The 60948-nt window shown below is 36.7% G+C and overlaps 2 protein-coding genes across 2 annotated transcripts; one reads left to right on the forward strand and one right to left on the reverse strand.

The window, feature by feature from the left end:
- The first annotated feature begins 20737 nt into the window (after positions 1 to 20737).
- LOC134650067 (uncharacterized) lies at positions 20738 to 59385 on the forward strand. The gene is made up of 5 exons (XM_063504893.1): positions 20738 to 20879; positions 53759 to 53826; positions 56015 to 56199; positions 58425 to 58797; positions 59282 to 59385. The coding sequence occupies exons 2-5, from the start codon at positions 53803 to 53805 to the stop codon at positions 59333 to 59335; spliced, it is 636 nt and encodes a 211-aa protein (XP_063360963.1). The 5' UTR covers positions 20738 to 20879; positions 53759 to 53802; the 3' UTR covers positions 59336 to 59385.
- On the reverse strand, positions 49261 to 50679 carry LOC134650446 (craniofacial development protein 2-like). The gene has a single exon (XM_063505402.1). The coding sequence runs from the start codon at positions 50677 to 50679 to the stop codon at positions 49261 to 49263; it is 1419 nt and encodes a 472-aa protein (XP_063361472.1).
- Positions 59386 to 60948: the final 1563 nt, after the last annotated feature.

Below are 60948 nucleotides of genomic sequence, written 5' to 3' on the forward strand. Positions count from 1 at the left end.
CCATTTTAAAACAGACCTTGATACTATCAAACCGAAGCAGAGCTTGTTTAAAGGAGTATAAACTGTCTTTTGATACAAAGGTCAAATTTGATTGGACGTTTCTTCGTACAAATTTGGGTGTCAGAATGATTGAGTGACATCGTGGGAGGGCGCCAAAAGCGTAACGCCTGCTGCATCAGTGATGAATGCAGTACAATGCATGGTTTGAAAGTCTAGGCCTAGTTGAATGCCTATTTTTAATTATCTGTGTAGGAGTTTAAACAAAAGTCTTAATGTTACTGCGACACATAATAACACGACAGTACTTACGCGAACATATCCATGTACCGGTAGATGTGGGTAATTATAATTAATTAAAGTTCATATTAAGAACAATTTAGATACGTTGCGAAGTAAGAATGTAAGAGACGCAACGTTGATGAAGATGTATTTTTTAATGATTTTATTTTTTATATTTCAATGTAATGAAGTAATGGCTCAAATGTTTTTTGATAAGAAAATACTGAAAATCTATTTTATATACTACGATGGTAACAATCAAGCAGCCGGACTGTCGTATGCGGACAACGTTGCACTTCTTAAAGAGGTCACATAAGAGTAAACTAGGTACCCTTGATGATGATATGACAAAGATACCTTATCTTTACTTAATTTTAGTATTGTGCATAGTGCCAGTGACAATTAATTCAGATAATAAAGATACCAGCTTTAATCCAATTTTAATGAAAAGTATTAATTTATAATACACATTAAAAAAATCGTAGAACATTGTACGTAACGAGCAATAATTATATTAAAGTAATTGAGCGTGAAACGTTGAATCTATAAAACATAGCCAATAAGAAAAAACATAGTGAAGTAAATAATGAAGTCAATGAACCGCATGAGACGGTCTGGTTCTCAAGGGCGCTAGTTAGCTGTGCGATGCCGTGCTCGTCAAACTATGAAAGTATCACTAATATCGAAGGAGACTGGATGTAATCTTTAAGTGATATCCACTCTAAAAACGATACTCTGTTTCTATAAGTGCGTTTTGTAAAGTAATAATACCTAGGTATGTGATACCGATTAATGTATTGTTTAATCATGAGATATATCAATTTATTCTAATGAATAATAATAAAATTAAACAAAAATCTTGACCTACCTTTTTTATTGATTATTTCTAATTAATGTTATATGAATTCATTACCTACATAATTATTGCAAAATTTTACAGATGCCTTACACTGGAAACTATTTATATTTTTATTATGATATTTTAAGAGTCACACGAACACGCCGGCAAAAAGCCGCTCCCGAAGTTACATTTTCATATAAAAAATGACATGCTACAACTACATGAAACTTGGCCATGGTTTTCTGCAAAAGAAATGTCAGGACGCAAAGGATTACTGAAGAAAGAATGAACTGAAGATTAACACAGACAAGGAAAATGAAAGGAGAAAGATTCTCTCACTAGAATTTATTAAACATAAATGAAAAGGTACCTATCAGTTATCTTTTCTAACACATATTATACATATTTATCGGGGAAATCTTGGAAATACCTGAGTACAGTACGATACAATACAATTGCATAAACTCAATAAAACATTTACAGAGAGACACACATAATACATGAACACAATAGATGAAGAGTACCTGAGAAGTTTTGCAGGTAAAATGCGTGAAATGTCCAGACACACTTGTAATTAACAAAACATTGACACTTCCTCATCGAAACAATCAAAGGAACCCCCTCGCCAGTTAATAGACCAGGAAGTCAAAACGCCTCGAGGGAGATTCAGTTAACACTCACCTTGAACGCGTCAGAGAACGTTCTTCTTTACTCGATTTTAGTTGATCAATGTTGTGGAAATAAATACTTGAAGTGTAACACGGTTAAACGTATAAAGGGTTCAGTAGGCCTACTAATCTGGGGGCATGGCAGTTTTAGGAATTTTAAATATGTATGAAATATTATATTATTTTGAAATGTGGACGTATCTTTAGTTAGGTACTCAAATAAAAAAAAAACAACGGGTTGCACTCAGGGAGTGCCGGCAGAAGTGAAAACTCAATGACCAGTGCAAAATACACTATGTATAATTGAGGTTAACGCCATCTAGCGTTAGCGTTCATTACTTGAAACCCCTAAGCACATCACTGTTAGTACTCGAGTTATATTAATACAATTTAGAGCGAAACTCACTAGATGGCATATAAATCAATAAAGAAAAACTCAATGACATTACATGTAACAGTTTTTCATGTAATGCCGTTGAGTTTTTCTTTATTGATTTAAATGCCATCTAAATGAGTGGCAATCTAAATCTTACGGTCACGCGATCGTCTTACGCTGTCTCGAGTTTAACATTTTTTCCCCATCTCAAAAAGTGCACAGCGCCGCTAAAGAAGTTTTAACTTCAAAAATAAGTAAGTTATACATTGCACGATATTGTTAATAAAAACGTTTTGACGTGAAACGTTAGGTGAACGTCTTTAAAAACCCGTAGTAGAGGTGTCGGACCAAAAACCAAGTGTAACGAAAAGTGTTATAGCGCGGTGGCTTATATCTCTGTAACTATAATACTTATATGTAAGTTATTACATCATTGTATAAAGGAAAGTAGTCATTACTCGGAAATGCATGTGACATAGATGGCGCTGATTCTACGCTAGAAACGACGCAATATTTAGGAGTTAAAATGACCCCTATTTTCAGTGTTCATTTAGTAATTACTCATCAGCCCATTAACCGATTTCAGTAAAATTGATGTCATTTGATAGATCTTATTCCATTTTAACGAAATATGAGAAAAATAAAACACGCGAAATTATAATAAGCTGCAAAAAGGTAAAACAGTCACAGTTTTTACAGAAATTTTATCACTGCTCTTGTTTGAGGCCACCGTGTGCGAAAATTAAGGCGCAAAGCTGACGAAAATTACATGAAGTAGTAAGATAAAGCAAATATGGTTCTTTACGTACCACTTTTACTCTAGTGAAACCTGTTAATCTCCTCAAATAGTTCATTAGAATCTATGGCGGCGTGGCGGCGCGAGTTAGAACACGTAGAACGAACGTATGGCAGCTGCTTGACAATCTCGAGTTCCTATTACTAATTACTATCTTAGTTGAGTACTTTCTGCTGTATGGGTCAAACAAATTTTAGAAAAGGTCACTTTTGTAGACAATACATTAAAAGGTAACGACTCTGGTACGTATATCCCGTTTTTCTCATTTGAGTCTCAAGAACTGAAAACGTGTATTCCGCCTGTAAAGGTGCTGCGTAAAAATTGCTTTTAGATTCCCTTAAATTAGCGATGTCTACAGGAAAAACGCGAACGAGTTTGCTATAAAACGTGTATTAAGTACCCGTATAAAATATCTATTCTCGTAATTTTGGTGTGTTATTTACAAAAAAAAAATTACTCCAAAATTAATTGATCATATAATTAAACAGGTGTGACGCTGTAATTAATTATTTTAAAATTTCCCATAAAAGCTGTGTTCATTTAGATGTGAATCAATATCACCCCAAATAATCTTTACAGATAACATTTAAGTATATTACTCATAATTATTATACCGCCAAAATGAAACATGCCAAATACTCTGCCCTGGAACCAATGTACGACTTTGTCCCAGTTGCAGTCGAGACTGCGGGACCTTGGGCTGTGGAGGCTAGGGGGTTTGTGAGGGATTTGGGTCGGCGGCTGAGGGACAGGGGGTGCGACCCTCGGTCCGGATCGTACCTGGTCCAACAGATCTCATTGGCCATTCAGCGCGGTAACGCTGGCAGCGTAATGGGGACATTTGAGCCAGGTACGATTCGTGACGGTTATATTGTTTAACCCCTGGAGCGCCCCAGAATTACCGTAGTATGGAACTCCTATACTAACTAGTATAGGTAGTGGAGCGCCCTAACAAGACACGTGTGCTAGTAACTACTAGCACACGTGTCTTGTTAGGGCGCTCCACGGGTTAACTTAGATTTTAGAATGACGAAGCCTGTTGCGGATATCATCCTTGTTGTGTTTGGGACGAAGCATGTTGCTGATTTGCATTTGTGGCCACCGGACGAAGCCTGCGTTGTGGATTTCTTACATATATAACTAGAGTTTTTTCTTGAATAAATTAATTTACATTAAAAAAAAAAATATATAATACATCAAACATTCGCGAGAATATAGTGGTATAGTAATAGTACAAGTGTCTAACGAAATGCGAAGGCCGAAGGCTGAGCTCTGCGTAGGACCCTAGGACCGATTCCAAGGTCCAAAGCGTCCGACAGACGCGCGCCTCCCGTAACTTTTTCAAGTATTTTAAAGTACCTACAAGTGTCTAAGTCGCAAGATCCAAAGGCTGACGTTGCGTAGGGCCGAAGGCCCGAAGCATCCAGGAGGTCAGTTCTCAAACACAGATCAATAGTACAAATGTCTAAATAAATGCGAAGGCCGAAGGCCGAGTTCAGCGTAGGGCCGAAGGCCCGAAGCTTCCACGATGTCAGCAGTGTTTAAACACAGAACTGACAGCCTGGACGCTTCGGGCCTTCGGCCCTACGCGGAGCTCGGCCTTCGTCCTTCGGGGAGCTCGGCCTTCGTCCTTCGCACTTAGACACTTATACTATTGTTCTGTGTTTAAGCACTAACATCCTGGACGCTTCTGCACGGTCAAAATAGCCGTACAAATGTCGCCATACAAATGTCAATAATATTTTTTGGCGAAATTTCTTACACCATATAACCGACTCACTTATTTATTTACAAGTATTATTATGAAATTCACATTTTTATTTCGACTGTGTACCAACATATGAAGCGTCCATACAAATGTTATTGTAGTCGTACCAAAATATATCGAAAGAGATTATTAGCTGTTTTTACATAAATAAAACTGTTTCCGCTTGCATACTTAATGGTGATAGACGCCCAACTAACCGCACTATTGCGTCGTAAAGTTGATCTAATCGTTATTCAATAGACAAAGAAGATTTTGGGGGGTATCTTTAAGTCATAACAAAACAAGTGCCGCGCGGGACAACGATAAAAACGCTTTCCTTGTTTTATTAAATAACGCATTATTTCAATAAATTCTCTAGAAAATGCTCTTTATAAAAATATAAAGCTATTAATAATACGTTGCCTACATCCAAAGTTATGATTTTTTTTATTGGGCTATGCCGCCACTGGGATACGCGAAAAACGGCAAATTTCGCCGTCTTTGGCCCTTCAAATGCGATTTTGTCAGAAACAAATAATATTTAAGGTACAGTTGTACATTATTTATAAAGTTTATAAATACACTGAATGAAAATATATACATATCTAGTCTTTAAGTCCTATGGATTTCGAGTTTTAGCCGTGGGACAGCAAAAAATGCCTATTTGAAAATTGACCCACCAACGTTTCACGTCAACCATTGCGGCTGTGTCCCTGACACAGCCTCTCTCAATTTTTTGTAATTACCCAAGCTGCGTAGGTTTTTATTCTTGTTATTACATAAATGAAAACTACCTTTGTTCATTTGCGGCTGCAGTAATGAACTTTAGGAAAACGCAGTAATAAAGTAACTTATACAAGTCGTTGCACAAAATAAATTGAATTTTGTAATAAGAAATTTCACTTAGTATTATATTGGTGATATTTCTCGCTGGCCCCCGATTACCGGTTCATAATTTAAACATGACTCCTTATGAATGTGGGCGTTGGACGAGTAGGCAGTCCGAATAATAGCGAGTAAAAGGCGGCATCGTCAAACAGCGGTCTTGACATCACTACGAGAACCGGGGATAGAGCAACACTATGCTGTCTGTCATCTAGAGATCGGTTTTTTGCGCGTCATCGGCGTTGCGTATTACCTAAGTCCAAAACTCTGATTATTATTGTGATTCCGTAATAAATATTGTTTAAAATGGTGCTCTGGTGTTTTTACCCTTACAGCTTCAGAAGTGCGATAGTGGATTCCCGCCTACTACGATATAATTTGTCGAAATTGACATTACGAAATTTACCGCGCGTAGTCCTTCCTTGTTTCATTGTTCTGATCGTTAATCTGATTGTAATGAGTAAATGCACCAACACCACTCATCAGTTAGGGACTTAAATATACAAAGTCCAAGATTGGTGTCAAAATCATACCTACAAGAATAACCTACAAAACTAACCTATGCCGGCTATTGGCTGCTGGCGTACCTATCGTGCCTTTGCCCTTGTTTTGTGTTTGATTTCAGATACCTATTTCAGTTTATGTACCTCCGTGATCATGACTGTCAAAAATAATACATATTGACTGTGTAATAAAGCTGCTGGCATGTATGTATTACAATATTCACAGCAGAAGATCACAAGACATAAGCTGACAGATACCATTAGGTACAATTGAATTTTGATATTGGTATGAATTAAATAAATCCTTGGGATTACAGAGCAACTCAGGTAAAAGTTAACTCAGGTAAGAAGTCTGTGTTGATCCAACACCTAACAATGCTCCGGGGCCATAGTGGTAAATATTCACTGCCTCACTTATAAGTATGTTGTATTATTTTTGTAATCTATGTGCTTTCAGATACATAACATAATGTGATTAAGTATGTCTACATGACATATTAACAAAATGTTATGAACATTTTCTAAAGTTTGTGTCGTGGTGAGATTTGCATTCAAGTAAAAAGCATATAAAACAAGTTTGGTAATGTAAATTTAGCCTTGATTGATGCTATATGTATGGTGGTATTATGCTTTCATGATTAACAATGAGTGCTATTTAATACTTTATCCTTTCAGTCAAATTAAAATAGATTTCATGGTTTCAAAAACACTGGAATACTGGTTACAACGACAATGAGGAGAAATTACTTGTTGTCTCATATGTGTGTGTGTGTGGGTGATATTACACATGCTTATTGCAACTGAAATAATGCTTTGTTGGTATGTTTTTGGTCTGTGTAATTTCCAGAAATTTGACAGCAATGATTCTTGAATTGAACGACCATATCGTCGTTGAAGGTACTAGAGTGGCTATCGGGTCAGGCCTCTATAATGTGCCTGGATGGACATGGATAATATTTCAAAGTTAGTTGGTTATGGATGCCAGGTATATTATGTCCTAGTGCTCATAATTCATTATATGGAGAAAATATGTTGATAAGTGACTAATCTCCGATGTCATGGAAAATGAGGTATTTATTTAGAAATAAAATGCTTGTTCATGTTGTACATACACTAACGGTTAGTATGTGTTACATTGACTGTGGGTTGGTAAAGTGCGCTTTGTGAATAAGCGAAAGGTGACAGTTATTTGTAGCTGGTTAGTATTGTCTGTGACAAAAGTAGTCGCTCCATGTTTCCGGAGCCTCCTCGGACTGAATATTTTAAAAGACAGTTCATATCACATATAACCTCCTGCATCTTTGCAATTAACATTAAGCTGCAGACATACTGATAAATAAGGCAGTAAATCATTTGAGATGTTGAGAAAATTTCTGTCTGTACATATTATTGATTGGTTCTATGTATGAAAAATCTTATGAATGTTTATACAAATTAATTGCATACAGCTTATAGTATGTTGTGGTTGTTGTTTTGTTCATTGGGATGTTGGTTAAAGTTTGCATTGCAAATATTTTTCACAAAATGTCATATTATAAAATGAACCAAAGACATATATTTAAACAGACTTACCAAACTAATGAAAGTTTTATTGGCATGACATTGTCAAGTGTTTGAGTTATTGACAATGATAATCATTTGTGTTCTAACAGTATGTTTCAGATGCATTTCATTATAACAAAACTTTATTACTGATGAAGTTTGATGAATTTCCAAGGTTAAAATCTTGTCAAAGAGATGGACATATTGAACAAGATATTTACTGAGCTGAGTATGACACTGGTAAAGCAGGTTGTTGCTAATGGTAAGCGAGGTAAATACTTTCAGGAGTCAATATGGATATTGACGGTCTACATGATACATGTCTTTTACATACAAGTGCGACTGGACTCTAAACGTTCCAGTCCGATAAGTGTTTTATGGGTGAATATTAAACGAAGGTAAATAGCTTGGTTAAAGCTTTCCAAATAACTATTTTAACCATTCACTGCTAATGAACATTGACCGAAGAATATCATGTCACGAGCTACTGTTTGAAGTTATTGACGGTTTTCGTCTGAACTTGTAGTGTGTTATGGTACCGTTTGCATTAATAAACAGTACACTTTTATTACTTCTGGGTTTCATAAATCAGAAGTTATAAATAATAATATGTTTCACAAATTTTGTGGGTTCACTAAGTATGTACCTATTTCATTGTTTTGAAAAATGCATAAATTGTGGTTTATTATGTTATGAACTCATTTATCTTACAATGTGTGCTTGCATGGCATTTAACAAAATTATTTAGTTTTGTGCAGGTATAAGTTAACCTGGATGATGATGTGTTGAGTTATCTACACATAAAATGCACATGCACAGCTGGAGAAAATCAACAATGTGTGTCTTGGGATTGGAAGCTTTATGGTTTAAGCATATGTGCCATGATTTGACTGATTGGTCATTATCAATATACACTTCATGATGGTTGAAAAATACAATTTGTGAAACCTCGATAAGGCGAACCTGGGTAAGAGAGGAACCTCGATAACATGAACTTCTGTTCAGGCTCTACTGTAGTTCAATGTTGGTATAGTAAGAGTGTTGCCTTTATTTAGGGGCACGGAAGAGGCAAGCCAAGTTGCACATGATCATTTACAATTGGTTGCATAGTAGCAACTGCTTATTATTTTATATTTCCCATGTTAAGGGCAAATGCTGTTATTTCAGGTACCGTTTTCAGATTAAGAACTGACTACGAGTATATTCTCAGATTAGGAACTGAGATATAATTTTATGAGACACTCGGATTGAGAACTGAGTGATTATTTTATTTATATTACTTACTCTCGAGTTTGGAATCGAGTTGTGATTTTGTTTTATCCCAGATTTAGAACTGGGTTACTGTTGTCATACTTATGTGTTTTGTTAACGGGTTTGCCGACTAAAATAAACACATTGTGCTTGATTAATTTTATTAGACACTCGGATTGAGAACTGAGTGATTATTTTATTTATATTACTTACTCTCTTCAATGTCTGCTATAGAGCTTTAATTATTATGTGTTCTTTAAGAAGGGCTGTTACTTTAGTCTTGGCAAGGGATGCTATCCTTAATAGGCTACTTCCTGGCGCCGGTAATCGCAACAGAGGCTTTAAGGAGCGGCCTGTTGCTTGTCACTATCCTTGAGAGGGTGGTTGTTACTGGTATTTGCAGTGTAGGCTTTAAGAAGCGGACCATTGCATGTGATATAAGACTTTCCTTAAGAGGATGGTTGTTACTGGTATTTGCAGTGTAGGCCTTAAGAGGTGGACCATTGCATGTGATATAAGACTATCCTTAAGAGGATGGTTGTTACTGGTATTTGCAGTGTAGGCTTTAAGAGGCGGACCATTGCATGTCATATAAGACTTTCCTTAAGAGGATGGTTGTTACTGGTGTTTGCAGTGTAGGCCTTAAGAGGCGGACCATTGCATGTGATATAAGACTTTCCTTAAGAGTATGGTTGTTACTGGTATTTGCAGTGTAGGCCTTAAGAGGTGGACCATTGCATGTGATATAAGACTATCCTTAAGAGGATGGTTGTTACTGGTATTTGCAGTGTAGGCTTTAAGAGGCGGACCATTGCATGTCATATAAGACTTTCCTTAAGAGGATCGTTGTTACTGGTGTTTGCAGTGTGGGCCTTAAGAGGCGGACCATTGCATGTGATATAAGACTTTCCTTAAGAGGATGGTTGTTACTGGTATTTGCAGTGTAGGCCTTAAGAGGTGGACCATTGCATGTGATATAAGACTATCCTTAAGAGGATGGTTGTTACTGGTATTTGCTGCAATGCAGGGCTTAAAAGGCGGACCGTTGCATGTGAGCTTAGATTATCCTTAATAGGCTAATTTTGTTACTGGTATATCTGCAGTGCAGGCCTTAAGAGGCGGACCATTGCATGTGATACAAGACTATCTTTAACAGGCTAGTTTGTTCCTGGTATCTGCAGTGCAGGCTTTAAGAGGCGGACCATTGCATGTGATATGATATTATCCTTAAGAGGACCATTATTTCTACTACCGATGAATGTTTTATCTATATCGTATCGTACTATTTGTTGTTGACCTTGAGAGGTTGGCTTGAGACCTTGTTTACAAAAGGATATTTTAATGACCTTAAGACTGATGATCTCAAGGTTACCTTGAAAGGGTTGCTTGCACTTATACCTTCTAGGGATCGCTGGCGAAGTACCGGATCCAGTAGAGTTGGAGGGAGTGCCTGTTCGAAATACCCAGTTGGAGCACTCGCGTGCACCGGGCTCCGTGACAACCTTATCGTGAAGGGCCGACTTCTACGGTCGTTGCGCCTACAAGGGCAGTGGTGTCCTAGCCTAGGCAGCTCCGCACATGCATGAGACGTGTCCCATGTTAGCCTCTCACGAGTTGTACGCATTTTTGTGCGTGCATGCGAGGGAGTCTTACATCCTACAACGGAGAAGCCAATTGTGAGTTTGTTCCAAGTCTTTGCTTTTAAAACGACACAAATAGTCATTGTTACGTTAAGCGGTCAGTATGAACGCACCGCTCAATGGAAGGTTTGGGTTAGCTGCATGGGTATACATGCTAGAAATTTATCAAAATCTAATAAATCCTTCAAAGTTATATGACGTTATTCACAAGAAAATAATTTATGTTAGATGGTGTTACAAAAAAAGGGGGTGGTTTATCTACCTGCCGCTAGATGTCACGCTCATCGCAATATTTTATTATTTTGCATAATTAATTAATTGGTATTTATATCCTCTTGGTGTCATATGCACGTGAATTAAGCCTTTTGTGTATTTCAAGCAAGTGCTGAGCAGACTTGCATATCCTAACACCTCTCATACCACGGATTATTTGGTACCTAGCCTGGTCATGCTTTCTTACATTTGGTTCAGTCGGCTTAAGCCCTTACTCCAATTCGACTGAAATAGAACTAAATATCTTGGTGTAAGTTGACAATAACGAAATAGACCGTTTCAACGGAACTCGAGTCGAATTACTCAAAAGGACCAAGGCTTGTATATCGGCTGAGCGTAAAAGGTGCTTGTTCAATTCGCAGAATATTGAACTGGTGGAGGCTACATCCACCTGGTGAAGACCCAGCTTGCTGCGACTGCGTTGGCTGTGGCAGACTTCAGTGGCTGCACTGATGACAGTGACCTGCGGGGCGCTGGTCGGGTCAGGCGATGGCCGAGCTAAAAGGCGGCATCGTCAAACAGCGGTCTTGACATCACTACGAGAACCGGGGATAGAGCAACACTATGCTGTCTGTCATCTAGAGATCGGTTTTTTGCGCGTCATCGGCGTTGCGTATTACCTAAGTCCAAAACTCTGATTATTATTGTGATTCCGTAATAAATATTGTTTAAAATGGTGCTCTGGTGTTTTTACCCTTACACGAGGAAGAGATAAAAAATCGGAGCGCTGTATCAAACAGGTTACACGATGTTTGATCCTAAAGAGAACTTGTACTTGCCAGCATTTTCGTGTTAATTGAATGAAAAGTTAAACCCCGTATTCAGTTGTTGTAGTTTTAAATATTTATATTTATTATGAACTATATCTTATAAATTATAAACTGAAATAGATATCATACACTAAACAAAAAGTCACTAAGTCCACTGGTGGCCGAGGCGGGAATCGAACCCGCGCCGCGTCTTCAGCTTACGCAGCTAACGTCCTTACCTCTTACTTAAATCTTATATATAGGTACACGAAATACATTATTTGCAAACCTAATTTTCATTAACTAATATTTAAACTGTATTTGCTATATAAGTACCTACATATTAACGGCCATTATTATTTAATTTTTAATGAGACTTACGCGTATAATCTCAATATTACTGGTGAAAAGTTAGCAGCCATGAAAATTACACACACACACTCACACACACACACACACACACACACACACACACACACACACACAGGTTAAAACATTGAGCGGCAAAAAAACTTTTGGCGGAAAGAAACACATCGGGACATCACTACGTGGTAGTGAAACAAATGATTTATTTAGTATTTACTTTTTAGGGTTCCGTAGCCATATTGGAAATAACAGAACCTTTATGTGATATTTAGTCATGTCCGTCTGTCTGCTGTCCGTTCGTCTGCCTGCAGTTCACAGCCACTTATCAAGACGTATATCTGATGTATTTTTCGCGCTGCTTATAAGTTAAAATTTAAAACCATTTTTTTGAGTTTATAGATACATTATATTTCAATACAATTTAGCTCAACATACCACTCTCTATCCTAGTTTTTACAGTAGGTAATTTGTCTGTAAAAATATTGAGTAATATTATGATTCCACGTCAATTCAAAGCATATTTTTATTTTACGCATTGTGGCGCATACATTAATTATAATGTATCTTAGGTACTTAAACATTTAATTAGGCGCAATCGTAAAGTTTAACTGAATTTAAAGGTAGTATTAATTTAGTTCACCTAAGAACGCTACTTTGTCCTTAATATCAAGGTATCATAGCAGATCATTAAGTACAGTTATTGCTATGTAATGCAGTAGGAACTTAAGATATCCGTAAGTAACCAATATTGGAAAGAATTTTATGAAACGTGGAAGTAATGCCATGGTTCATATAGCGCCTACTCGAACACGGCGTACTCTTGGATGTATATAGAGGATGCTTCAATTAGCTCTCGTTTTAGTGCTAATAGTTATTATAAGATTAAATCTATAAATTATATAAGATTAAGGTCAAGCTGCTGTGGTTAAACGTATTATGTTCCCCTAGCAATTGGTAATAATAACAACAGAAAATACTACTATTTAAAAATTAAAACAATAAACTTTCAAGTAGGTAGATTTCTTGAGGATATGGATGGCTGGTTTAAGAGCGCTCCAACAAGAAAAGTCAAAATAATGCAAAATTGATGATATTCCTCGATGACATTCAGTACTTTAGGGTCATTATTAGAAACAATGAGTACTTTTTACGGTAAAAGCGTCTTCTTATCTTTAGGAATTACTTTTTAAATATTGGAAAAGGGGCTTATTAAATTAGTAATGATTTTTTTTCTGATGGTTGTTTCCGAAAAACCACGTGAAGCACTAAATTGTGAGCTCGTATTTGTAAATGTTGAGAAGTTTACTCTGGTAAAGCTGGCTATTTTGTATTACTAATACCCTGTACATTAGGAATTACTTTTGACATTTTTCCTAAATACCTTTGAGAAAGAGAAAATCGAAGAAAAACAAACTCAATTTTCTCTCCGAAACAAGTGTCAATTCCTACGAAATTCTACTTAATATCGAAGTCATTTTCATACTCAAGCAATCTGCAGCGTTTGCTTATACTGATGGTATACATTAGTGTTTATAAAATTCTACTATAATTTTTTGGCAATTTTTTGAAAACGACTCTAATATTACCGATGACGCGCGGTCGTGAGCTCAGTGCCGCGGCAGAGCTTGTAGAGGTAGGACGTGTGTCGGTCGGCTCCGCACGTTTTCAACGGCGACGACGAGGTTTTTTATCATTGTGTGCGGCAGGCGCCGTGTAAAATGCTATACTGTGTGCGTGACAGTGCGTGTAAACGGCGACTGAGAAACTTTGATCCTAGTACTGTGTATTTGGTTTTATAGTATAGTATGTAACTACCGGACAGCATTAAAGATATTTGAAATGATCTGATATTTTATAGGTACTAAATTAAGTACTGAGGGTCTGATGATGGAGCTGTAAGGTTGGCACCGGTACCAGTCAACCACGCAACTAAACCACTTCGTGTTTGGGCTCGTTTTATTCCTCTCAACGAGATCTTTGACACAAGATAGAACTCAGGGTCTGACGATGAAGCTGGAACGTGGTCAACGGTACCAGTCAACCATGCACCTAAACCACTTCGTGTTTGGGCTCGTTTGATTCGTCTCAACGAGATCTTTGACACAAGATAGAACTCAGGGTCTGATGATGGAGCTGGAAGGTGGTCACCGGTACCAGTCAACCACGCAACTAAACCACTTCGTGTTTGGGCTCGTTTGATTCCTCTCAACGAGATCTTTGACACAAGATAGAACTCAGGGTCTGATGATGAAGCTGGAAGGTGGTCAACGGTACCAGTCAACCATGCAACTAAACCACTTCGTGTTTCGGCTCGTTTGATTCGTCTCAACAAGATCTTTGACACAAGATAGTACTGAGGGTCTGATGATGGAGCTGTAAGGTTGGCACCGGTACCAGTCAACCACGCAACTAAACCACTTCGTGTTTGGGCTCGTTTGATTTGTCTCAACAAGATCTTTGACACAAGATAGGACTCAGGGTCTGATGATGGAGCTGGAAGGTGGTCACCGGTACCAGTCAACCACGCAACTAAACCACTTCGTGTTTGGGCTCGTTTAATCCGTCTAAACAAGATCTTTGACACAAGATAGGACTCAGGGTCTGATGATGGAGCTGGAAGGTGGTCACCGGTACCAGTCAACCACGCAACTAAACCACTTCGTGTTTGGGCACGTTTGATTCCTCTCAACGAGATCTTTGACACAAGATAGAACTCAGGGTCTGATGATGGAGCTGGAAGGTAGTCAACGGTACCAGTCAACCATGCAACTAAACCACTTCGTGTTTCAGCTCGTTTAATTCGTCTCACCAAGATTTTTGACACAAGATAGGACTCAGGGTCTGATGATGGAGCTGGAAGGTGGTCACCGGTACCAGTCAACCACGCAACTAAACCACTTCGTGTTTGGGCTCGTTTGATTCCTCTCAACGAGATCTTTGACACAAGATAGAACTCAGGGTCTGATGATGAAGCTGGAAGGTGGTCAACGGTACCAGTCAACCATGCAACTAAACCACTTCGTGTTTCGGCTCGTTTGATTCGTCTCAACAAGATAGTACTGAGGGTCTGATGATGGAGCTGTAAGGTTGGCACCGGTACCAGTCAACCACGCAACTAAACCACTTCGTGTTTGGGCTCGTTTTATTCCTCTCAACGAGATCTTTGACACAAGATAGAACTCAGGGTCTGACGATGAAGCTGGAACGTGGTCAACGGTACCAGTCAACCATGCACCTAAACCACTTCGTGTTTGGGCTCGTTTGATTCGTCTCAACGAGATCTTTGACACAAGATAGAACTCAGGGTCTGATGATGGAGCTGGAAGGTGGTCACCGGTACCAGTCAACCACGCAACTAAACCACTTCGTGTTTGGGCTCGTTTGATTCCTCTCAACGAGATCTTTGACACAAGATAGAACTCAGGGTCTGATGATGAAGCTGGAAGGTGGTCAACGGTACCAGTCAACCATGCAACTAAACCACTTCGTGTTTCGGCTCGTTTGATTCGTCTCAACAAGATCTTTGACACAAGATAGTACTGAGGGTCTGATGATGGAGCTGTAAGGTTGGCACCGGTACCAGTCAACCACGCAACTAAACCACTTCGTGTTTGGGCTCGTTTGATTCGTCTCAACAAGATCTTTGACACAAGATAGTACTGAGGGTCTGATGATGGAGCTGGAAGGTGGTCACTGGTACCAGTCAATTCATATTCATATTCATATTCATCATTTATTTGCATAAAAAACACAGAAATGCATGCAAATACAATTTTTAAAAACACAGAGATCGCAACAATACATAAAACAGAAATAATAAAACACACAGCTATACATAAGTCAAACAGAAAAAATAAAACAATAATACTAAGTCAAATGTCAGGTACAATGGTCAAATAGAACTTCTACGACATAACTTAAACTAAGGCAGATAGGTTTAACAGTAATAAAAATAAAAAATAAAAAAAATAAAAATGAATACTATGTCCAAAATAATAATAATAAGTCAATAGAGAGAGTGAAGATATCAGATTACAAATATATAATAAAACATTAATTTAATAGAATAGCATTACAGAGATGTCAGGTACATTGGTCAAAAAACTTATCATAGTATTCATTTATGGAATAGAAAGGACGCCTCAAAAAATATTCTTTAACTGTTTTGTCAAAAGTTTTAAAATCTTTTATATCTTTAATTTCGTCGGTCAATAAATTGTAAACTCTTATAGCCGTATTATTTAAGCTTTTGTCAAAATTTACATAATGTGATTCATTTAAGAGTAACCTATTTCTATTTCGCAGTTTGTAATTATTGATGGTCGCACCCTGTTCCGCGTACAAGTGTTTGTTGTTGAACACATAAACACATATTCTGTATAGGTACATAGAAATCACAGTCAATATTTTGTTATTTATAAATATACTACGGTGCGACTCAGGTATAGTACGGCATCCTTCGACTATTCTTAGGGCTTTCTTTTGCTTAAGCAGAAGTGAATTTGTATTAGTCCCGTTTCCCCAGACCTCAATGCAATATCTAATTATGCTTTCGAAGTATGAAAAGTACATAGTTAGTAAGACTTCCTTGCTTGCAATGTTCATTAGGGTTTTCATAGCATAACAAGCCCCCGCTAATTTTATATTAATCTTATCGATTTGATCATGCCACCTCAAGTACGGATCAAGATCTACGCCTAGGAATTGCACACATTTTGCTTTACTGATTGGGATATCACAGTCAAAATCAGGACTTGTTGTGCTCCTACGAAATGCCATATAAAAACTTTTACTGCAGTTCATTTTCAATCCGTTGGCTGCAAACCATCTAGTAAGCTGCGTCCAGGAATTTTGCATGTGTACATTTAAATCTTCAACGGACGTTGCACTTAAAATAACACTTGTATCGTCAGCGTAGAGATATGGAGTGCCATAGTTTAACATATCAGGCAGATCATTTATGAATATTATAAATAGTAACGGCCCTAGCACTGATCCTTGTGGAACTCCATATTTAACATATTTCTCATCGGATCTTATTGCAGCTTCATTTGAAATATTATTTAGTTGTACATATTGGCACCGGTTGGACAGGTATGATCTCAGCAAGGCCAGAGCAATGCCACGTACCCCGTAGAAATCGAGTTTACTTAGGAGTGTTTCGTGATCAACGCAGTCAAAGGCCTTGGTGAGATCACAGAAGATACCCCCACACGTAATCAATCATGCAACTAAACCACTTCGTGTTTGGGCTCGTTTGATTTGTCTCAACAAGATCTTTGACACAACATAGTAGTCGCAGGGTCTGATGTGCAGCTGGAAGGTTGTCATCCCAGACACGAAGTGGTTTAGTTGCATGGTTGACTGGTACCGGTGACCACCATTCAGCTCCATCATCAGACCCTGAGTATCACCTAGTGTCAAAGATATTGTTGAGACGAATCAAACGAGCTCAAACACGAAGTGGTTTCGTTGCATGGTTGACTGGTACCGGTGACCACCTTCCAGCTCCATCATCAGGCCCTGAATATCGCCTAGTGTCCAAGATCTTGTTGAGACGAATCAAACGGGCTCAAACACGAAGTGGTTTAGTTGCATGGTTGACTGGTACCGGTGACCACCTTCCAGCTCCATCATCAGACCCTGAGTCATATCTTGTGTCAAAAATCTTGTTGAAATGAATCAAACGAGCCCAAACACGAAGTGGTTTAGTTGCATGGTTGAATGGTACCGGTGACCACCTTCCAGCTCCATCATCAGACCCTGAGTATCACCTAGTGCCAAAGATCTTGTTGAGACGAATCAAACGAGCTCAAACACGAAGTGGTTTAATTGCATAGTTGACTGGTACCAGTGGCCACCTTCCAGCTCCATTATCAGACCCTGAGTGTCACCTAGTGCCAAAGGTCTTGTTGAGACGAATCAAACGAGCCTAATCATGTTACTACATGGTTGATTGGTATCCGTGACCACCTTCATCATCATCATCAGGCTTCATCATCAGATGCTTAGTATCAGCTCGTTTCTAAACTTAAGATACAAATTAAAGGTTTTATTATATAGCTAAAATAGTTTCACTATACAACCTATACCATATGCAATGACGAAAAATGAAAATAAGCGAGTACCTAAGTAAGTACGTATAATTTCTTTCTAGTAATAATGACCTACATAAGTATGTATATTTGCACTGCATTTAGTATTTTCGTACCAAATAACATTTTTAGGACTTTGATATTAAAGTACAGTTAGTGTTGTTATGATTGATTTCAATGTGCTTCACGATCGGATCAAGAATGTTTAATCCATCATTGTAGTGCGACCGAGGGAAAATGCGGTGGAAGGGTTCGGCGACCTGAGATCGCGGGGCCTGCCGCAGCGCGTAAAATACCTAAACTCGCTCATCCCCGAAATGTAATAGCACTCTTTACAAAAACAAGCATAAGTTCCTAATTTCATCGTCTATTCGTATGCCAAAAATACAAGCAAGGTTATTAGACCGTATCGAACATATGTATTCATCGTTAATGGTATATCCGGTGACATTTGTGAAAGTTTTCACTTGCTTACTTCCAATAATTGTCCATATATTTTCGTGATATTTCTACACGCAAAAAAAATCTTTTTGGTTAGCTAGTGTTTATTATTCTTTAAATAAATACTTAGCATTAAGTTAGATTTCACGTATTTTCTTTATTTTTACACAATATTTTGTATGTCTTAGTTAACCATGGAGCATTATACATACAATAATTTTATTAACATGTTGTCTAGTAATGTCTGCAGCTACGGTAGTGACAATACTATATAAATTAAAATACCACAAAAAGGCCTGGGTATGACTTACATTTATTAAAAAAAACATATATAATACTTAAGTAATGATACTCGCCATCTAGTTTATTTCATTCCGTAGCATTCCTTAGAATAGATAAAATGTATGTCACATACATTTTTGCCTGTATTTAAACAAAGAAATAAACCCACTATACATAAAATGATGGCCGCTTATTGATTCCAATCACATTTTTAAACCATCTACGTAGTAATTATCATGAAATACGCGCTGTATTATCGTTATACACTAGCCTTTAGCGGATGTAATATATAACCATTAAAAGGATTTATTAACTTGTTCTAAATTTGTAAATAAATGATGCATATAATAATAGCTCACCGTAATGCATTAATTTTGCCAACAAGTCTTTGTCTTAGATTACCAATACATCTTAGGCTCATTCAATAGTTTAAGGTAGTGTGTTAAGAAAATGAGCAGACTCCTGAAGAAACCTATTTGTAGTAGGTATTTGTTTATTTTCCTTAAAATCATATGACGCGATAAGTAATGACCAGAGATCGGACAGATTGGCGTCATTGCTCGCAATAATGTGGACATGACTCCAAATTTGATTAAATAATTAATCATTTAATTATTTTTTTACCTGAGATTTAATTTTGTTCCCTAGTCTATAAATAATACTTAAATATATTTTTGATATAAAAAATGAGTACTTACCTACAGAAAATTTTGAAAACATACTGATTATTTTCTTTAATTTTACATTATAAGAAATCTTTGTGTTATTTAGTGATTAGGAATCAAAATTAAACCTCAGGAAAGAAATTAATTAAATGAATTATTTAATCAATTTTGGAGTCATGTCCACATTATTGCGGGCAATGACGCCAAATTGTCAGATCTCTGGTAATGACAAAAATGGTAACAACCTCCACATATCGAAACATGTATAAGTAATTATATTTCATACATTTATAAGACAAACGTGATTTTGTTCCTCAATTGAGTATGTTCATAATTGTTAATCTTGTATGTAATTTGTTTACAAATCGCATGTGTTAAGAATCCGTAGCCACAACGCAACTTGTATCCGTAAACATGTTTCAAACAAAAACAGTATAAAAATGCATGATTTTAAAAGCAGTTTAAAGGTTTTATACTAAAAGTACTAAAACTAGCGACCCGCCCCGGCTTCGCACAGGTTAACAAATTATACATAAACCTTCCTCTTGAATCTCTCTACTTAACTATTAAAAAAAACCGCATCAAAATCCGTTGCGTAGTTTTAAGACATACAGACAGACAGACAGCGGGAAGCGAGTTTGTTTTATACTATGTAGTGATGGTGGTCTGGAGTTTCAAGAATATTGTGCATCAGGTACTTACAATAGAGTAAAATAACTATCTAAAAAAGCATTTTAACCATATCGGGCAAAACGGTAAATATAAGATTATTATGACATTTTAAATTAGCATGATTGAGTAACAGACATGCAAACGCTTCTTGTTGTAAACAACCTATATAAGTACCTGGCGTTGTTTAATATAATAAGGCAAAGAGACGATTACATTTATTATTTACAAGAAAACTATACAAATGCCAATTAAAAACCCTGACCAAATTATAAGAGCGCCATCTAGTGAGTTAAACTCTGTTTAACAATACTAATAACACAAATCCTTTTCGTAAAATCGCACTCAAATCGTCAGTCTGGGAGCTACGGTGCTACGGCAAATCTCACAGAACAGATACAATTTTTAAATGATAACACCCACATTTCTGCGTAATGCTGTTTTTTATTTCAGTTAGAACTTAACAGTAGACAAGTTTCCTTAATATGATGAAAGCTTACACGCCTTGAAGTCATTCGAAAAGCACGATGCTAGCTTTCTGCGTGTCATTGCAAAATGTTATATTCTCATGAACATAAATCTGCCATCCCATATATGTTACCAAGGCCCTCACAGCTTTCGTCCAATTTCAGTGATTAACAAAATCTTTAGTAAGCTCCGTATCTGTTATCAGCCGGGTGAAGAGCGCGAGCGCACGCCAGTTGATGTTCGCGCGCCGCGAGGAAGACACATCCGCGCTCTCGCAGTGAACGTTTCAGTGCACTTGGTATAAACCGTGGACCGTGATACGAGCTGGTGATTATATCCAAGGGTGCGTGTCTTCATTATACACCCTTTTTTTCAGCAGAATGCAATGATCATTCATAAAAGTATGATTCATGTTCAGTTCAGAAATGAAAATGCTTGGTGCTTCTAGGCTAGGAGTATAACACATAATCTTCAGGTCATATAGAGAGCTATATGACCTGAAGATTATGTGTTATACTCGCAGTTCCAAGGGATGACATTGAATTGATTGTCTATTGAATGCATTGAATAGTTAGATTATATTGTGTTATTAGTATCCTTGTAAAAGATAATGCTCGACTTGGCGGGGGCACTGCCCAGATTTCTATTATTTTTCAGTTCATGAAATAAAATGTCCAATTAATAAACTTACGCCAATTATCTAGAACTCAATGAACGAGTTTGTAAATATACAAAAACCCTCAATTGTGAGTTATACTCGTAGTTGCATCTGCCAAAACGGACAATGTGGGTAACGTCTGTATAGTGTATAACTGTTATGAAAATGTGTTATTATAATAACAATATTTACATAATTGTGTAACATGGAGTGGCCTATGCGAGATGAAATAACTGCACGAACTATTTTAACCCCTATCTTCGAGCACTTCTGACTGTAATAGTATAAATTGTTTATAGGCTTGGTAAAGCATTTTTTTTTATATTCTACAATCCATTATACTTTCTCCCGTTATCTGTAAGTACATGCAAATGATTATAATCGCCTTAATTTTCTGCAACAGAAATGATACATTATTCAAGTAAGAACGTATTTTTCTACCAACTTTCGACGTAATGTGAATACTTTAACTTTATGGCAACGATTAGATAGCATAATTAATCTGATCACACTTCGGCCTGAGGCTTTTAAGCGTTACATTTTGTACTTCATAACTTTAGGCGTCACAGAAATAACTCAATTAGTAATAACAAGTCGTGCTATAAATAATTTTCAAGGATGATTAATATTGTTTATAAATAATGCACATACCTACATAATTTGACTGCCTTAATTTTATCAATAAATCACTCAATGTTGATGTAATTTTAAAATGCTGCTAATAGGATAATTATGAGCAAAAGTTGATTATTTACACTTTACAGCGTTCGTATGTAGGTATTTTAAGTAATCGTGATAATAATTTCTGCTTCAGTCTGTTTAATGTATAACGGAAAAAAACTAAACTTATTATTTATAAACTACTTATGGTTAATACGACGACGGGAATCAAATAACAAAAAAGACTTTTGAAGTTGAAGACCCGTAGCGGTCACCGCCCTGTCGTAGTTTTTTTATTTACACTCATTAATCGCATTTTAACTGTAGTGACCCAGTAAATTAATTGTGTAGGTACGGCGTTATTGTATCTCTAGTTTAGTCTGTCTCGTTGGTTTTTCTTTATTAATATTAACGCCAATGATGACACTCTTAGGTAGGTATACTTGATCATCGAGAAGCGGCATTCGAAAGATTATAATGTCTTCTTAAATTGATATTGATTTATCGATATTCTTATTCATGAATGTATATTATTAACTAATCGTACGTACCTATAGCGCCCCAAGCGCACCAATATAATAATATAAGTCCTTTTTAGTCATCAAGTAAATAATTAACCTTTGCAATAACCAGTGGTCGAAGAATATGACATGTCCAAGGTATCAGACTCGTTTACGCCTAGTACCTTCATTACAGATGGCATACTGTATAATGATTTTAAAACGAATGCTTAACTTAGAATGCAATACGGTCAATTATAATAAGGTGGTATTGAAATAAGTTATTTACCATATTTTCCAGATTTTAATTATTATGATGATAACCAAGCAATAAAAAGTAATGGTTAATACAGTCAGTTGCATAGAAATTTGAACATTAAAATATCCATTCACTATGGTCATTAAGATTTAATTGCTTTGATATTTTGCCAGACATTACATTTGCTCCTGTTAATGATCCCAAATTTTTTTTACGTACAGTACAAATAATTTAACTTGATTAGGACAAATTAGTATCCTTATTAAAAATGGTTAACCGGAAAAAACAAAAACCAGAGGGAGCCCGTTTCATAGGCATTCTTTTTTTGGTACCTATTTATTCCTTGTAAGTATTTATATTATGTAATAAATCAAGTAAGCGCCACAAGTGGCCCTAAGTAATATACCTTTTCACAATAAAGTTGACCATGAAATCATTAACACATTTTTGTAGATTATTTGCTTACTAATATTTCTGGAAGCTGATTGTGGTTTAATGATTTGTTATTGATGTCAGATTGTAATTCGTTGTGCGAGCAAACAGAAACGTGTCAAAAGAAGATGAAAGGCTTAATGTGCAGAAGCAGAGATTTAAAAAATCGTAATGCTATTTTAGTTCTTAATATGATTGCTAAAAAAATTAATTAGCAAATTTGAGGCTTTTTTCTAGTAACTTTATTCATTTGAAACCTGATTTCTTGACTTGCGCTTTGAAAAAAGCACGAACATATGTCAGAAACGCACCTTAAAACGGTGTAATCTTTTTACACATAAACTAAAAATATGAAAATTGCTTCATAACATGGTGCAATTTTATTTTTAAACGAACTCATAGATTTTTTTTTTAACTTAAACAAAAACACTTCAAAAACATGATTTCCGCGCTCCCGGCGGGCACGCGTAGCCATTTCGCTCACGCTTACGCTCAATCAGTGATAGTGAGGGCGCGTATTCACTATAAACAGTGTCGGTATACAATGTTTCTCAGAATATGTATGGTACTTATTTATTACGAAAAATTGTTTATAAACCGTGTTTTTAAACAAAAATGTTAATATTGAATAAGTGGCTTGAGAGAAGAACACTAACCCACGGGGCCTTAAAAAATGTTAAATCAGAATCAGCCTCATGAACTAGACAATTTATTCAACAAGAAAAATAGGTACCTATTTATTTAAAGATTATAAATTATAAATACCAGACTTCCTAGATTGAATGTACTCTGACTACATCGATAACTTCATTACTATTCCAGTCATACTTGTTATGTGTAGATGGCTAGCCGATAGCTTCGCAAGACCTACTTACTGAGCTGCTATCAATACAACATGTTAATAACTTTGAGACCAATTGTGATGTGTTGGAGTTAAAAACGAAACCTATTATAAGGTAATAATTGATTTAATTTTAACCCTTGCTTTATTTGTGCTGGTAATAGTTTTAACCGTTTTCTTTCTATCCTAATAGGAGAAAAAAAGTGTCCCAGAATTTCCATAGATCTTTCGATCTTTCCATTCCGCGACCGCCATACAAAGTCTATGAAAAATGGTGACGTAATGGAAATAAAAACAGGACACTTTTTTTCTCTTATTAGGATAGAAAGAGCTCGTGATTCTGAGTAGAAATAACATAAAAAATCCCTGAAAAAAAGTGTAGGGGACAACAAAAAAAAAAAAAAACGCCCACCTACTTACATAATTTAAGTTCTTCTCTATGTATGTTTTTCGTTTAGAATTGAATTTTGCTCTATGAGCTTAGCTTATAAGCGAGACTTGAATTTAGGATATTTTTTTAAATTTTCCTACAATACTTATTTTACAAATTTACTGAATTTAATAAGATCATCCGTATAAACCTATTCGGTCCTTTGTGCGCCTGTATCTCTTCTTGCCATCTGTCTCCGAGGCAGGGCTTCCTAGCTCTAAATAAGGCGTTGGTTGCATTTCACTTTGGCCATTATGAGTAGCCGAGTGCACTCGTGTCTCCACTTACACGTTTGGATTACTTGTAGAAAACACGGTGATTCCTACTTTGCAGATGGCCTAGAAAGTAAATATTATGTCTAAGAAAATAGTTATTTGTTTTACAAGGGGGGCACAGTTGTTGTTTAACCTCTCGCGCTAATGTTGATACCGGAGTAAGCAAAAGATTCCATAATTGAACGTTGCGAGAATTTCGAAAAGTGGAATCTTGAGCGTTGCGAGGATTTTAAGGCACGAGGGTTTAACAAACTTTGCTTCCGAGTGGAGCACAAAATTTTAGCACACCAAAACGAGGAAAATATGAAATTAACAATAAAAGATTACGAAATTAACAACATTTTTGTCTTTTTTTGAAGGATAAGAAGAGTCTTTACAGGCTGGTAGGTATGGTAAAAGTTATTTACGATACAAGTGCGGAAAGTAGGAAAGTCGTAACGAGTGGTGTTCAATTTTAACACGGGAGTGTTTAAAAATCGACATGAGTGAACATATGATGGTACCTACTGTTATGCATAATATATGTGTACTATAGCTAATAAATATAGCCCTTACCTTGACTAGACTCGACCAATTGATAAGTAGTTTCCCTATTATATTACTCATTAATCTCATTCTTCACGGATTGTAATTTAACGGCCGCATTGTTTATATTAAATAATAATAATAATTTGAGCCTATATACGTCCCACTGCTGGGCACAGGCCTCCTCTCATGCGCGAGAGGGCTTGGGCTATAGTCCCCACGCTAGCCCAATGCGGATTGGGGACTTCACATACACCTTTGAATTTCTTCGCAGATATATGCAGGTTTCCTTCACCGAAAAGCTAGTGGTAAATATCAAATGATATTTCGTACATATTTTCCAAAAAACTCATTGGTACGAGCCAGGATTTGAACCCGCGACCTCCGAATTGAAAGTCGGACGTCATATCCACTCGGCCACCACCGCTTTATTGTTTATATTAAGTTCGATTTTTTAAATATGTCTGTGAGTAAATATCCAAAAGAACACGGCATTGTATTTATTATTTCGAAAGGCCTGTTCACGCTTATTAGATTAGGCGGTGACAATAATTTGATAATTGATACCAACTATTAAGGTTTAGAAATAGCTTCATTATTGAATCGGGTTGCATCGTATTTACCAATAAAGGGCCGTGTTCGTTCGATATTTAATCTGGCTTGTCATCGATAACCGCTTCACGCTGTCAGTTGGTAATCGATCATGGAGCCCTGGCTGCCATTTTAGGCAAATTGAATAAAATAGTAAATCTCATGAATCGTTTTTCGAAATTTATGTTACAGTGGAAAAAACAAATCGATTGAGGTGAATTGCAATCGCACAGTGGCCAGTAGAAATGTGATCGTCCATTAAACACGGTTTATTACGGGCATAATATGCTTTATATAAGGAGTAATACCTAATAAAATGCTTTTGTGAATAGATTGGCACTTAAGTAGTTTTCTTTGTGTCACCAATTCTAATAATGTAGGTACTTATGTACCTACGTCCTTAAATCTATAGTGCTGAGTTGGAATAGTTCGAGTTAGTGAAAATGAAAAAAGAAATGAAAATGAAAAAATATTTATTAACTAAAAGTTTACAATTCCTTAAGGATTTACTTTGGTACCCGCACTAGGCACGCCTGTATCGCGGGGACCAATACTTGGCGGTCTAGCATGAGTTGCGTTCTCACGCGCGACTCCATACTTGAAGTCGCGCACGATGTAGGGAGTCGCGCGCAAGAATGCAACTCATGCTAACCCGACAGTAGTAGGTAGTTATAACAAAAGTGTTATAACCGGTTGACAATTTTACTTAAATGCTAGTTGTAAAATTCTTAGTATAGTTAGAGAATAATTTTAACCAGCAGAATAATTAGGAAGTGCATTATAACAACACATAAAACTGGACTGTAGCATTTAGCTGGGCTGTAGCTGGACTGGGTTGCTTCATCTAATTCTAAACACAGACTGCGTACCAACGCCCAATTCATTACGACACGCTCGACTCTTCCCAGGCGATCGACCAACAAAATGTCTTTACCATTTCGAAACCAGATACATGATAGAATTTCTACCGATATTCATATTTCTCTAATAATATTATTGATAACATTGCCAAATGCATTCGGATATTCGTATAATACAGGGCGACCTTCGGACGTTCATTCGTTATTACTTAACCAGTTATTTACGAGTATGCTTTAGATTGTTGACAAATGAGTGATCTTTAAATACCAACCACGTCTTGTGATGCTTTTTCTCCTTCACCGAAATTTTAAGACACTAATGGTCAGTACCGAAAAGGACGACTGGTGCCAGGCATCATTTGCATTCTAAAGCAACATTAATTTATTTGACACTTAAATTGAATACGACATTAAATAAGTACCCATTTAAGTGCTCCATTACGTATAGTAATTATTTATATTTAGTGGAATAATAAAATCGTTACTTGAATTGAATGGAAAAAAGTGACAAGCTCAAATTAAGTAAACCTCATTGCAATGAGTGTGAGGTATCTACTGTTGGTACACATCAACCGTGATGTATAATTTTTCACCACACTTTCGTAAAGCTCTCTTAATTTTCCAAAAAATTATGAGAAAGTTGCATTTTATCCACAAATATTGCAGAAATGCTAATTTTGAGCTGCCCTTATGTTGGATGAACGAATTGTCTTTTATTTAACAGATAAATTTAAATGATAAATATTTAATAGTGTTCATTTGGATTTGATTTGTAATGTTTAACATTACCTAGGTATATTTTCCTCGTATTGGTGTGGTGAAAATGTTATGTTTCACAACAAATAACTATTAAGTAATTTAAACAAACACTTTGGCTTGTTTGTTAGAAACGAATCACTCGGTATTCTAATCAGTTTCATTGAAATAATTTTCATATGCCCTAAAGTAGTTAATTTATTTAGTTAGCTTGAGGATATTCGTGACCGGTGCTTCATGGAAACATTACCAATGCTAAAATCACATTTATTTACATTAAAGTCGCACAGGCTAGTTTAAGAAATTACCTACGAATCTAATTGTGAAACAATTACCGCAACATACGATCTATTGTTGGATCGGTGTTAATCGTTTGTTTAAACAAGGGCTCCCAGATGCCAGATAATGTCAGCTAACATTAGGCGCATGCAATCTTATAATTGTTGCTACAATTTATAGGGTCAGATTTGAGAATCACGCGATATAGTGCAATTTTTGATGCTTTATCGCTTAAATAATTACAATTAGCATTATTTTATTGTATTGCTACCAAAATCAAAACATTCGTCTGATAGGTAAGTAGGTAATACCTACGAGTAAATATTAACCACTGTTACTGAATAAGCATTGAATTATTAATTTCTTTCCGTCCCGATTGAAACATTTACAGTAAGTTTCAAATGCATTTGACAGTGATATCAATACCACAAATATTTACATTATCTATAAGCTAACTTATCCCTATTGGGGTAGTAGGTACGGTACTGCACAGTAAAACGTAAATCTTTACTGACCATTTTAGACATTGTCATTTAGTTATTGTGCATTTCGCTCGGCCTTGTCCGTACATGTATTCGTGCGGGCGAGACTCACGATGGCTAAATCATGATTCAAACATCATTCTGATGTCAGTATACGTTCGAATCGGCCTGATTGTCTGTTTCGGCGTATTACGGTAAGGTAGCATCTTACAAAGCCTAAGAAATCATCCACGGACTCGTCTTCATGTCGTGCAATGTTTTGTGCTAAGTCTTAGAAGTAGCGTAGGATTACTTAACCTGGCCCATGTAACGACTTGTTCTGATTCCTTCGTTGCACAGAACGACCCGTGTACCCATTATATGCTAATTGGAAGACGACACGCAAAATTGCTTAAATTTAGAAAGTATGTTCATAGTTTTAAAGCGAATATTGTTTGACTTGTTTGATTCAAAAACAAAATACAACTAATATAGGTCATGTTTAAAAATTTTATATGTGTTGATATTGAATTTACTAATTGAACAGCGAGCTGTGAAAGTGCATACCCACTTTATTAATGAATTCTATAATAATGTGGGTATGCACTTTGGCAGAGCGGTGTGTACATATAATATTTACGTTAAACTAAACAAACTAAAAAAGGAGGATACACTGATGGTATCGTGTGTTCGTGTATGCCTCTGCCCGTCTATCTGTGTCTTGTCTGTCTTTCCGTATGTAACAGAAATAGTGTACCTAGTGATGTATGTGAATCAAAAACTGTACAGTAATGTATGTTAATGGCAAAGAAGGCAATTTATAAACAAACATTAGGTATACAATGCGATACCTATAGGAAAAAAATGATGGCTTCGGTAATCGAAGAAAAAGATAATGACAGAATCATGTTTTTACAGTAAGTAGGTACCAACCTAATAATACATTAGTTTCAAAACAACGTAAAATGAATGTTCATACTATAAAAACTAAGTTTTAGCTTGAGTCACAAAATAAACGGTAAATTAAGAACACCCAGTGGTTTTGAGCAGAGAGTAAGTCTTGAGATTGCCTTCCGGCATATCGCAATACAACAATTTTGACCACTCAAATTCAGAATTATAACTAAATTATGACACAACATTGCATAGATAGAAAGGATTCTACTTAATAGCGATGTTACTACAGTTTTACGTAAGGAACGAACACTTTTATTGGTGTCGTGTGCTCTTTGGCAGGATCTTGCGTCAACGGGCATTTGTTCCATCGTCTTTGGGGACAAAGCTGTGGCGTGGAACCAAAACTGAGATCGTGCTTGCAAAATAAGTCAATGTGTTACGTAAAATGTTGCGGTAAAATGAAGGATGGACGCGTAGTGCATCGCCGATGGATACGCCGCCGGCTCAACCCGTCAAAGACGTGTAAGTTTTTTTGCGAGCAACGTCCCATGCGCAATCTTTGTGCACCAATAATGCACGGTACGTGCTCGTTATGTTGAATTCATCATTTATTTGATGTTACTACATTTTGGGAAATGTAGGATTAATGACTGTATTAGTTTGATGCTGCATGGCTAGTTGATGATGGATCTTTGTTGTGTGGTTGTCCATAACGTTACCTACTGTTTTATTTTATGGGTGTGTGATAAGTTCGTTTGTATTGTATTTTAAATAGAGTTGCATGCTAACAAACTATAAAACTACCGTTTAAAAAAAGAACAACCTCTCGCCGCACGCGCAAGTAATTAATGAATCATCTTAACTATTGAAATTACAAATCTAATGTATCAAAGTAACCAAATTAATTCTTCAATTATGTATAATATTGACATCAATTAAAGTCTATTTTTTATCCGGTAGACTAAAATGACATTTAATAGTATGAAATGACATTTCATGTTCATACTATGAAATGTCATTTTAGTCTACCGAATAAAATAATAGACTTTAGGTAGGTATAAAAATAATTGTATCAATTCATACTATACTTTAATGTAAATACTAAACTGGCAAGCGCATAAAATAGGCTGCGGTGGCTGCTTAACATCAGGCGGTCCGTACGCTTGTTTGCCACGGTTGTAGTAACTATAAAATAGATATATAGGTATGTAATGAGATTCAATTCCCTAAAAAATCTTATACTCTATAAAATCTCAGCAACTTGACAGAAGCAACAAAGTTGTGACAAATAGCTGGCCTTGTGAGCAGATTGATGCAGTTCATGATATCACGACCGTGACGAACCCTGTGGAACTGGTATTATTGTGGAATTAATGGCGTACCTCGGGCATTAGCATCTCCTAACGGATTAGTTTATGCAATATTAGTAAGAGGCCGAGCTATTGTTGTTATGTATAATGAAATATTTACATTTCAATTATTTACGCAAGTACATACAGGGTCATTTTTGGACCGTTAGCCATATTGTGCGAGGTGATTAGGTAAGTCATACTGAACAACTTTTTCTATGGGACTAACCCCGAAATCCCAAAAAAAAAATTTGGCCTACCCATAGAAAACGTCGACATCCACTCGAACAAAATGTATGAAACGGCTAAAAAATTTTTTGTGATTTCGGAGTTAAAAAAAAAAAATTTAAACTGTTTATTTCAGTAAAAAGACATTGTATTACATACTAAACTTAACTACTAATCTTAACTTAAAAAGATTTTTGAGTTAAGGAGTCTTAAATTATAGTTGTTCCCATAGAAAAAGTTGTTCAGTATGGCCTACCTACCTAATCACCTCGCACAATATAGCTAACGGTCCAAAAATAACCCTGTATAATAACCTTAGCCACTCTAACGAAGTAGCTTAAATGATTCGCATTTTTACTAAAACATGCAGTAAAGAGTTTAAAATCAATAAATATAACCTTATTGTACCTATTTTTTAGGGTTCCGTAGCCAAATGGCAAAAAACGGAACCCTTATAGATTCGTCATGTCTGTCTGTCTGTCTGTCTGTCCGTCCGTATGTCACAGCCACTTTTCTCCGAAACTATAAGAACTATACTGCTGAAACTTGGTAAGTAGATGTATTCTGTGAACCGCATTAAGATTTTCATACAAAAATAGAAAAAAAAAAACAATAAATTTTGGGGGTTCCCCATACTTAGAACTGAAACTCAAAAATGTTTTTTTCATCAAACTCATACGTGTGGGGTATCTATGGATAGGTCTTCAAAAATGATATTGAGGTTTCTAATATCATTTTTTTCTAAACTGAATAGTTTGCGCAAGAGACACTTCCAAAGTGGTAAAATGTGTCCCCCCCCCTGTAACTTCTAAAATAAGAAAATGATAAAACTAAAAAAAAAATATGATGTACATTACCATGCAAACTTCCACCGAAAATTGGCTTGAACGAGATCTAGTAAGTAGTTTTTTTTTATACGTCATAAATCGCCTAAATACGGAACCCTTCATGGGCGAGTCCGACTCGCACTTGGCCGCTTTTTGTATGAAGGTGCCTTCGAACAATTTGTACTCAATAAATTGAATTGTTTTGTGTTGAATTAACTTAAAATAATTCTTGTAATAATCCTATAGTATTACTCGTAGTATACAATAAGTTATATTTGTCGAAACATCCCTATCTCCTAATGTCACGCACACTGTCGGTTTTATAAATTGTAATGGTGCGGATGATTTGCGGTCTAGACGTAAATTATTTTCTTACTCTTCCTTTATATTTCGAAATAAACACAGCAATAGCACTCCTATTGCCCAAAGTGTGTACTATTTTGTACTAATCTACTCTAGAGGAGTGGTGAAGTGTTGACAGGGTAATATGGACTTGCTGTCATGACTGAAGGCAGAGTTAAATAATAAACATTGCGTGACCACGCGTACGGCGCACGTAACTTACTCTTTAACCTATAGAGGTACCCAATAGTGGGTACGATGGAGAAGTATTGTGTAAGTGATAATGAAGTGAAGTCACAAACTACAATAGACATTTTTTTTCTTACCGACTTCATCTTCGTCGGAGTCTAGTTGCCACCCAAAATGGAACAACATCTTTTTCTTGAGCAACTTTTTGTGCGCACATGTCGCGGTTTTAAGACTTCATACTTCTAATTTGATTTAAGTATCAAGGTTATGTACCTACTTGTCATAGTTAACTGGTTTTATATGCTACCAACGTGATTTTTGGCAGATATAAAACAAAAACGGAATTCAAGGTAAATTGTTAGGAAAACACTAGGCCAACAAAAATTTTAATTTTTTTTTGTAAAGGTACGTAATCCGTATGGATTCCGGTTATAATATAACACCCTGCAGCATAATACACATGTAGCTAATTTAAAGTTGCCTGTCCAAGTAAATTATTATTAAAAAAAAATTCTGTGAGCAGTACCTTAAAATGGGTTTACTAACTAAAACAACAGCATTTTTTTCAATAGCTCGGAACCCACGGAACACATGTGTTTAACGTACCAGCAAAACTGAGTTCGGCCATATTTTCACGCGACGTATGTACATACTTATATACCTACACGCAGACATAGCTTTGTATTCTGCAAGGGTGAGCATTGTAATTATAGTTTTTTTATCATTGCTACTGTAATAACGTGTTTGCCAATCCAAACGTATAAAAACTATACGCAATAGAAAGGATGCAGTACATTCAGTACAGAAAATATCGGATGGATAATTCTGAGCAGGAGAATCAATGCTGCCTAAAATTCATACCTAGTAGTCTATGACACCTCGTTAAACGTTAATATCCAATAACTTCAAAATCATTTTTGAAGTTATCCTTTTGCGTTTTACTTCTACGTATACAGGGATACATTAACATGCCATTAAAATGCCATTGATATGGCACAAATGTATTTAATGCTTTATAATTATAGGTAATATATGTTTTTTTCATACTTTTTAAATTAAAACTGACGTAGTTACAATGATCTCAGTTTCAAAATTAATCAATCTAACTACATTTACGGCGTGATAAAGTATTTGTCGGTAAACCGAACTATTTTTTCTCTCTATCGTTTTATGTTGTAATTTGATCTCCGTAAGCGTGTAAAATTTCGGCCCAATGGTATAAGTATCTATAAGTGGGTCAATATCGACTTGCTACTAAAGCTACTAATAATTACCTAATCAGATACATTACATATATCGTGTCAAGTTCACATATAGTGCAAAATTAGACTGAAAAATAAATTCATAGGTAAAAATAATATGTGTACAGAACCCACGTGAGAGTTAGCACATGTCATTTACGCAGTGTTCACGCAGTCGTAATCGTACGTAATACGCAACCATGACCATGAACTCTACTGCATGTGCGCTGTCCCAATAATATTTATTACCTACGTAAATAAGTTTTTGGAAAAAATTTCATTTTTGGTACAAGCTTTTATCGCTGACTGTACTTTTCTTACGACAGACAACTAATACTCATCGAGACAATTCTAAAAACCCGTAACACAATTAGGTTGCGTTGTTTCATCACAAAGTTCCTATGGCCACCTCCTGTCTCCATCATCAGATCAGTTCGACAGTACCATATTATTGTATTGTCATCAGAACTACATACAGCGGCCAATTTTCATGACGCTACGATCCTTGGAAGATGGTTAAATTAGTTACCTTAGATTCCATTACATAGTTACATACAGGTCGACCTAATAAAAGCTTGTTAAAAACAAAGGGTACGTCTTACTGTTTAGACTAACACTAGGTTAGCTAAACTGTTTGTGGGCAACAAAACATTACTTTTGTTTGGTCACAATCACAGGCTATGTGAATCTAAATCTGTGACCGAGACTCTAGTAATGAAGAAAAATCTAACCACCTAGTTAAGATGACAATCGTACATCGACAAACGCTAAGTGAACATAAAAAAAACCGACCAAGTGCGAGTCGGACTCGCGCACGGAGGGTTCCGCACCATCAACAAAAAATAGAGCAAAACAAGCAAAAAAAAGCGGCCAAGTGCGAGTCGGACTCGCCCATGAAGGGTTCCGTATTTAGGCGATTTATGACGTATTAAAAAAAAACTACTTGCTAGATCTCGTTCAAACCAATTTTCGGTGGAAGTTTACATGGTAATGTACATCATATATTTTTTTTAGTTTTATCATTCTCTTATTTTAGAAGTTAGGGGGGGGGGGACACACATTTTACCACTTTGGAAGTGTCTCTCGCGCAAACTATTCAGTTTAGAAAAAAATGATATTAGGAACCTCAATATCATTTTTGAAGACCTATCCATAGATACCCCACACGTAACCCCAAACACGTATGGGTTTGATGAAAAAAAAAATTTTGAGTTTCAGTTCGAAGTATGGGGAACCCCAAAAATTTATTGTTTTTTTTTTCTATTTTTGTGTGAAAATCTTAATGCGGTTCACAGAATACATCTACTTACCAAGTTTCAACAGTATAGTTCTTATAGTTTCGGAGAAAAGTGGCTGTGACATACGGACGGACAGACAGACGGACAGACAGACGGACAGACAGACGGACAGACAGACGGACAGACAGACGGACAGACAGACAGACATGACGAATCTATAAGGGTTCCGTTTTTTGCCATTTGGCTACGGAACCCTAAAAACGGTCACCCATCCAAGTACTGACCCCGCCCGACGTTGCTTAACTTCGGCCAAAAATCACGTTTGTTGTATGGGAGCCCCACTTAAATCTTTATTTTATTCTGTTTTTAGTATTTGTTGTTATAGCGGCAACAGAAATACATCATCTGTGAAAATTTCAACTGTCTAGCTATCACGGTTCGTGAGATACAGCCTGGTGACAGACGGACGGACGGACGGACGGACGGACGGACGGACGGACGGACGGACGGACGGACGGGCGGACGGGCGGACGGGCGGACGGACGGACGAACGGACGGACGGACGGACAGCGGAGTCTTAGTAATAGGGTCCCGTTTTTACCCTTTGGGTACGGAACCCTAAAAAGTATCGGAATAACATGCTACGAAAAGTACGTGACTATTTCCATACATTATTTAAAATATCTGGGAGACCGAGCTTTGCTCGGAAAACATATAAAAACTCAAAAATGAGCGTTCTCGAGAGAGATCGATTTTTCGCCCCTGAAAACCCCCATATAGCAAATTTCATCGAAATCGTTAGAGCCGTGTCCGAGGTCCCCAAAATATATAAATAATAATATATTACATATAAATAAACAAGAATTGCTCGTTTAAAGGTATAAGATTTCAATTGGGGTTTACTGCCAACGATTGTTGTGTTAGCTAGGCCACCAGTTTACTTTTAAGCCAATGGCGAACGATCGCCGACGTTCGGAAAGCGACGGGAAACCAGTGCCAGTATGATGTGATTAATTGATGTCTTCCCTCTATTGTTAGAGTGTGTAGTCACACACAACATAAGTAAACGATTGAGAAGGCTGTAAAGTATTTACTACCATAATTGCTCTACGCATAATTATGATTTGTCGTTTAATTTATTTTTTGCGTTTAGGAATTTTCCGCTAATTAATGTACAATTGTTTGCAATTTGGCCATATCTAATCACGGGCTAGAAAAACACCGCATTATGAAACGCTTACAATTATTTTTTTGGTGAAAGGTGAATTAAGTAGTATACACTTCTATTAAGTACCTATGCAACTACTACAACATAATTTAATAGGGTGCTAATCGCAGAAAGCGAAGATCATCATAATCAATCATCATAAACTTTAAAATTACCAGTAAGAAAAGATATATTTTAATAGACGTATTTACGTACCTCACCAACAATAGTTATTAAATATTCTTTTTTGTATTTTCTTATTGAAACTCCGGGGATAGTGAATTGACACAAAAATGACATGTAAATTGTAATCTTAATGTTGTGTAATAAATAAATCGGAATTTTTACAGCACTTTTAAGTCAGCGCAAAAATAACCGTAGAAAAATGTGTTAGTAAATATAAACTGTTCATATGTGTGTCCTACAAGAAGTTACTACAAATGTTTATTTTTAAATATATTCATATCAACATACCGAATGCGAAAGTGTAAATATTTGCTACATGTCTAAATAAAACGTTTAAAATTTTAAATATTGACATTGTCATGATGTAAACACAAATATTTAAAATATATTCGGTCGTTATAATTATGACTTATATGTAACTATGACCGTATACGCCAATTGAATCCAGTAAACGCACTTATCTTTCTACTAGTATACATATAGTGACTTCCTGCGTCGCTATAACTCTTTGTTGGCCATGGCCTTCTCGTTCTTTATTAACTTCCATTTTAAAAGATATTATACTCTCCCCATTCTTGACTCAAACATGTGAAAATGTAGACAATATTATTTTGTAAGCATGCTAACGTGCTAATAACAATAGAGCAAAAAAATAATTTAAATCTGGAGCCGACCTTCGATTTTGTACTAGTAGCCATAGAAACCAGCGGGCCTTGGTGTGCTGATGCTAAAAAATTTATAAGAAAGTTAGGTCAACGCCTACGTGAGAAAAGCGGCGACCCGGTCCGGCGCATTTTTAATCCAGCGTATTTCGCTAGCGGTGCAAAGGGGAAACGCCAGCAGCGTTCTAGGTACATTTAGCCGGGTACCTATGGCCTAATAACATATAATACCCTAAATTTTTATATTTACCTAGTTATAAGTTTGTAAATTTCTGTACCTATCTAATTACCATTAAGTAAATCTAATAAATAATTATTTATGGACCCATTATCATATTTAAAAGGACATAAGTTCTTTTTTTGTCTGACCACAACTAAAATTTGTAAAAAATATCACAAGACATAAATACAAATTTATAAATTTTAAGTACAATATAACGTGTATTTGTTTGCTGAAATAAAAAGACCCAACCCCCTACCACCTCATAAAAAACCATATGGCACCTATTGCTAGTTACCTTGGTTCGTAGTGCTTCGTACGAACTCGGTACGAACTTCGTACCGAGGATAAGATACAAACCTCAAACTTGGTATGATGATAAAGTAAAATGTATCCCATCAAAAACATTACATGTAAAAAGGTGCAAGTCTCGCAACGCTATTACTACAAAAAAGTTTTGAGATGTAATGTGAAACCAAGTCGGTTATTTTAATCAGTGCCAGGGGGTGTTAAAACCGTATCAATAAGATATCTTTAATTTGTAATACGTATAATGACTTGGCCATCGCACGGCTGCATAATGACAAAAGGATCATCATCACCTATTCAAAATAATTCTAATTGAACATAACGCTAGCGCTAATTGCAGTTTGAGCATTACACATATTGACGAGTACGGTACGAGTAAAGCATTATATGCGATTGCCAAGTCATTATATGTATTACAAATTAAAGATATCTTATTGATACGGTTTTAACACCCCCTGACACTGATTGAAATAACCGACTTGGTTTCACATTACATCTCAAAACTTTTTTGTAGTAATAGCGTTGCGAGACTTGCACCTTTTTACATGTAATGTTTTTGATGGGATCTCATCTCTTTTTGTAGGCAGTCCTTCTTTTCGGGTACTCATACACATACTATGTATACACATATCATAACTAAACATATCTTCATTCATACTCACATCGTACATCGTAGTGTACCTTTACTTTACCTACTATTTGTAGGAACTGCAACAGTAACTTTGTAATATCATGTATTTATATGGGATTACAAACTTACTTATGCAGTTCTTAGATCTTTTAAACGTGACTGATATTGCAATATTTTTTCCCTTTATGTGGCCATTAAATCCTAACTCTGTACCGAATTTCAGCTCTCTGAATTTATGGGAAGTACTAGTTCTATTCTGATGATCATGAGTGAGTGAGTGAGTGTCATAAATACGAAACTTTGCTTTCGCTTAACTTCGGAACTAAATGACCTACAGACTTGAAATTTTAGATTTTAAGTATGTGATTATAGCTTACTGGATGACGAAAATTTCTGCGTTCTGGTCTTATCCAGAGGTTCTCAAATAGGGGCCTGAAAATGCGGCGAAATGGTTCCAGTAAAGGATGGTACGGCAGTGTTTGCTTCGCGCTCGACTTGGCGGGGGCACTGCCGTGCCCCCAGATTGCATATCGACAAATAATAAAAACTTGCCAAGCTTGAGTTGGGCTCAAGGAATAAAACCTTACAAAAATATGTTACAGTTCAGAACCTTACTCGGTATCTACGCATAGGTATCTACGGATTAATCTTTAGTAGATAAAGCTAATGTTAATCTACCTTGCCCTTCCTAAACCAAGTACATGCCTATCCTGTGATTAGCATCTGTTAAAGATGTCAGTCAGTACCATGAGTCCATGACCAAGTATACTTTATTATTTCCTTGTTTTTTACATACGTTTTAATTACCGTGTTCCTTTAACAATGGCTTGTTATTAAAACAATAACAGCTCATACCCATGGATATATTATAGTGGTTGTTCTTGCCAAGTTAATTAATTTATTGAAAAGTTTAATTATACTGATATGCGTATCGCGTAAGCGGATGTGTAACTCAACTGTGGTAAAAACAAATGCCTATTATTAATATGTAAACACATAGATACCATCAAGTAGAGTCCCAAAAGGTACACATGTCAAGAACCTATATTATTTACCTAGAGTAATCTGCACGAATAATCTTAACTGCGTGATGCGTATCCGATTGTTTCAACTAATACACATCGAAATGAGCCAATTCTTACAAACCCAGATACAATAAGGTTACGATGATTTATCACAGAGTTCCTATTTCCAACTCCGTCCATCATCAGATCACGGGACAGGTCAAACAAAATAAATGGTTAAAAAATTAAACAGTGTATTTCATTTAAAAACAGTTTTTTACTTAATTATCTTATCATGTAAATCAATTAACTACAAAAATTACTTAACTCATATGTCAAAATATTGAGAGCTTTTTCTTAACCTGCGTACAAATTTTTGTACATATTCCAAAAAATATTTTTTCTACTCCAGCACTTAAATGTGTCAATTAAATGACTGACAGTGATATCTAAAGCAATGTCATTTGAATGCTTTGTCTATAGGCTCATAAGATGACTGCTAGCAGTCATCTTATGAGTATAATACAACTGCTTTATTTTTTTTAAAGATACAAGTTCCGATCATCTTGATTGAAAGAGGTATGTTTTCATTTACAATAATAACTCTTTTTTTTTTTTAAATAATAACTCAATTTTTTTTAAATAATAACTCTTTTTTTTAATAATAACTCTTTTTTTTTAATAATTTTTTTTTTTTTTTTTTTGCTGCAGCTGTCATAGAAAAAGTATTGTATGCAACAGCTCATAATTGGTTCTTAAAATTCTCGGGTCTTTTTTTACAAAACTCGACTACGTCTCGTTTTGTAACTTCGACCCTTGAATTTTAAGAACCCTTATTATATCACTGTTGCATAAACTACTATTGAACTTTCATTGAGTAAGGGTTCCAAATTCAAAAACAAAAACAAATGCTTCTGGGTCTTAGGAGGTTAATTGTGTGTTTTTATTTGAGTTTTATGAATACTTAAAGTTCCTTACATTTGTAAGTACATTTCTAAGGTTTTTTTAAATATTCCTTATTAAATACCGTACCGTACCGTACCGTACCGTGACCGTACTACACAATTAATGAATTTTTCGCGAATGCACTAGATTAATTACTATTGAAATTAATGTAATGATTTTAATTTACTGTTACTGAATGACATATATGTACATAATAATTTTACGCATATCCTTACACATATAACCTAAGAATAAGCAATTTTAGCATGTAAATACCTTAGAGTATATTTTATAACTATATTTGCATGTATTTATATGTGAAAAGCAAATAAATGATCTGATTCTGATTCTGATTCTGATTCTGAAATTTTAACTTTAAGTGGCAAAAAAACTTTGTGATATTGGTCAGTCAAAGAAAAAGCCTGCTTGGTTGAGATTTCTTCCTTTATTCCGTGTAAAACTATTGAAATATTAAGTTATATGTCTAACGTATGATTAAGGTCTTTGAAAAAAATGATTAGTTGGTCACGTTAAAGTTAGTTCAGCCCACCCAACTACTTGTCTGAAATATAATCCCTGTAAGTCCTAAGGTGTCAACTCTGTCACCTTACATCAGTCCACACGGAATGGACGAGCTAACCTTGTCCCATGAAATTTATGATGTCATTTGATAAATGCTTGCTAACCACACTCATTACTCATAAGTACGAGTAACTACGATCCTAGCGATATAACATAAATGAGCAACTATAATTTAGTCTAGCGTGTAGGCGCCAGCCGATGATTTATTTATGAACTTTTATAAATTCGATGCCTTTTTAGTAAATTCGACTACTTAAATTAGAAACTGAAGGTCTTTTCAGATTCTTGTTACTCTTTTGTAATGGATATATGATCTCTTCAAGCAGGAATGTCATTTTTAAAAGCTGACAGATAATAAATCCGTTACAAATCGATAACAAGGAGTTACTATTTGAATAGACCCCCTAGTTTATAAAACAACGAACGTATACAGTGTGTAAATCCAATACGGGCGAATATTTAAACGGTGGTTAGCATAGGACCTAAAAAGTATATTGAGATAGATTTTACTTAGAAATGCATTGAAAATTATAACCATACAAAATAATTCGGCCCGCAATGTAATACACCACACACGTTACGGGATACGAGCTTTTTAAAGTAACTGTCAACGCTTGTTGGCAGTTACTATGAAAAGTTCGTATCTCGTAATGTCATTATCATCTTGTTTCTTAATGTTTACATTACATTGCTGCTCGGTACATGTGGAAAAAATTAATCACGGGGTCATAATTAAGTGTAACTTAAAAAAACATCTTAATTAATGATAAGACGGGTAAATTCTATATCTGGTTTAATTTATTGCCCGTATTTGACTTACACATTGTAAATATACCTATTACTATAATTAAACTTAAAAAATAAAAGTTAATGCTTGTAATATTACCACTCACAGCTACAAAAATAATAACTATAATAATACCATGATCCTAGAATGACCAAATGTCAAAACGGATTAGTTCCAAAAATACCGTAATCTTGATATGACTATGACTTGATATATTGTTACTTGATACCTAAAGCCTAATGCTGGGTTAATTTAGATACTATGCTCTTATCATCAGAACCATTGTTACGATACCATACATTATGTGCATCTATAGCTATTATATGCGTAAAATACTCTGTATTGCACGGATATAAATAATAATTTCCTATTTATTTATACTTATAGATAGGTAAAACACCCATAAACATTAATCGATGTAAACCTGGTGTCCAGATATTTTTGAGAGCGTTAGATGCGTAGATGCTTTCTGTACTCACTCACTAGTGAGCCTGTGTAATCACTTTACGCATGAATATCACACATGCACATTAGTGATTGTGCTACATTGGAAAGTAAAACCTATATTTGAGTGCAGAGGAGAAAGGGCGTGTCCAGTGCGGTACCTGGCCCTTCCTCGTCACACGCAACTTGCAGACACGTAACCATACGGCTCGTGTCATATAATACCTTATATCGTTAAGGAAATTGGTCCAGTACCAGACATTAGAATACTGTGTATGCCTTACTTAACCTTTTGGACGCCAATTACCGATATATACGCACCGCAGGTCCAACGCCAAAGACGTATTAATCGGTCATAGACCACAGAGCAACATAGACCTAGGTGCATATGCATAAAGTTCAATTTCAGTTTTGACATTTCGATGACGCGGCGTCTGAGAGACAGCTCTTGTGTTTGACACGGCGTCGAAAAGGTTAACCGAAGTTTATCTAAGTCCTTTTCTATGGGACTAAATAATACAATTATAAACCCAAAAAAATATATTTCTTAAGAATAAAATCTATTTTGGTAATTTTGCCATTGTAAAGTGTATAAAAAACATCAAACAACAAAAAATGAAACAAAAAGAGCTCAACCATGTAAACCTATAAGTACTACCGTTGGCAACTGACAAGGTCCAGATTTCACACTCAGGAAAATTACTGTATAATTATGAGCCTAATTTGTGCTAAAATGGCCTGGAAATAATGGCTAATTTGTTAGCGAAGTTCAATTATCAAATGATTGTCGATTTTTATTATCTACTAAAAGTAAGCAAATGGCTGTTGGCTACAATTCTATTACGAGTAGCTTCTGCTGAAGGACGGAGGAACGGTGGAAATGGGGGGAGGGGGGCAAGTCTTTAAATAAATAAATTAGTTAAAATATATAACTTTTATGTTCAAGTGAATTGTTTTACCATGAGCTTATCTTAATCAGTATCTTTATATAATATCTAAAATATCAATCATTTTGTAAAATCATAAAAGGCTTGGCCAGGACCATGGTTTATGTCAAACTAGCGACCCGCCCCGACTTTGTACGGGTTAACAAATTATACATAAACCTACCTCTTGAATCACTCTATCTATTTAAAAAAACCGCATCAAAATCCGTTCCGTAGTTTTAAATATCTAAGCATACATAGGGACAGATAGACAGCGGGAGGCGACTTTGTTTTATTATAATGTAGTGATAGAACAAATTAAATGACTTTCGTGTAAATATTTTAATTTATGTTATTTCGCTTTGTAACCTAAAATATTTATAAAATGCACATTAGTACGAAACACACAGCTGAGGGCCTACCGCGAACCACGTTCGACGTGTTGCCTCTCTGTCGCACTTGTAAATTCGTACGTAAGTGTGACAGGGAGGCAACACGTCGAACGTGGTTCGCGGTAGGCCCTCAGACTAATACATCGGCAGATTTAAGTTTTGAATTTATCTAACTCATTAAGCACGTTGAAGTCATGTCAACCAAGTTCAGTGCAACAATTACATTGCGATTCGCGATCCATTGGATAAGTGGGTGTGATAAATTTGCATTACTTGTCCTGACTAATGTTGCCTCTTTATTATTTGACACATTGTCAAGGCACTGAGCCAAGGAGAGCCAATTACATGTTGGCTGCTCGAGTACACAGTGCTTAAGGCTCGTTAAACACTACATCGTGTTTGTTCTCATTGTCTATGCAGACATTCTTTGAAGTGCCTAGGTAGGTATAAAATTATTAGCTTTTTAAAATGCAAATTACATACGCATGCTTTAGGTACTGAAAAGAAATAGCTAATATGCATACAGAAAAGTATCTTAGTGTTTGTTAAGCATGGATTTCTAGCTTTTACGAACATAATTAAATAATGATAATGGACATTTAAGAGCTGAAATTGCTGCTAAATAAATAATATGAACGCTCATCAGGGTTATCCAATCCACAACGGTTACGGTGGTTGCCTATACGAGTGCAGTCACTCATTTCTCCGCACATTGTTGGAGAAGCATCGAATGTCGGGCAATTACAGACTCGAGGTAAATTAAGTAGCGAGTTGGCAAGCAAAAAAGCATTTCACAACTTATAGCCATCCCGTACAAGGAGGCGGGCACGTTCCTAATTTATTGCAGAGAGCCGCCTGCGCCGCCGGAATGCAGCTCCGCTTTATGACAAATTCCCTCACACGCTTAGGGAAATAAAACGCCCAACTAGGCAACCACGGGCCGGCCGGCGACTGCCATCTAATTTATTACAACTCTCATGAATGACGTTTGACATAAAATAGCGTCGTAAATCTCGGTAAATAGAGATAAGATTGATAATGATACTCGATTTGAAACGAACTTAAGACTTCAGTTATGAAATTTAAAAGGTTTATTTGATATAGATGTGGACTATGTAGGTAAAATGCTACTTTTAAAATGAGGCTCACGATTATGTCACGGAAAGTTATAAAGGGTATACTTTCCGAATAAACTATAGTAAGATGAAAATATATTTATTCAATTTTTTTTAAAGATAAATGCGAGGAAACGCAGCCAGTCTTGTGGGCACACTCCCAAGTGCCAGTGATATAGGAGATAATATAGACCCCATAGATTAAGCTAGGTTTAGTGTTAGTATTAATTTATGTTTTAGTTTATTTATAGTTTAATGTTATCCTATAGCAAAGCCTATAGTAATGATATTGAAATAGAAAATTATATTTCAATTTCAATTTATTTTGCTATAATAAGGGTTGGTTTACAGGTGTTATTACAATGTTATGTACATTCCTTAATTAGCCATATTCTATAGCATGCAAAATATTCACAATTATTTACATATGTACAAATTCATTGAAAATTGACTAAATAATATTATATACCTAAATAATAAATATTTCTAACATTACATTACAATATTTATAATTTACATTTTATTTTATTTAAGCCTTTATATTACTATAGCAAAAAATCATTCAATTTATAGAATCTGCGTTCTAAAAGCCACTCCCGTATTTTTTTATTGAATTGGCTATCGGGCACTTCTTTGAGCTCTTGTGGTATTTTATTATAGATGTTTACACACATCACCGTACAATTCTTCTTAAATCGGCTTGTTTTTTGTTGTTTGTCCACCACAAGTCGGCTACCGTTTCTTGTGTTCCGTGGATATAAATTACTAGCAGTTTTAAAAAGTGTTTTGAGGTTTCTTACAAATTTAGACACTTCGATATATAAACATGCAAGAGGTAGTATACCCAATTTAAAAAATAAAGGTTGACAAGATTCTAATGGGCTAACCCCACACATAGCACGAATACAACTTTTTTGGGCAATAAAAGCTCTCTGAATGTCACCACTATTGCCCCAAACAATCAAGCCATATCTTAATATAGATTCAACATATCCATAGTAAGCAGCCATAACTGTATTGTGATCTGTAGTTTTTCTTAATCTACGGAGGACATATACAATACAAATCTATTAATTTTATTACACACATTATTTATCTGGTCATTCCAATTTAAATTACTCTCAACAAATATTCCTAAAAATTTTGTAATGTCATTTTCTTTTAATTTATGTCCATTATAAAGTATGTCTAAGTGCTGATTAATATTATTAAAATTAATGACATTTGTTTTATCTAAGTTAGTCTTTAAGTTGTTACGTTCAAGCCACTCGACTACAATATTGACCGTCTCATTAACCTGTGACTCGTGGTGGTTTATGCCCATCGAAAAATCATTGGTAACTACAATGGATATATCATCAGCAAACAAGACGCATTTGTAATTAATTTTATCTACAAGGTACATCAATATGTATACTAAGAAAAGAAGTGGCCCAAGGATACTTCCTTGTGGTACCCCAAATTTATTGTTTCTAAACGTAGATCTATGACAAATGCTTTTATTCGTGCTATTAATACTTTTTACTTCCACACATTGTGATCTATTCTTCAGATATGAATCAATCCACTGCAACGCTAGTCCTCTGACACCATAGGATTCAAGCTTACTTAGCAGTTTACCATGCTCTACGACGTCAAAGGCCTTTGACATGTCAAAGAAAACAGCAGTTGTGAAATTTCTATCATCACACTTAGTCCCAATCTCGTGTATGAGATTAAACGTTGCTAACGTGGTCGATTTGTTTCGCTGAAATCCATTTTGTTCGTTTGCGATAATGTTGAATTTAAGGAAATAATCATTTAGTCTTAAATGCATTGCTTTCTCAAAGATTTTTGAGAGTATTGGTACTAAAGCGATAGGTCGATAATTTTCAATGTTAGTTTTGTCTCCTTTTTTATAAACTGGCTTGACAATTGAAAATTTTAGTTTATCGGGAAATTTCCCAGTTTCGAGAGACAAGTTTATTAAGTATGTCAAAATATGTACTAGTTCATATTTACATTGTTTGATTATATTTGTTGCAATATTATCATACCCCTCAGCATTAGTATTGTTCAATGCTGCGATAATATTTAAGACTTCTTGTTCACTGAAAGGCAGTAGGAATATACTTACGTAAAGTATTGGGTTGGTTAGCAGTGTAAGTATGAATGTACGTAGTAAGTTGTGTTTATTTCTGTTTGTTTGCATTTAGCACTACCACTAACCTAAGCCGTTTAGGACATCCACGGTACGTAATCTTACCGCACATAAAAAAATCAAACGACGGGGCATAGCTATAGCTAATAGTTAAAAAACATCTGTTTTAGTATAAGTAAATAGTAAACTCGTAATTTTTTTTTTTTTTTTATTAAAAATGGGCTTACTCATGGCCACAGACTAGCCGGGGCGAAGACGTGGCCTACGATGGAGCGAGTCTGCCCAGAAGGTGCCTGTTCACCCTTGATTTGAAGGTTGCCGGGTTATATGAGCTCGGAAATATAGACGCCGGCAAGGAATTCCATTCCTTGGCAGTGCGCATAAGGAAAGAGGAAGCAAAGCGCTTCGTGCGGATTCGTGGAATATCTACCAAGTAAGGATGGAAACCGGCCGTGCGTCTAAAAGTCCGATGGTAGAATGGGGACGGTGGAATAAGCTCGTGTAGCTCTTGAGCACACTCCCCGAAGTGCAATCTGTAGAACACCGACAGACTGGCGACTTTCCGCCGATGGGCCAAAGACTGAAGCTTACCCGTTAGCTTCTTGTCAATCATCCTCCTGGCTCTGCGTTCCACTGAGTCTAAAGCAGCGAGTTGGTATTTAGCTGAGCCGTCCCACAGGTGGCTGCAATACTCCATACACGATCGGACTTGAGCTTTATAAAGTGTTAGAAGCTGTCCAGGTGTGAAGTATCACCTTATTTAGGACGCCCAGCTTTCTGGCCGCAGTCTGTGCTTTAGATTCAATGAAGGTGCCGAAGTTGAGGACTGAACTCAACTCCACGCCGAGGAGTTCCAGGCTGTCAGTAATAGGTACAGATGCACCTCGGAAAGAAGGAGTGAGTTCGAATGGACTCCGTTTTGCGGAAAACAGACACGCCTGCGTTTTTGAGGCATTGAACGCGACTAGATTGTCGTCCCCCCACTGGGAAACGAGACTAAGGGTCAGGTTCATCCGCTCAACCATGGCCTCTCTCTGTGAACGTATCTTGTCCCTGCCGTCCCCTGAACTAGCCAAATATCTCTCAACAACCGTACTGTCGTCTGCATAACCTACAATGCTGGGTTTCAGCATGTCGTTAATGTGGAGCAGGAAAAGGGTTGCGGAGAGAACAGACCCCTGAGGAACACCGGCGTCAATGGCCATGAGGTCCGAAGAGCAGCCATCAATGACTACTCTGATCGACCGTTCACTCAGGAAGTCAGATAGCTAGCTACAAAAGTCAGCAGGGATGCCGTATGCAGGAAGCTTGCTAAGGAGACTTGCGTGCCAAACACTGTCAAAGGCCTTCGAGATGTCCAGTGAAACAGCAAGCGCTTCACCGTTCCTTTCGATGGCCTCGCCGCAGCAGTGTGTGACATACGCTAAAAGATCCCCAGTAGACCGACCCCGGCGAAAGCCATATTGACGGTCACTGAGCAGATCTTTTTCTTCGAGGTATGTCAGCAACTTGCCATTAAGTACCCTTTCCATGACTTTACAGAGCATGGAGGTAATGGCGATTGGTCGGTAATTGCAAGGATCAGCACGACTACCCTTCTTGGGTACTGGCTGCACGTTTGCAAGCTTCCAGGAATTCGGCACTGTTCTAGTTTGGAGAGAGAGGCGGTACAGGCGTGTCAGTACAGGAGACAACTCAGGCGCACACTGCTTTAGTACACGTGCAGGTATACCGTCTGGTCCATTTTCTTTACACTCTTCTTCTTTGCCTGTCCCTCTTCCCAGTTTATCTGGGGTCGGGTCTCCTTGTATGTCTGCGCCAGAGTGCCCTGTTCTGGCTTGTCTGCGTACTCAGGTTCTCTTTCTGGATCTCTTTCTGCATGTCTGACCACCAGGTGTTGGGTGGTCTTCCCCTGCCTCGGGATTGGTTGGGTATATTTAGGGCCTTTTTAACGGAATGGTCATCATCACGTCTGAGGATATGGCCATACCAGCGCAATCGACTTTCCTTTACTTTTTCAGCTATTGGTGCTACCTTAAACGATCCCCTAATAAATTCATTTCTGACCCTGTCCAATCGAGTCACTCCTCCTGCCCATCTGAGCATTTTCATCTCGCTTGTGTGGAGTTTTTGTTCGTGTACTTTCTTATAGGTCCAGCACTCTGCTGCGTATGTCATAGCTGGTCGAACAACCGTTTTGTACACTTTCCCTTTTACTCTGATGGGCATTTTGTGATCGCAGAGGACACTCGATAATGACCTCCATTTAAGCCATCCGGTGTTGATACGGTGATCTACGTCTTTATCCACTTTTGCATCAGAAGTAAGTACCGACCCTAGGTATTTGAATCTGTTCACTTTGGGTAGTGCTTGATTGTCTATATAAATGTTGCACCCAGTTGTTTCTGTGCCTCCAAAGTTACATTCCAAATATTCGGTTTTACTACGGCTTATACGTAGCCCGTGGCTTTCTATGCGTGTTACCCATTGACAGAGTGTTTCCTGAAGGTCTGTTGCATTTTTCGATAGCAAGACGATGTCATCCGCGTAGAGCATACATTCTGAAGTTGACTTTTGTATGTCTCTGGTGATGTAGTCCATGCACACGTTAAACAGTAAAGGACTCAAAGCTGATCCTTGGTGGACCCCTACTTCTACGCGGAACGGATCACTGAGGCCGGCAGGGCTTTTGACTTTCGTTTTGGTGTTTTTGTACATATCTTGGACTATAGTTATGTAGCACTCTGGGACGTTTTGGGCTCTCATTGCCTGCCATACTAGCCTTCGTGGGACCCTATCGAAAGCCTTCTCCAAGTCAATGAAAAGGAGATACAAATTTTCTTTATTCAAACGGTGTTTTTCCATCACAACTCTGAGTGTTTGAATAGCATCGATCGTTGATTTGCCAGGAGTGAAGCCAAATTGGTTTTCGGTTATGCAGATATGGTTATTTAAATGAAAAGCAATGACTCTTTCGAAGAGTTTTAATGTGTGTGATGTGAGCTTTACTCCTCTATAGTTTCCACAATGTGCAATATCGCCTTTTTGTTTATAAATAGGACATAGTGTACTATTACGCCAGTCTTCAGGGATCTTGCCATCTTTAATAATACCGTTGAAAAGTTTAGTCAGCCAGGGTAGTGTTGTTTGGTCCAGCTTCTTCCAGATGTCAGCTGGTATCTGGTCAGGCCCGGTAGCCTTGTGATATTTCATTTTTGTTAATGCCTTCTTTACTTCTTCAACTGATATGTAGTTTATGGGTCCCTGGGTGGCAGGCGCACATGGCATAAGCGCACTGGGGAATTCCTCGTTCATTAGTTGTTCGTAATATTCCTTCTAACGGCCGTTGATATCTTTATTTGCCGTTAGTAGTCTGCCTTGGGTATCCTTGATGTATTTGTTTGTTTTAATATCGAGGGTGGATCTGTAGCGTTGTCGAGCAATTTTGTAGATAGTATTCTCAGTTTCCGCTTTTTCTAGTTTGTCATAGAAGTCTTCTCTAGACTTCGCTATGGACTGTGCAACGACAGATTTTGCTATCTTCTTATGGTTTTTATACTCTAGACGATCTTCTTCCAGGTCTGATTTTTGCCACAGTTTGAATGCTTCTCTCTTTGCTTTTATTAGATCTCTAACACTCTCGTTCCACCAGGATGTCTCCTTATTCAGACGCAGTCCTCCGCGCGATACTCCCAAAGTTGCTTTTGCTTTCTCAAGGCAAAGTTGTTGGAAATCGTCCCACATTTGGTTGCCTGGCTTCTTCGCCTCTATGTCTTCTGCCACGTAGGTGGCAACCCATTCGAGAAATTGTGAACCCTTGGCGGTGTGCAACTCCTTCCACTTTATGCTCTCTGTCCGGTCGGCGTGTGTTTTTATAGGCTTGGGTAGAGTCATCACTGCAACTAGGAGTCTATGTTGTGACGTGAGCGCATTACCCGGGATCACTTTGCAGTCTTTATAAAGTTTAAGGCATTTACTACTGGCTATAATAAAGTCTATCTGTGTTTTGTGGTTTGAGCATTTATAGGTGATAAGATGTTCAGCTTTCTTCTGGAAGTACGTGTTAACAATTTTCAGGGAGTGCTTGGTTGTAAAGTTCAGAATGTCTATACCTTGCTGGTTTATACAACCAAATCCATATCCTCCATGGGCATCAGAATTGAGATCATTTCTTTCCCCTACATGCCCGTTCAGATCCCCCCCTATATGTATGTATTCGGTGGGCGGTATGTTTTGCATAACTTCATCGAAATCCTCCCAGAAGTCCTGTTTTTCTTGCTCGGGACAGCCGGTTTGTGGGGCGTACACTGAAATAATGTTCATAGGATGTTGGTCGTCCATTGCTAGCTTTATGGCAATCAATCTGTCGCTTTTCCTGTCCACGTTGATTATCCTCTGTTTGAGATGGTCATCTAGTACGATACCCACACCATTTCTTTTAGTATTAGTCCCATAATACACAAGCTGGTAGCCATTCCCTATATCTCTGGATTTTGACCCTTTCCATTTGGTCTCTTGAATGCAGCAGGCGTTTATTTCTCTGGTCCGTAAAATTTCGCTTAGCTCCTGGCTGCGCCCTGTCATTGTGCCGAGATTCCATGATGCGAGTCTGAGTTTGTCCCTGGATTTTAGGTGCGAACGATGGTTCTTGTCCCTAGCGTCGCTTTTGGGGAACGCCCTAGCATATATCTTGTTTCCAGCATTTTTCGCATCTACGTCGCTTGAGGGGGACGCCCTAGCATTAGACTTACTCATTTTTATGGTACTTTTCATACAAGGAGTTTTTGGGTTTTTGGCGTAAGTTTTACGGCCGGTTGCCACCTGACGCCAAGGTTGTATTTCTCGTGGAGATATGCGGGTGCCGCCGTTGGCCCTGCGTGGGCTCTTCCGCCACCATCCCTTCTATACGTCCCAACCGAGGCGTACAGCACCATCTGCAACCTCTACTCCAAGTATTTCGAAGAAGCCTGCAGCGGGGGTTTGGTATCGGAGTGTCCATCTCCGGCCTGTTGGTCCGCGGGAGGTATTTAATTTCCCTCCTACCCTGCATATCTGCCGAGTTTTCCCCTATCCGCCACCTGGGGACGCGTTCTCTAGGGGTGAGGCTCCCCCGAGAACCATTTTCTTTACACTATTACCTTATATTTTTTAGGGTATATAAATTTACATGAAAAGGTAGAGCATACCTACGTAGGTATATTTATAATGATTGCACATAAATCAAGGCACTTTAAAAAGTTCTCGTATGATATGACAGTAATTGTAGGTCATAAGGTGATCGTAACCATTTATACAATGCGATGAGATTACAATTAACCTTTTCAAAATATTTTTTAATATCTGGCTATATCCATATTGAGTAGGTACTTAATACAAAAGCAATTGTTATGTTTATTATTTTAAATCTGTGAAACATAAATATTTCGCTTGGCGTTGCAATATATCGATCGAGGTAAAAAGCATCATTAAATCATCCTTAATTTCTCATTATTGTATCTCAATTATGTCGCAAGAATGAAGCTGTGTGTAAGTGAGTTAAAAAACTTCCTATTATAGGAAAATCCTATCCCAGCAAAAACATTTTCATGTAAAATGTTGCCAAGACGAAACCATAAGGCCGCACTGACAAAAAGTTATCAGATCTCTTGTAGAGCCAAACTTCTAACTCTACAGGCCCTACCTTCACAGACTCTACTCCTTAGTCAAAATATGTGGCTTGGCCGTTTCGTCACATGGGCGTAAGGTTAAAAATGTATTCACTATTCATTATTTTTTATTATAAAATGGTTCTTGTATAATGAAACGGCCAAGCCACATATTTTGACTAAGGAGTAGAGTCTGTGAAGGTAGGGCCTGTAGAGTTAGAAGCTTGGCTCTACAAGAGATCTGATAACTTTTTGTCAGTGCGGCCTTATGGTTTCATCTTGGCAACATTTTACATGAAAATGTTTTTGCTGGGATTTCACATCTTTTTGTAAGTTGCTTATGATAATAATCTTCTGATTTGAAGGGTTGCGGGTGATTTACTATTAAAAATCCTGAAATACGTACCTGGGGGCATATTTTATATACAATCTGCTTTTTACTGATTCCCCATACAAACTTCAACCTCCTTTTTCCCCTAACGCCTTTTTCCACTCCTTTTCACCCTTACGGGGTGATTTTGGGGTTGAAACTATTTAAGATCCTTCCCCATAACAATAACTATCTACATACCAAATTTCAACTAAATCGGTTCCGCGGTTATTGATTTCCCATACAAAATTCCACCCCCCTTTTCACCCCCTTAGGGGCTAATAATTTAAAGTTTTTGATTTTTTTTGTTAGTTGTGGACTAATACTATCTCACATACCAAATTTCAGCTTCCTAGGACTTCAGGAAGTACCCTAGAGGTTTTGATGATCAACAGTGAGTGAGTGAGTCAGTGACGAAATCGGGGATTTTTAGACATTAATAAAATCTTAAGTATAAGAGCTATGCAATTGAAAAATTTTATGCTTAGTAAGTCCACTATTGACATCATATCCCCAGAGTTTTGTTTATCTGGTATCATCCAAACCCAAGTTAAGAGGGTTCAAAAAAACGACGAAGCGCTTCGAGAAAAGGTAGGTAGTGCCCTTGCGCTTCGCTTTGCTCGTTTTGGCGGGGGCACTACCGTGCCCCCAGATTTTGACTACTAACCAACTGACCTACAAAAATAATTCCTCATTTATATAAGTAAAAATGCTTATTTATTTGTCAGATTAAACCCTCAGTAGCTAGCATTACTTATATATTTATACGTTATAAGACGTATAAGCTTATAACGTAATTAAGTATTCATAAATGTAGTAAAAAAAAACAAGCAACAACGGTTGCACTCCGGGAGTGCCGATAGAAGTGAAAACTCACCTCACTATGTTACCGACGCCCGGTAACACGATACATAATACGTTTAGCGGAGCATACGATATTTATTTATTAGAGTCTGTGCGGAAAGAGAAAAGTCGTGGAATGTATTGGGCCCCATACATTCCACGACTCTTCTCTTTCCGAACAGACTATATATATTATTATCATTCACACTTTTTCATTGACATGTTTATTTACATACTGCCATGACGACGTCAAATTATTTGAACATAGGTAAAGAGTCTTGAAAAGAAGTCCGCAACATAAATGTCAAATAACATTGAGTTTTTCTTTATTGATTTAAATGCCATTTAAATTATGAGTGGCCACCTTACGGAGCTTACGGTCACGTGATCGCCTTACGCTGTCTCGAGTTTATCATTTTTTCCCAACCTCAAAAAGTGCACAGCGCCGCTAAAGAAGTTTTCACTTAAAAAAAACTCTAGGCTCAATCTACCTATTCGAATCTATGTCATCTCATGCGATAACGAAGCAGCCCACTAAACAACCGCAGTAGCGTCAGTAGTTAAATGCCAAGCTCTATTTAAGTTAACCATTGTTGTGTGTGTGAAAGATTTGTCTGGCCTGGTCGCCTTTCTTCTATTTCATAAGACACATTTCCAAACAATATCAAAGTTCATTAAAATGCAATTACTATTTATTGCCTCTAGGTAAAATTTAACTATGATGAAAACTGGTTTGGCGTATTTATTTGTGCACATTAAACTTTCAGTAAATAGGCAAAGCCTTTCGAAATTTAAAACTACCATTATTACAGCGATTTGGCGGCTTAATCGTTGTAATATGTAAATTATTGTAAATGTGGCTTTTGAAAAGAAATGTTGGTAATCATATTTGGCATTTTAATAAACTTTATTAGTGAACAGCGTCACCTTGAGCATCGTATAGCAGATTTTTTATCGAATGTTTTTATTGTTTCAGAATAAAGTCGGATGAAAAGGTAGACCACCTGAGAAGAAAACAACATGAGGTTCTCGGCGAGGTTACAGGTATGTATCGTAAAATTAATCTAAAATCCATTATCACATTTTCCATTACTTGTAAAATCATACAAGGCTCGACCAGGCCCATCGTTTATAACGATTGGACTATTTTGCAAATCATAGCTTACAAAAGTTCATTCGAAATCAGTAAACAATGGTGAATCTAATGACAGTGCTGCGTAATCCAGTGCATTTTAGATACATTTCGTTTGCTGAAATAATGTATTTTTGCAGCAACACTGCATTCATTGCAGAATTAGAACGGTTATTCACGTGGGAAAACTCACTGAATCCGCCAAGTCAAGGCTAGGATGGATGATCTTGATTAAAATTAAATTAATCTAAAAAGACCTACACTTCGGCAAGCGGATGTTTTAGTAATACCTACGCTAGAATGCCTTCACTCACCTTCGTAATCTGCTTTCTAGGGATCTAATAAGTACCTAGCAGAACAAAGGGTACATTATATCAGATATTATTTAATCTGATAATATTATGTTATTACTGTAACGTGGTAAATTAATAATAGGAAACAAAACTGTTTCTGATTTAATAAACGAGTATTAATATGTAACATGTCTCAATCTAAAGATATTTTTTCATTTACATAAAATTATGGAAGCATGGACTGTTTAGGAAAATAAGCACAGTAAATTATCTTGTAATTTTAAACAGTGTTAGCTTTATATGGTTTATAAATTTTATTGGCAATATAGAAGCTATTGGTAACCGCCAATGGAGGTAAATAACCAATGAGCCAACGAGTTAAATTGAAATTACTTGTTCCATGTCAACTTCGTGTGTGTAAGTCGTTTGATGTTGGATGTGTTATGAATTTATGGACATACATATGTATTAATAAAAAAAGGCAAATAAGATAAGAAACCAAAAATTCGTAGTTTCTTATTTTATGCGTTAAAACTTGTTATTACGTTTTTGCGTGTGATTTCCTTTCAAAGTTCAAGGGTTCATCAGGTGAACATAAATATTCTTACATACTTCATATTTTAAGTCTAGGCTTTTATAAAAAGTATACATATAGCGATCCGAAAGAAATAGCATGCAGCGCGTAAGGTATGATTTTAGGTACTTTATTTATTTAAAAAAATATACTGGTAAATTGTTAAAATTACTATAACAGTTTTTGGCCCAAGAACTTTTGAGTGTGAAAATTTATATCGAAATCAGATACTAAACACACAAAGAAAAACGTGTAACATGTTTGTGCGCATGACGTGCAAGTTATCTGTAATCGTTTTACATAAATCAAGCGAGTCCTAGAAACACATTGATGGATAAATACACCGATTTGTCGTTTAAAGCAATCCTACAGACCTGGGGTAATTCCATGCACATTTCTCAGGCGTGCAATTTAAAATTCAAATGAACTGTATAAGTACTGTCTGGTACAGTCAGCGTCAATAGTGTCGTATAAAAAGCAGCATAAGGCCAAAAGTATCTGCCACCCTTGAATACTTTACTAAATAGAAATATGTTTTGACCGTTTGCGGTCAGATATATCTGCCACAGTTTAATTGTTATGTTAGAGACAAATCTTTTTGAAGCTATCAGGGAACGGTAGATATTTTTGACGCATAGTCAGATACACTACTTTTGATCCTGACTATATACAGGTGACGAGGCAAGCTAAGAATTGCTGTCGATTGTTAGTATGTGTTTGTATTTAGTATCATGTGTTTAAAGAAGTTAAGGACCTGTTAAGTGACCTGAGCTTAAGGATCTGACAACCGAGACTAACGGCCCGATTCGGATTTTGTAATAGACATCTGTTAGATATCTTTTAGACATCGCCAAGATAACATAACATAAGATAACGATATGTTTAAGATCTAACCTGTCAAATTTGACATTTCCGCGATTCTGGAGATACTCTTGAATGATTTCCGCAAGATATTACTTAGAGATCTAATTCACATCTAATAGATATCTAACATGATCTATCGTAAAAGTGACATTGGTTGCCCGAATTGCGCTGGAAAAGAGAACTAGTTGAAATCTAAACTATAACGTATCTAGTACGTGTCGTCTCTTGTGAATATCTTGAAGTTCGAATACGGCAGATTGTCAGTAGCGCCTTATTGACTACCACTGTAAACAAAATCTTTACCTTATGATTGTAAACAACATACATAGTGTACAAAAACATCCAAGCTATAAAGCCTAATTGTTCCAGTTGCTGACTTGCCTGGTGCTGTACGCGTCATGCGCACACGCAATCATGGTGAAGTTCGGCACGAAGGACGGGCCCATCGAGCCACCGCCGCCGGAGCGGCAGCTGCCGCCAGTGCAGCCTTTCCGCATCCCGGCGCCCGTGTGGGAGGAACGATCCAACGACACACCCGACCCTAACGCTCAATGGTATGATACACAGACAATCCAACCTCTAGACATAGCATAGTCGCGCTACCCCCTCTGCCACACATACGGTAGCGTTACTCCATCTTCGAGTCAATCCCGTGCCGTGATTGGTCCGTGTCTTTGAACAGACCAATCACGGCACGGGATTCGCTCACCTCGTCCCCCCGCACCCCTGTATTTTTGGCAGCATCGGTTTCATGAAAGAATTGGCCTAAGCTCAGTCTAGAAGTTGGATTGTCAGTGGTATGATATGATAAATGTTACATACATATGATCTTAGTGCCATATGATAATTCAAATGATGTACAGGATGGTATAGAGTCTGTGCGGAAAGAGGAGTCGTAGAATGTATGGGCTCCCCTACGTTTCACGACTTTTCTCTTTCCGCACAGACTCTATGTGTGGATTGTGAGGTAATAAACTAGCAGGCGTATGATAGGTGGTTTATACCACGTAATAACATAAATGTCACTTTTTGATCGCAATTTAAAGTTCCAGACATTTTCATTACCTATTACTTTGTCTGTGAGTTTGTCAGGTAGACAACTACCACCATCATAACTTTACAAGTGTCATTTGATATATTTTTAAGAATCTTAAAATATAATAAAACTAACATAGGGAGGCTATGAAGTATTTTTTTTTGATCAATGGTTCAAAGCACGGAGTACCTACCAGTGTTTTTGCCTCTTAGCACCTGTGTGGAAGCATCGATCTAACAACGTAACAACACGCTTGACACTAATGCTCAATGACAGACACGACCTTAAAATTCATCTGATCATCATTCCTGCATGATAGATATGAACTCAGTACTAAAAGACAATCAGCCATATTCGAACTTTAAGATACGTCAAACACTAGAGATTGAAACGATATGGAATGGATATGTCAGTATCAAACAAGTGTCAAAAGTGACGTTTCTTCAAACAAACGCGTCACTTTTGACACTTGTTTGACACTGACATATCCATTCCATATCGTTTCAATCTCTAGTATTTGACGTATCTTAAAGTTCGAATATGGTCGAATGTAATGATTTGCGACCGACCCCAATTCTCAATAGTATGACACACGAAGGAACCATCCATTTTCCCTAGAGGTAAAATTTGCCACCTAAGAGCAGCAGAAAAAGTACTGACCTTACAATTATTATGTGTATGTGCAATATTTTCGCTACGCTAAGATTTTCGTCAGATTTAGATTGAATAAGCAGATAAGATAATTATAAGATAAGCTAAAGCCCGAGAAATATCAGATAGGCCCGAGATAATTTTAATTTAAATAGCAAGGTAATAGTGATTTGTTCTTTATTGTTGCGAGATGCGGCCACATTGTAAGGAATTCATTTATTTTTAGATTCTCCCACGTTTTCGTTAACTATGCAAATTTTATAATTACGCAAATAGGTAAGTTCAATACACGCAAATAATGCTCGTAACTGTAATTGATTGAGTAGATATTTCAACTGAACGGGAAATCGTATTTAATTAATTACTTAGGTATTAGGCCAGGGAAAAAGTTCTTTTGTATTTTATATATAGGTGTAAAGTTGTAGTAAAAATTCTTTGACTACATGTACTTTTATACCCATTATAAAGATTGCCGCCATAGAAAAATACTATTTTGCCGCCATTTTTCTTCAGTTTTTCTCTCCGCCAAAATGAGTGAATCTAAGGAAAAATTAGATAAATTTGAAATTTTATTTCATAAAATTGAAAATGCTTCACATGCCGCGACAAAAATTTGTGAGGTTAATGAACTTTTAACGCAGTGCATCAGTAACAGTTTGGCACAAAGGTTCAAGCGTTTTCAGTCCGGAAATTTTGATGTCAAAGATACAGCTCATTTTGGCTGTCACGGAAGTAAGATCGGAAAATGAGTAGATAATATAAGAAACTGAAGAGCCATTTGAAAATATCTGGGTACTTATACAAAAAAAGCTCGATATTTGGGTGCCAATCGAGCTCACTGAAATAAACCTTATTAATTATGTATGGCGTTACACCACATGGTCAACACGCAAACATTTCTACATAAAATAGGTACGAAAATACTTTTCCCGGACCTTTTATTTACCTACTCAACATTCTGGAACTTTAATTGCCATTTTGGAGATTTATTTAAAATCCAGTTATATTCTAGCTGCGTGATAAAGTCCCGTATAGAAAAAATAAGCAGGTTTATGTCAACATATTTAATGATACTGTTTTTCTATCCAACAGGCGGCCTCAACTCTTCATACCGCAGCCGAGGTATACTCAGGTAGTCTACTCTCCGAAGCCTCTAAACAACGCGCAAAGATTCGTCAACTCGTATATACCGATACGTCAACCCGTACAAGCCCAACCAATTCAACCTCAGGCCTACTTCACACCTTCTCAGGTCTTGAGTTCACAAAGTCTACCTGGCTTCGGTCTGAGATACTTCCTACCTACGTACAACCCTGATGACAAGCCTAAACAAGTTAAGCAAGAAGACGCTAAATTGAACGCAATCGATGCAAATAATCTAAATGACAGAAGAGACTCATCCAACGATCTACAATGGCAGTTCGAGAAGGATTTAGCTAAGAGGAACACAAGAAACACGCAAGAGGTATGTAATTCTTAAATACTATAGAATTGTACAATAAACGTGAAATTCGGATGTCGACAACAGCTGTATTAAGGTGACAGTCCATTTCCAACCGCAGCTGCACTACTGTTCATTTTACTATGGAAATTGACAGTAACAGCGACGCGTTCAGTACCAGTAGTGCAGCTGCGGTCAGAAATGCAATGTTACCCTAAGGGTGCGGTTGGAAATGGACCTTTACTGATAAAATGATTGCCGGAATGAACGTCATATCGCAGTATTTTCGAACCCTCGTAGTTTCGGCTTGCTAGAGAGCTGAACGTCGCTCATTTTATCAAGGAATTGAAAGATACATTAGTAGCAAAACGACGCCGCAATACTATTGCAGCGGAAGTTGACATCCGAGCATCACCTTAAAGCTTAAACCTACTTACTTGTTATTTTTGATAGTTTTATAATATGTAGTATGATTTTAAGAGACTTTAAATTATTATTTTGAATACAGGCAGCGGTTCCCTACGTCTACCAGTTCCCAGCGCACGTGTCTCGGCATCAGTAATAAACTAATCGTAGCAATAAGTTAAACAGTATCATCGCAGTTCTATTGAATTAAAAAGAAAATGTCAATAAAATTTGTAATTTTGCGATTTTGATTTCATGCCGTGTAGAAAATTCCTTCCCAGTCCAGTTGAAGGTTATTTTCAAATCTGACTTGTATTTTTTTGGTAAATTATGTGATAGAATTTTTTTTTCATGATTATTATACATACAGTCAACGTAAACGCTTTGTGAAGCAAGTACATAATAATAAATATATTTAAAAACCATCTCATTGAAATCAGGATCGCAAAGTAGAGAGCTTAATACTGTGATGTCATTAGATTGTATCGTAGTGATAGATAAAAGTGCCACAAGATAAAGTATTTTATAACGCTAATGCGTTATGGTTGTTGCCAATAAATCTCTCATTGAGAAGAGGAACTCTTGTGTGTTTCGAGTTGGATATACAAGGTACAGCTAATTAACATTTAAAACCTTCGCGTTTTGAACACATATTAACTCACATTTATAGACGGGTCTAACGCGAAATTGATTCAATTACCTTTATATACCGACGTTTTGACACAGGTTTCACTGGTCATGGTCGCGGCCAACTGATGTCCCAGCAAAATGTCAAAACAGAGATACGTATACGTCGGTATATAAAGGTAATTGAATAAATTTCGCGTTAGACCCGTCTATAAATGTGAGTTAATATGAGCTAATTAACAGTTGGTAAAGAGGAATTAGACGACGAAATAAATCGTTTGAGATATTCGATAATTCATACTTGCATTGAAATGGTCAGTACTGAATATGTACTAAACTTAGTGTTGTAGAAAACTATGTACACTTTTTTGGTGAAATGTCGTTAGAACCTTTACAAAATACTGAGTGATTAATTTAACTTTGGGAGTTATAGTGTTTATAAAATGATGTTATTTTTACATGTTAATTGCTATAATTTTCAAAACCAGCTGTTATATAACCAGTATATTTCCATTCACATTCTGCTCCGGTCCGTTAACCTGAATGTCATTAATAAATATATAATATTATGGATGGACTGAAATTATATTATGATAATGACTTTTTGAGTTGCACAAACCACAAAAAGTCCCTATCGTGTGCTCAACTGCGTAACGAATTCGTCCGCCTTTATTCGCTTTGTGCTCTATGGAGGACGGATGACATAATTGTCTCGACAATTTCAAAGTTGAATAATATAATTTTTGTATTCATTTGACTGTCATTACTTACAACGCTTTTGTTTAAAAAAAAACCCTAATTGAATTGTAGCCTAACAAAATAAATTTATTAGCAATGTTTTAAAAATAGGTACAGTATCTTACTGAAACATAGATAAAAACAAGCAGAAAGATGAGGTAATTATAGATAAATAAATTGTGTTCCAATTTTTGAAACCTTAAATTAGCAATGTTTGAATAAAGAAGGACATGAATACCTTCTAACATATTTCTTTGTACTACGAGTAAAGCCAGTAGCCAATATTTGGGAAAATAAAATAAAATATACCTAATACTTTGAGTAGAAAAGGATCTCTAAACTTTCACGGAGTACGAGTATCAACACAATACTTCAACAGTATTTTGTAGCCTGGAGTGTACAAAG

Source organism: Cydia amplana, chromosome 8 (genome assembly GCF_948474715.1).
Source record: "Cydia amplana chromosome 8, ilCydAmpl1.1, whole genome shotgun sequence".
NCBI lineage: Eukaryota > Metazoa > Arthropoda > Insecta > Lepidoptera > Tortricidae > Cydia > Cydia amplana.

Excerpts from the sequence above, each read along its gene's own strand:
- LOC134650446 (XM_063505402.1), bottom strand. The coding sequence starts at position 50,679 with ATGAGTAAGTCTAATGCTAGGGCGTCCCCCTCAAGCGACGTAGATGCG.
- LOC134650067 (XM_063504893.1), top strand. The coding sequence starts at position 53,803 with ATGAGGTTCTCGGCGAGGTTACAG. Across the intron at positions 56,200-58,424 it reads CCCGACCCTAACGCTCAATG|GCGGCCTCAACTCTTCATAC; the intron begins GTATGATACACA and ends TCTATCCAACAG. Across the intron at positions 58,798-59,281 it reads ACACAAGAAACACGCAAGAG|GCAGCGGTTCCCTACGTCTA; the intron begins GTATGTAATTCT and ends TTTTGAATACAG.